Raw genomic sequence first — 72089 nt, forward strand, 5'->3', positions numbered from 1 at the left:
AGATTCCTTTGTACTCTCTAGATTGTATTCTGCCCAGTTCATGAATTGCTTAATAAAATCAGTTAGATCTTCACATGGGTTGAATATTAATTCTTTCACAAACATAAGGATTATTTGGGGTTGATTATTTTTATTTTTTAAAGATTTATTTATTTATTTTAGAAAGAGAGAAAGAGTACTCACACGAGCAGGGAGAGGGGCAGAGGGAGAGGAGAGAGAGAATCTCCAACAGACTCCCTGCTGACGGTAGAACCTGACCCAGGGCTTGATCCCAGGACCCTGAGATCATGACTGAGCTGAAATCAAGTCCATTGCTTAATGGACTGAGCCACCCAGGCACCCCTAGTTATTTTTAAGTAACAGTAGACACAGGGAAAGCTCTGAAAACCTAATAGAAGTTATCCTTTTGTAAGAGACATTTACATTTAAGAGGGAAATCTCCATTTGTAACGGTGTCTCCCTTGATGTCCAGGAAGAATAGAATGACTATATCTCTAAAAACTCTTATCAATGGAGATGGCAGGGACTGAAATCTGCACAAATTTATGTTCATTTACTGTACTTTTCCTGAAGATCTCCCACACCTGGTTTCCCTAACCCCGGTATGTTGTTATTAGCTGAACATGGTATTTGAAGTGGTGGCTTGGGTCATCTCAGGCAGTCACTCAGTTTTCCTAAATACCACCCATGCTTACTGGAGATATGCATGTTATTAAACATCTGTTTGTTTTTCTCTGGTTGATCTATTTTTTATTACAAGGGTGTCTCAGCCAAGGGCCAAAAGGGTGGAGGGAAATTACTTCTCCCCCACCTCCTCCCTGCTAGTCAGCACCTCCATTGCCCTCTCCAAAGCAGTGAGCCACCCAGTCTCCTGGTTTAGTCCGTGATGGTCACTTCATTTCCCTAATCCTGAGAAGCCTCTGCTCGGTTACTGCTGTTGTCTGTAGAACAAGAACAGTCTTGAGGAGAAATACCCAGGAATTCTCCTCTCCAGTTCTCTGGTGGATAAAATTAACCTCTTCTTTGGGAGTTGGTAGTGTTCATACCCTTCGCTGGGCTATTTTTCTCTTGTTCAGGAAGGCATGCTCGTGATTCACTGGGTGGATAGTGTCGTTCCTGGTCTTGGACTTCCGTAGACTCTACAGTTTGCCTTCGGTAGTAAACATCAATTTGCAATATGATTGTGGTCAAAGTCTTTCTATTTATCAAGTAGGGAAAAAAGGCCCCTGCTGGCTGTCATGGAGCTGCACAAAGGATCGCTGGCAGTTAAAACAGGAGAAACTTGGACTTCCTCCATTAACTGCATCAAAACCAGCAAACTTCAGACCATCCAAAGGGAAGAAGTCATTGTTTTTCGGAAGCCAGGCTTTTACAGATGAGGTTCCTTTCTTTTTCTTTTTCTTTTTTTAAAATTTAAATTCAATTAAGTTCCTTTCTGATTGTACCATAACACTCTCTCTCTTTCATAAAAACACCTCATTTTTAGTCAGAAAAGCAAATGTAAAGTACACAAAAGCTTCAAACACAACATTTTTGAAATGAAATTTGAAAAAGCTTTAATTTTTTTTTTTTTTTTTTTTAGAATTCAAGTGGAGAAATGAGTGCACCATTTAAATGTTAAATTTCTTCCACCAGCCACAAGCTAGTCAACATGTTTGTACCTTTCACAGGCTTCAAACCTCACAGTATTTTTAGAGCAGGTGAAGGCTAAAAGGAGAAAGACAAGTTTCTCCCACTGGCAGATGACAATTTTGATTACCCTGATCTCCTAAATTGTGTGCTGTGCATGCCAAATATTTTTATTATTGTTGAAGTTAATGAGGAGGGAAACTAGAGTCAGTTTTCAATTTTAAATCTATGTTCTAATGCAGATGAATAGTTTTCAATTAGTTTGATGGCAGAATGAAGGAAGGTATTTTTAAAATTATTTTAATTATAACACACTGCATATTCATGGTACATATTAACTTAATATCTGTATTTAACTGTAGGCTTAATTGCTGAATTAGTATGTCCCTCAGCTTAAAAGACAGGGACCAGATCTTGTTGGTATTTGTTAATTAATATTAGAGCTCGGTTACACTTTTTATATATTTTACTTGGTAGTGATTATGAAGCCAAGGTGAAGGAGGGCAACGGACCAACATGACTATAATCGAAGTGGATTAGGAGGTGTTACTAGAGCTGGCAGTTCTGGGTGGAACTTGATAATGACCTTGGAATTTTTTCAACCTGAAAGCATCTAAGCACCAATGTCGTAAGATAGGACAGCGTGGTGTAATGCTCAATGATTCATTAGTTGAGTATAACGCCCAGTGCTCATCACAAAACTACATAAAAAACTAATGACATACTATATGGTGGCTAACTGAATGTAATAAAAAAAAATTTTTAAGTTAAAAAAAAAAGACAGCATGGTGACACAAGATAGTACAATGGCCCTCTGGCAGCCCCCCAGAAAGTCAAATGGGGTTTCCAATATTTAATTGCACCGCCTCACACAAAGACAAGGAAGAAAATCATGGCGGGAGAGTGGGTGTCTAGAAGTACTATACACATCCCTGTATGGTTCCCATTTTCTTAAAAAGATAAACAGGAATTCTTTGATATTATAAAGCCTTAGTGATTAATGAAGAAACATGTTCTGTGGCTTGTCTTCTGAACAAAAAGTCATACATTTTATTACTGGAAATTTGGGAAAAATATATATTTGTTAAATACAACAATTAAAACCTCACTAAAGCCTAAAATACTCGAAAGATTTGGGAATTTGTCCATCTCTTTTTTTCTTAGCTCATCTCTAGTATAAACTTCTCTTGATAGCAGGGATACAAACTGCACCACATTTCTTTTTTATTTTTTTACAGAACTTGCAGCCAACCTGAGATCTTGTCCCCCAAACTGAGAAGTTTCCTTTAGGAAACCTTGAAGACATGGTGGTGAAGGGCCTTTGTCCTCCATTCTCTCTCTGCTCCTTATGGCCACTCCCAAACCATACTCTCTCCATCCTTCTTAGAAGCTCGTAACCTCAGGCTGTCAGCCTTACCAGGCATGTGCCCTCCTTAGAACTATCCTACTGACCTGAGTTTGCTTTCCCTCCTTCTTTGCAGATTTTAGCTTCTGTCATGTAATAGGCTCTCCTCTCTGTTCCGCCACCTCCTCTCTTCAAGGAGCTTGGACTTACTGCTTCCCAGTCTCTCACTCCCGTCATCACACCCTGGAAGCCTTGCCACCACCTATCCCGCAGCTGCACTGTGATTGCACCCCTCTTTCCGCATTCAATCCTTCTGGTACCTCAATGTCAGCAAGTCTTAGCTCCCCACGGGGCCTCATGAGCCATTGGTCCCTCCACCTTTCCATGGTCTTTCACTCCTATCATGTCATACTCCTTGGTTCAGCCTAAATTCTATCCATGTGCCCATGTACTCATTTATGTCTTTCTTCCTTCGACAAATATTTATCCATTTATTAAATGGCTACGTGGCGCAAGGATAGACCGTAGGTGGAAAAGTAGAGCAAAGAACTAGTCTAGGGGCTGAGGATATATCAATGAAATATAAATATCCCTGTTCTGATTAAGCTTTTATTCAAAAAATAAATCAACAGGGTAAATACTATGACAAGACCGAAACTGTATATTCAGGTGGCAGAGTCTAATGGGAAAAACGAGGCAGAGACACAGGGTATCGGGAGGGGTGGACATTAGATGGAGAGCCCAAGAAGTGCTTTGGCACCTTGTAGCATTTGAGTGAAGAATACTTGGAGGAGGAGGGAGAGAAGTGAGTCCCCACAGAGTATCAGGCCGTGGGTAAGGAGCAGGCCTAGTATTTAAGGCATATCATGGAGGCCATGGCGTCTGCGGTGGACAGAGCAAGGTAAAGAGCCGTTGGCGAGGAGGATATAGTCGTTACAGGGTGGGGCAGAAATGATGCAGGTCCATTTTTATAGTCGTGACCTTGAATTCACAACTCAGCTCCCTGCCCCTCTTTCTCACTATCCTACTCACTTGTGTCGGCCATAGCTTCGGTGAAACCCAACTTGTCTACAGCGCTTGTTGTTGTGCGTCTGAATTCCACTGCAGTAATGTAATCCGCCATAGTGACTGGCTCCCCTTAACTTCATGATAACTCACCGCACATAAGCTCTTCATGTCACCAACGCCTCCCTCCCCTCCACGCATACGACCACATCCACAGGCACACATACCACATACTTCGCCACACAAACACACCCACATACCCCATGCTGCATGTAAACATACCCTACACCACACACACACACACACACACACACACACACACACACACTCACTCTGCCATGCTCAGAGAACATTCAATACCTTTTGTCTCCTTACACCCAACACCTTCTCTTGTGCAGTGAAAGGAGAATGCTGGGTCCACGTGCTCGTGAGCGGGGACATGTGATGGTGAGTGCCTGTGGAAATTTTCTTCTGATTTCTTCACTTTTTTCAATCAACTCAAAAGCAAGGTGGTCATCTGAGAACAAATATGGGAAAGGAGAAGAGGGAGTAGAGGTGACTGACCCCAGAACTGCATTGCTATAACTTTTAAATTCCTATAAAAAAGAAAAAAAAAAAGATTTTCTCTCCTGTACAGGGAAAGAGCATGATTGCTTACCAGAAAGCACCAGCTATTAGTTAACAGAATGTTCTTTAGCCCCCAGGGTGTGTAGGGGAGGAAATAAACACCTTCCACTAATTCCAGATGAGTCAACTCCCCCACAAGAAATGGTGTGATGAGGGAGCACACGTGAGGTTTTGCACAAAGACTTAAGAATCAGTCCCGCCTGGGTGGTAATGTGGCCCCCTCACTTCAAACTGCATGAATTTAAGCAAGTCATATCCCCCTCTGAGATACAAGATTTTCATCTAAGAAATGGGAATAATCTCAGGTGGGTTTTTGTAAGGATTAAGTAAGATCCCATCTGCAAACACGCTACCAGAGTCAGGACACAGAGGAAACATTCACACCAGCGCTCAGCAGGAACACGGTCCGCAAAGAACAGACTCAGAGCGGCAATTCAGAAAATGTCATCTGAGATTTCGACAACTCAGCCTCTGTTTTATGTCTCCATTTGCCTGATGGCAGAAAATATGTTTCATTAGCTCCATTGTAAACTCATCCATTTTGAGCTCCATGGATTTCCCCTTCTTCTCCTTCTCCTTCTCCTTTTCCGGGGAGTTGATTAATTCAACAGACTTAGCTGCATTATGGAGGACTCCAGCCTGTTCACACTGGCCACATCTGAAATGTCCCCACTTCTCTTCTGGTCCACAGGAGCATCTCTGCCAGCCTGTCCATTCCGCAGTCAGCCGGCCCATACACTCCTCTGAGGAATTCTCCAGCCAAAAATCTAGGTACTGGCTTCCTTTCCCTGTAAATCTTCAGCACGTCCTGTCAATCGTGCCTTCAAACCAATGCTCCAAGTGCACCTGCATTTTCACAGCCCCCCCCCCCCCACGCCAGTCTCCTGCACTTCCCTGCATTTGGACAGCAGCCTCCCGGGGATGGTGCTGCCTCCATTCCCTCTTCATCCCTTTCCAACTCACTATGGTGCAGCCCTAGTCATCTTTATGTAAATTAAGCATGTTCTTCTCCTACCCAAAACCTTCCACTTTCTTCCTATTTCATCTAATATAAAATAGGATCTTTCCCTGGTATCAAGCCCAACATGACCTGGATCCCTTTTACCCCTCTGACTTCATTAAGTATCCATCATCCTGTCATGCATGTTACCTCCTTTACAAAACACAACACGGGGGTGCCTGGGCGGCTCTGTCGAGAGCCTTGGTTTCAGCTCAGGTCATGATCTCAGAGTCCTAGGACTGAGCCTTGCATCTGGCTCCATGTTCAGTGGGAGTCTGCTTGTCTCCCTGTCCCTCTGTCCCTCCCTCCACTCGTGCTCTCTCTCTCTCTAAAATAAATAAATAGGGGCACCTGGGTGGCTCAGTTGGTTAAGTGTCTGCCTTCGGCTCAGGTCATGATCTCTGTGTCCTGGGATAGAGCCCTGCATCAGGCTTCCTGCTCAGCAGGGAGTCTGCTTCTCTCTCTCTCTCTCTCTCTGCCCTTCCCCACTGCTCCATCTCTCTTTCTGTCTCTCTCAAATAAATAAACCAAAAAAAAACTTCAAAAAAATTAAAAATAAATAAATAAATACATAAATAAATAAATCTTTAAAAAAACAAAGCATGTTATTGAGGTACAGCTGACATCAAGAAGCCGTGCATACATACCGTACGCAGCTTGATGAGTGTGCAGCTAAGTTACACTCGTGATACCATCACTACTGTCAAAGCCGTAGACATATCCATCACTTCCCGAAGTTTCCTTTAGTATTATTATATTGACCTGTGTGTTAAGAACACTTGGCATGAGATCTAACCTCTTAGCAAACTTTACGTATATAATACAGTATTGTTCGCCATAGGCTCTACCCTGCATACTAAATCTCCAAAATTATTCATCTTGTACAACTGAAACTTTGCACTCTTTGACCATCACCTCCCCATTTCCCGTCCCCCCAACCCCTCGTAACCACCATTCTACTCTCTGCTTCTGTGGGTTTGGCTAGTTTAGATTCCACTTATAAGTGAGACAATACGGTATTTTTCTTTCAGTGTCTGACTTATTTCACTTAACATAATGACCTCCAGGTCCATCCATGTTGTCACAAATGGCAGGATTTTCTCCTTTTGTAAGGTGGAATAATATTCCATCGTATGTATGTACCACAAGTCCTATATCCAATCACTATGGGCACTAGGTTGTTTCCATTTCGTGGCTATTCTGAATAATGCTGTAACGAATGTGCAAACATAGATATGTCTTTGAGATCCTTATTTCAATTGCTTTGGATAAATACCCAAAAGTGGAATTACTGGATCATGCGGTGGCTCTATTTTTAATTTTTGAGAAACCTCCACACTCTTTTCCATAATGGCTACGCTAATTTACATTCCCACCAACAGTATGCAAGGGTTCACTTTTCTCCATATTCCCGTCATCACCTGCCTTTTGTTTTTCATTTTATTTATTTTTTATCTTTTGTTTTCTAAAAATAATAACCATCCTACCAAGTGTGAGATGGTATCTCTTTGTGGTTTTGATTGGCATTTCCCTCTGACTTATGACGCTGAACACCTTTCCATATACCTATTGGCCATTCGTATGTCTTCTTTGGAGAAATAGCTTTTCATTGTTCTCAATACATTAAGCTTTCGCATAACTTAAGAGCCATACATGAAGTTTCCCTCTGAGAGGAAGACTCACTCCAATCTTTGCAAAGCTGCACTTCCAGCCAGATTTCTACCCTGGGCTGTTCATTCAGCTCTCGGCCTGAACATCACCTCTTCAGAAAGCCTTCTCTTGACTCTCCCATCTACGAGAGGCACTCACATACCTTGCATCTCATCCTGGCATTTAATTCTCTGTACACATTTTCTTGTTTATTGATGTTCACATGTTTAGTCTGTCCCACTTAACCACAAAGTGTGCTGTAGAGTTAAGTGTTGGGACATTTTTAGTTTTCTTCATTATTAAATCCCATCACATGAATGGTGACTCTTTCTAGCTAGGTATTTAATTAACATGTTCATAGGCATATGAACGAATGAATTCCCCTCCAGATAAGCAAGGTGAAATTAACCAACCACAGGTAATATATATGTGGAACATTTGGTTGACTATAATTAATAAAATAATTTGTAGAGTTATTGTCACTTTGACAAGGAGTGGTATTATCTTGTTTTAATGTGCATTTCTTTTATTAATAGCTTAATTTTGCCTGCGCTTTGTTATTTCTGTATACTCTTTTGTGAATTACTTATTTTTTCTCTCTGATAATAGCTTTACCACAATGCCAATCATTTTTAAGTTGTAAGATATTTATATGCTATTCCTATATTTGTAAAATTTTTTACTAAGTTATCATACTTGTCTTAATTCTATAATGATGTTTGATATAGAATTTTGAGATTTAATGGATTTTTAAGTCTATTTTTTCTTTGTAATGTTGGTTTATTCCTTTAATAGGTACACAGTGGTTTTGAAAAAGTCACATATTTCCAGTATCTTTCTTCCCATAAGAAATCTGGTTTATCTCTTCATTTATTCAAATCTTTCTCAGTTGTCCCTCCAAAATGTTTTTTAGTTTGATTCACAAAGAACCTCCACATTTAATTTTTGTTCATTATTTGATTCCTGTTCCCAACTTTTTGAGGTTAATACCTTAGAATAAAACAAACAAACAAACAAACAAAAACCCAGCTTTACACAAAGCAACTCTTGGGAATAGAGAAAAAGCTAGAGATCTCATTATTATGCTATTTTATAAAATCTTAGAATGTGAGGCATCTTCAAGGCAAAGTAAGTGTGTACAATTATAAAACATGACCATGAAAAGAGATCTACCCTGCAGATAATAATTCTATAATAATTCTCTTTCATAGAGATTCTCTAAAATGCTCTTCACGAAGTGCCACCAGGAGTTGTGTGGCCAGGGCGATGCATTTACCCCGGCTTGAAGCTGATCACCTTCTAAGCACAATGGGCATAATTCTGTGCCTACGGTGTTGTTGTGGGTGAAGCAACACAACACCCACTGAGCAAGTTGTACGGGACCAAGCACGGAGTAAGCACTCAACAAATGTTAGTTCTTAATACGAGGAAGCGTCTCTGGCATGTACTCAGGACAAAGAATTAGAATATTGGAAAACAGTTTCCTTTAGTAGTGATCTTTTCTTCTTTTCAACTTTATGTCTTAAAATGACTACATTTAAAAGCGTGCCTCCTTTTCAAATGATATTTTCTTATTGTGGCAGCGTCCCGGGGCTGCTGTGACAAATGACTCCAAACTTGGTGGCTTCAAACGACGGACTGAAAACCAGCATCACTGGGCTGAATTAAGGTACAGGGGGGCCATGATCCCCTGGAGGCCGTAGGACAGAATTTGTTCCTTGCCCACTCAGTGACTTGTGCCTGCTGGCATTCCTTCGTTTGTGGCCATATTACTCTATTCATCAAGGCTAGTATCTTTGAGTCGCCCTCTGCTCCATCTTCACATTTCCTTGTGTGTGTGTGTGTGTGTGTGTGTGTGTGTGTGTGTGTGATCAATCTCCCTATGGCCTCTACTTCTAAGGACACCTGTGATTGTATTGAAGGCCCGCCAGGCAAGCCAGGATAATCTCCCAATGTCGAGATCCTTCACTTAATCACATCTGCAGTCTTTGCTCTACAAGGGAACATTCCAGGCATTCAGACTGTCTATTTTGGGGTCCATTACTCAGCCTATTGCAATCATGTTCTGCTAAAGTCGATTTAAAACAATACAGAAATACGGTGATAAATTTAAATGGAAATTGGAAAAGTTCTTGCCAAAAATAGAAAGAATTTTTTTCACAGGTTACACGTTTTCAGCATTTCAAATAAACCCCTCTAACGCTTGAAGAAACGGCTGCACAACTCTGTTGTTCTAGTTATTTCTCGGGGGCATGGGGATGGAGTGGGGATCTTGAAGGAGCCCAGACAGAGGGGTGCTGTGCTCAAAGAAAATCAAAACCTGATACCACAGGAGTCAATGTTTTTAAATTGTGTTCAAGTCCAGAGCCTCTGGAGCAATCTATTCAGAACCTTGGAAACACAACATAATAGCAGAAGGGAGACAGTGTGAAGGGGTGGCTGATGTCCAAGACTCAGTCCTAGATTTATCATTATTCTGCCACCTGAGCAGCAAACCTAATAGGAGGCATGGGGGGGGGGGTCTCTTACTGATTTTCTTTGTGATGATGAAAATAGTAGAACAGCTTACGCTTAAACACTGTTCCATCTCCCGGAGGCGCGGGCACCTGACGGCAGACTGTGAAGCAGGGCAGGCGCCCTACTAACCAGCTCTGGTACATATTTCATGCCTACCAAGGGGCATGGGCATGGGTTATCCAAGAAAAGCAAAGGTTCCAGGGCCGTAGGAGGGAAAGTGACCCTTGAAAGAGAGATGTCGAGAGAGAAGACAGATTTTTATATTTTCCCCAAGAGAGTGGTAAACAATAGTAATAATAATAATCAGATTATGGCTGCCTCACACACAACACTCCTAATGATGGGGTTGGGTGAAGAGGGAGAACCTCTGGCTCTCAAAGTAGCAACAAGTGATGGGGCTGACCTCTCTTCACAGGTGAAGAGGACTTGTTTTAGGGGAAGCTCAGTGTTCAGGGACCAAGGGACGTGGGGCAACTCTGTGTGCAACACATGACCACCGTCCCGGATACAGGGCAAACCATCCCACCACTTTTCACATCTTGAAATTCTCATACAGTGTTGGGGAAAGGAAGGCACCTCCCTGTACCAAAGGTGATTGGGATTGAACAATTTCCTAATCCTGGTGAGAGAGTTTAGAAGAGGTTCTTAATTCATTAGGAAAACAAAACAATCGGCGTCTGGGTGGCTCAGTCGGTTAAGTGTCTGCCTTCAGCTCAGGTCGTGATCCCAGGGTCCTGGGATCGGGTCCTGCATCGGGCTCTCTGCTCCTCGGGAAGACTGCTTCTTTCTCTGCCTCTGCCTCCCTCTCTCTCTCTCTGTCTCTCATGAGTAAATGAATAAAATCTTTTTTTTAAAGGAAAACAAAACAAATAAAAACAATGTGATAGGACTTTCTTCGAAGTTCAGGGTCGGGTTTCAACCTCATAATCCCTATACAGGCAAATGGCAAAAGTTACAAAGCTGGACCAGGAGGGATTGCATTTAAGAAATTTGTTCTCTATATAAAGACATATCTGATAACTTCTTATCAAAAAAGTTTCAGGAAAATTAAAATTCTCTAAAATATAACTTCTTGGAATAACCAAGGAACAGAACAGTGTACATAAAATTCTTCTATTTGCATAAAATAGGAAGAACTGTTTATAGGAATTTGTTTAAATATGCATAAAATATCTGTTGGAGGACTCATATGGCGTTTATAACACTTGTTTCCTCCAGGGAGGGCAGCCTATGGCTGGGGCACAAGGATGGGAGGGAGAACTTTCACTGCATGTAAGCAGGAGGGGGAGTCAGGTTGGGTTCATTGCTAAAAAAAGACTCACTGGACTCCAAATGGCAATGCTTGCTCATTTACTGTTTATTGCAGGAAAAGAATTCAATTTAGTTACAGAAGTCAAGAAAGGACATCATATCTAAAGGATGCCACCCAGCAAGGGGACTGGAGAGGCAGGCCCGTGTTCCGACTGGTCCCACTCTGTAGGATCATATCAGACATGTTTTTCTCTCTCGACTCAGGAACCACTGATATGTACAGAGAGTCTCGGCCAGGGTTTCTTATACGTTCCTGGTCAAGTAGCCAGATTTCTTACTAAGTACGTGGACGCAATAACAAGAGCTCACGGGAGGCCTCACTGAGACCAGGTACAAATCACAAATACTCCATCATCACTAAATAAGGCTGACAAGACAGCACAAAACACCCCCAAACTCCTCAGACTCATGGTCGTAACACAACACTGAATCGGTACATTTCACTTCGTGACCAGGGATCCGAGTCATGCAGGGACTTCAGCCAAAAAGCTCAGATCAATTCCAGACCCGATAAAATGAACCCTCAGGTCACATTGTACTTTGGTGACTTCTGAATTTTGAAGCATAAGACTATGTAAAAGTCAGGGCTCGATCAGGGAAGCAGAACCTCAATTATTATTTTGGAATAAGAGAACAAGAACTCGTAAAATTGTGCAAATATTTGGAGAAATAAGGGTCTGAATAGAGGAATTAGTGGATCTGGGAAAAGCTGGAGGTGAAGCATGCAAAGGGATCTGGGGGGCCAGTGTGCTGAGCTGCTGGAGTGGGGCAGTGAAGGAGGCTGCTGGAGAGGTCCGTGCAAGATCATTACCTCACAGTCTTCGCACTGGCTGTTCCCCTGCCTGGAACAGCCTTCTCTGTAGAGATCCACATGACCTGTTCCATCACATCTTTCCTGTTTCATTCAGGTGTCACCCTCTCGGGCCACCCAGGGAACGTTGTAACCCAATCATCCCACAGGTTTCTTCTTTTGTACTTTATTTTTCTTTATGTCACTGACATTTTAGCACACTCTGCATTTGACTCGTTTAGCTTGTTTATTTCCTATTATGATGGCAGGAATTTTAGTCTGTTTCAATTGGTGTTTTACCAGCCACACCTCCGATGGTCGATGCTCGGTAAATGCCCGCAGGCTTTATGAACAATGAAGTCATGCAAATGTTTCTCGGACAACTTTATTCCCTCCTGAGAGAAAAAAGAAAATTATCTATTTCCATATGCTTTTAAGAAAAATTATATCATGACTACTAATGATACATTGTCTAGTCTGCACCCAGAAATATATCATTTGCCCCAGGTAGAATTAATAATCATTCTCATCAGGCTGGCCACTTGGTTACGTTTCTTCTCTTCCCTCCGTATCAAGTTCCAGAGACAATCTAATTCTGAGTTATAAGTAGTACATTTTTAAGATAGCCAGTGGGAAGGAGGCACCTGGGTGGCTCAGTTGTTAAGTGTCTGCCTTCAGCTCAGGGTGTGATCCAAGAGTCCTGGGATCAAGCCCCACATTGGGTTCCCTGCTCTGCTGGGAGCCTGCTTCTTCCTCTCCCACTCCCCCTGCTTGTGTTTCCTCTCTCTCTGGCTGTCTCTCTCTTTCTCTGTCAAATAAATAAATAAACTCTTAAAAAAAAAAAAAAGATAACCAGTGGGAAGATAAAATAGTGTGACGTGGTCCAAGCCTCTCTCCTTTGTTCTGACCCTTGCCTTTAAGGTTCCAACAAACAGAAGAAAAATTGCTAAGGGGAGGAAAAGAGTGAATCATTATGGTTTGTTCGGAATAACATAGCTGTCACATTGTCCCTAGGAAGTAGGATGACTTCTAGAAGTCCCTCTTCGATAGAGGAGGACATTAGCACAAAGGGGGCAGTCAGTAATTCGGCAACAAGGTAGAAAAGTGCTCCGATATTGCCAGCCCAGGATTTTATTTTTTACACCACATTCACAGCACTGCATGAATTTAGCCTGGGTTAGGATCAATGGCTTTTCATGGGATTAACTGTCATAGTCATAGACCTGGGTGTGTAAAAGCAACTTGTACAACTCAACCTCAAGCTCCTTGCTGGAGCTCAGGCAAGGCCTACACAACACCCTCTTCTGATCCCCTGTGTGTCCCTTGCAGTCCCTGTGGAAAGTCCCTGTCTCCGCGCCACTGTGGGTGCTGGTGGACCCAGCGGCTTGCTCTCCTAGAGACAATCTGCTCCCTCTTGGAAACTTGCACGTCCCTCTCCCGGCATGGAAAGCAACCCTTGGAGGCAAGATTGCCTGTGCCTCATTCTCAGGCTCCTGGGGCCTGTCAGCCGCATGTGTGCCCTCTGTGGCTGGGTGGCCTGGGGAGATTTGCTGGACTTCCGCCTTCAAGAGCAGGTGCATAAAGGGGTGATGGGGTGTAAGTTCTTCGGTTTCCTTTAGTCTTATGATTAACACCATCAGAGGAAATGATACTGTGCTTCCTTTCTCACTATTTTTTTTTAAAGATTTTATTTATTTATTTGAAAGAGAGTGTGCAGGAGTGGAGGTGGGGCAAAGGAGAGGGAGAAGCAGACTCCTGGTTGAGCAGGGAGCCCAAGGAGGGGCTTCATCCTAGGACCCCAAGATCATGACCTGAGCCAAAGGCAGACGCTTAACCGCTTAACTGACTGAGCCACCCAGGCGCCCTTCCCTTCTCACTATTGTTTCCTGTATGTCAGGTTCATACCAGGTTGAGGTATGACGAATAGCTTCTATTCCCCCTCTAAAGCTTTATATATTCCAAATTCCCCACCCCGCCCCGCACTCCTCCCCAGACTCAGAGAACCTTCGGAAGGCGAGGCGGGGTGCAGAGAAGGAATGGCTTCTGCCTCTGCATTCCCTTGCTCGCGCATTGCATGCCAAACCCAGTGGTACCTTTTGAACCTAGAAATGATGAAACTGGCATTTTTGTGGTGCTGTTGATTGCTCTGTGAACCAACGACAGCCTGCCCGCAGGTGACCGTGGTGCGGCGTCTCACAATTTAGCCGGAGGAGCTGGTGAAATCATGTTTGTTTCTCAATCATTCTGTCACGGTTTGTAGAGTCTTGCTTTTTTTCGGACATCAATATGTCCACGGCACTAGCCAACTGGGAGAATATTTAAAATCTTCTTAGGCATTTCTGTAGTGCTGTGTTCTGTACTAAGTACTATGCATCTCTTTGGTTGTCCGCTCATAGGGGATGCGGTGGGGAGCAGGGGGGAGCAAACCCACAGACATGGGACAATGGGGCACAGAGATAAAATGTGTTTCTTCCTGAGATCTCACTCTGGTAGCGTGACTTAGAATCTTTTGAGCTGCCTCTCCTAGAAAAAAACACTGGAACCTTTTGTATTGACATCTGAAATTGTGAGGAAGTCTAGTTCTTAAATGAAAAGAGAGATCTGTAATCAAATGACCCTGTGATGGATTTTGTGGCTGACAGGTGGTGTGGTTAGCGTCGTGGGGTCGAGTGCCTGTTCTGTGTGTCACTGCCATCGTGAACCCATCCAGAAATACCTTCATCTGAACAACGGGGCTTATAGTCCTTCCACTTTGGATTATTTTGGGGGCTATTTACATGGGATATTGTGTACAAAATCTGGAACAGAATGATGTAGCAGAGACATTCTCTTAGCTCAGGATGTATCCTGTTTATCCTAAATATTTCTAAAATCATTTGTTTCTAAAAAAATGAAAAGTGAGAAAAGGAAGTTAAAAACAAGCAAATAAAATAACAACAGAGCTGAACGAGGCTAGGAAAGAGAGGACGACGATCATTTTCCAGCCATGAAGCCAAAGGGTGGACTAGATTTGTTCATGCAAAATTGGCAGTTGTTCTTTCCAATGTGCTGAATTTTTTAAAAAACAGTATTTTCTGTTTTACAAGTTACCTTTTAAAAAAAGGAAATGGATTTCATGCTCTGCTACACTTCAGTTTCATAAAGCAAAATTCATAAATACATTATTATATCTGCTTGGCTATTATGAGGATAATTTTGAAGATCAACTTTCTTTCTAAAAATTGATACCTAATATAAAAACCATGGCTGTTCAGATTTCTTGAAAGGAGCAAGAAGCAAGCTGGAAATACTAAACAAAAGAGTGACACGTTTGTTGAGATCCCATAAACCGACACTGCTCTGGGCTACCCTCCCCCCACCCCCAGGGCAGTTGGTGAGGCAGGCTAGGCAGGGGACTGTTTGCCTGGGAAAGTCTCTACGCTCCATGGGTAGTGTCGCTACAGGATTGGTGACCCCACCAGGGACCCTTCTCGGTCTTCCCTCTGGGCTCTCCTGGTAAGATCTCAGAGCACACCTGCCAACTGCTAAGGCTCCCGTCTGGCTTTTTCTCACTTCCCTTCCCAAAGGTCCCTCTAGTCCTTCTTGCACCCTGGAAAGGCCATGGATCCTGACGTTTTCAGTCTGAGAAGAAAAAGTCATAATCTGGGCCTGTTTGGAAGATTGCCTTAAGGAAATAAGTGGTCCTTTGTCTCTATATTTCTGTCGCTTCGAAACTTACCTGGTCCTCACACAGTTCCGGGAGCTATATTGACATGACATGCTTCTGTTTTCCTAGCAGGGGATCCTTTCCAACAATCTCCATTCTGGGGACCCTTTAATTGTCAGTTTATGCTTGAATTTGCTGCCGTGTCGGAATGACAGCAGCTGGGTTGGTATATATTACATTCCAATTATTCCTTTAGTGTCAAGAGTCATATATAAGGTTGTGTTTGCGGATTTTGTGGACACGAGAGCAAACACACACACGTACACAGAGAGAACCCACACAAGGTACGTGGCAGTGACTCAATATTGTGTGTGATTTTCATCGTGATGTTCGACTGCTGGGTCTTCCTGCGGCTGGCAGACCACGTGCTGAATCTACATGATTCTCGAAGTCCCCAATTCTTTGAAGCAAATAGAAATGATTAGAATCCATAGGACAACACTTCTAAGGATCCCTCTTTAGACTTTTCACAGATTCTCAGATTGCTTGTACTCTGACTGGCTGTTTCAGGGTGCATGGCTCTTTTTATTTATTTCTCTTTTTTCTGTCCTGCCTGGCGTGTATCATGTAATGCATATTTTTGTTATTGCAAATGAAACCGATTTGCAATTAGGAAAATAGCCACTCTGGAAATCAGTTGATGCTATATTTGCAGAAAGAAACATATAAAAGAAAATCATATATGCTAAAAATATAAAAAGCCCCAGTTTGTACCTGGTTTAATTCTGTCCATTTTCTGTTTGTTTATATTTCCTGTAAGTGTCCATTAACCCCACTCTTCTAGAATCAGCATGTTTGCTCTTTTCTTACAGATGAACACCAGGAACCCCGAGGATCGATTAATCATACAACAAACTAAAAATAAAAATGCTGTCTAGGTAAGAAACTGCTAAATTGGCTATAAAAACTATTCAAAAAACAATCTAACACCAGGGCCCAGAAAACGCAAACTCGAAGCTCACTGTTTTCCCATTTCAATTTCACATTGAAAATTGCTTCATGAAAGACTTTGGGAGCAGGTCAGGAATGTAGGAAACAATTTGTTTCTCTAGCTTCTGATACCAAAGACAGTCCTGCCTTTTTTTATCACAAGAGATTCAAATTTCCTGATTTGCGTTTCTGTTTTCTTGACTATCTTATAAAAGATGCTGAATACGGGGGGAGGGGTAGATTATTCATCTGACGTGTGATGCTTATAATTCCTACTGAGCAATACGTCTGTCATGGAGCACAGAATTCCAACTTGGGAAAGGGTTTGCAGTATATTTTTCAGCCTAAGTGTAATATAAACCCTTGGACAAAGATGAGAAAGGAATATGGTAAATAAATATGGTAAGCAAAGGGCAAATGAGTTCTTACTGCCACAAGCAAATGTCAAAAGCCAACAATTACATAGGAAAAAATTAGCATGCAAATTTTCTTTTAAAAGATTTTATTTTATTTATATGACAAAGAGAGAGACAGGGAGAGAGAGAGGGAACACAGGCAGGGGGAGTGGAAGAGGAAGAAGCAGGCTCTCAGCAGAGGAGCCTGATGTGGGGTTTGATCCCAGGACCCTGGGATCACACCCTGAGCCGAAGGCAGAGGCTTAAAGACTGAGCCACCCAGGCACCCCAAGCATGCAAATTTTAAAGATTTTATTTATTTATTTGATAGCGAGTGAGCACACACAAGCAGGGGGAGTGTCAGGAAGAGAGAGAAGGAGAAGCAGGATCCCAGCTGAGCAAGGAGCCCTATGCAGGGCCCCCTACCAGGACCTTGGGATCATGACCTGAACTGAAGGCAGATGCCCAACTGACTGGGCCACCCAGGCGTCCCTAACATGCAAATTTGAAAGTACTGTTGGACTCTAGTGGACGCACTGCCCTGTCTGTGGACACCAACAAGAAAAAGAGTGTCATGTAGTATTGCATGATCCTGAAAGAGAGCAGACCGAAAACATTATTTTTAAAGAATGAACAACTACTCCATTATGTAATATGGCATAGATAGTCAAATATACAAGACAAGGAATTCAAAGATTGCCTTTTTAAGACAACACTGGAAGTTTAAAAAAATTCAAACAGATGTGATTTAAATCAGAAAAAAATATTTTTAAAGACTGAAACTATTGAAAAATGGCTTTCATATAAATAAGCTACAAAATAAGATTTTAAGTTAAGAAGGGAAATAATAGAAATTAAAAAAGAAAAATCTACTCAAATCAGCTTGACATTAGTCTTCAGTAGAATTTAACTATTCATTGGGTATTTTTTAGGTAAATGGTAATCATATTTTGGAAAAAAAGTATTGCTTTAGATAACACTAAAGTATCATTTATGTAACTATGTATAGTAGATAAGTAGGTCGGTAGAAGATGGGTAAATATAACAGGTAGATTGTAGTAAATGGGTGTTTATGTTTCCAGCGGCCCCTTTTTCTCCCCTTGCAAATGCTGTAAGATATAGAATTTTTTTATCTACATTTTCTTATATACACTGATCCCTGGAAAATGACCCCCTGCCTTAGAAAGGAGGAAATGCAAGGACAAATGTATTAGGAGAGTTTATCACAAGGCAGTCCATGGAAACCCAGAAAGAAAATCCACATCTCCAAATTCCTTCTCCAGGGTTAAATGAGGTCTGCCTGGTTTTATTGATTTTTACCAAGTGATCATTTTTATATCCTGAGGGGTAGGACACTGGCATCAAGTCTCCAGTTTCTTTCTTTTTTTTTTTTTTTAAAGATTTTATTTATTTATTTGACAGAGATAGAGACAGCCAGCGAGAGAAGGAACACAAGCAGGGGCAGTGGGAGAGGAAGAAGCAGGCTCATAGCGGAGGAGCCTGATGTGGGGCTCGATCCCATAACGCCCTGAGCCGAAGGCAGACGCTTAACCACTGTGCCATCCAGGCGCCCCAAGTCTCCAGTTTCTGACCATAAGACTCAGCTTAGGATGGAGACCAGCTCCACCATTCACTAATTACTTTAAAGATCTTTGAAAAGTTACCTAATACCTCTGTGCCTCATTTTCTCATTTGCAAAATAAGGCTATTATTAGTGCCTACCTCATTTAATAATTGTATTAACGGAGTTAATACAGCACAGATGTTATGTGCCCAGCACAAAATGACTGTCTAATTACTTGAAGTAATGTTGTTAATACAAGATGTGAAATTGAGAAATGCTCAACTTGGATCCAAACTGCCTTAAGCCACCTGTAAACAGGTATCACAGCTCATAGTACTTCTCCATGGTAGCTCTCATCATCTTTTCATTTAAATCACTAATTTAAAAATTATTTATTTATTCTCCGTTGCCTCAGAGACTAACTACTTAGGCTCTGTAAGGGTCATGGATGAGTTTTCAGTTTTCATAGCAGCATAGCAACAGTGAATAGCATAGTAATTGAACAAAAGAGATGCTTAGTCAACGATTGTTTGACCTCTACATTTTACAGCTGGGAATTAGAGGGGCGGTAAGGTAAGTGACTTGCGGTAGGTCACCGGATTAATGAGAAGTAAAGCCACATTTAGAAGTTAGGCTGAGGGGCACCTGGGTGGCTCTGTCAGTTAAGTGTCCAACTCTTGATTTTTGGCTCAGGTCATGATGTTGGGGGTCGTGAGATCAAGCCCCGCATTAGGCTCTAAGCTGGGCTCTGAGCTGGGCATCAAGCCCGCTTAGTACGCTCTCTCTCCCTCTCCCTCTGCCACTCTACTGCCCAGCCCCACCCCAACTCACTCTCTCTCTCTCTCTCTTAAAAAAAAAAAAAAAAGCAGCCAGGGTGAAGTTACCACAGTCCCCTGAAGGACTCACCCACCAGGGCTGCTTCACGGGCATGAGACTCGTTTGGGGACACACGGCCCCCACTCAGAAGGGCCCCGCGCCTGGTTTAGGGCCAACTGTGCTGCTTTGAAATTCTTAATATTTATCATTGATCGAGGGGCTCCACATTTTCATTTTGCACTGGTCCCTAAACATGATGTAGCCTATCTTGACCTTCATGCAGCCTCATAATTCAACCTTCAAAACAGATTCAAGGATCCTGGGCTGAGAAGAGCCTCCCGCAGATGAAGGCGGACTGGAGGATTCTGGACTCCTGTTCCACAAGAGCAGCGGGAGGAAAGGCCTCCTTCCCTTTAGCGATTCCCACGGCCGTGGACATCCCTCTCCCGGGAGCTGGCGGGGCCCATGGCAAGTGCATTGCCCTTGAGAGAAATACATTTGCAGTCCCCACGGTCACAATGAATAGACAGCACAACTGCTCTCTTCAGATCGCTGAGGCCATACCTGGGATTGTAACATTTAAACAATACATGGCATCTTCCCACACATAAAACTCCAATCAAGCTATAGCAATTGCTGCGTACTCCCGCTCTCTCCTTCAGGATGTAAATGCTCCTTGGTTTCCCCGGGGCTTCCTTCCGGACAATGTCATCAGGGCTCCTGTCTTAGAGCGTGCCCGTCTCCCAGACACCTATCGAGTTACTGGTAAGGCAAACTCATACACAAATTAAGATGGAAGTGTTAATAGCTTTTGACAGACCTGGGTTTGAAACAGCAGGACAATGAATGAGCTTCACCAGCCTTCCGGTCTGCCCATGTATGTAGGTGGGCTGAGCACGCTCCAGCCAACACTCTCCACCCCAAGTATCTCCCAGAAGCTGAGTAGTTCTGATATTTTCATGATCTGGAGGTTATTAGTCAGCTTAGGATATGAACCCCTACTAAAAACAAGTTACCAGGGAAAAGAGTAAGTAAGCTAAGTCATGTATCACACCCATTGCTTGCATACCAGTGTGAGTTTATCACCTGTTTTCTGGAATCTAGGTTTTACAGTGATTGCAATCCTCTTAAGGGAGGAGAGGGAGGAGGAAGAACTGGGCTTTCAACACCTCCACAACAATCTAATTACCATTCTCTTGTCAGATCCCTCTTCCTCCCTGGATATCTATCGCAGATCTCCTATAATTTCCTCTTTCTACCCACCCCCACCAAGGTTTCCTTTTCTTTTCTCATTTTTGGCAGATTTACGGTGGCTCTTCTTTTGCAGGGAAAAGATAAGCCAATGGGTGGGTCTTCCTGTTAACCAAACATAAACAAACCTACGGTAGCGTCATCCTCCCATGCTAACGCCGACAATGTCTGTTCTGAATGGTCAGCTGCCTCATCTCTGTCACCTTCCTATGAGCACTTAAACATTGCACACTTTTCCAATCATAAAAATAAAACCCAATCTTACCCATGATGGCAACCATACCCCCGCCCTGTATTATAGGGCCCTACCTCTATCTTTCACGGTCAATGGCCCAAAAGATTTCTTCCCTTTGTCTCACTGACCATTTGGACCATTGTACCACACACAATCTGACTGTCCCCCTCCTCCATGAGCACCCTGCTAAGATGGCCTCCATGTGATTCAATACACTGGATGCTTCCCAGCTTTCATTCAACCTCATTTCTGGGCAGAACTGGACACTGACAAGTATTCCTAGAAATACTCAATTTTTTTTACTTTTCCTTCCATTCCTCTGGCCAATATCTCAATTCCTTTTTCTTGTTCTACCTGTTCTCCACTAATTGAAGCTATTTGGACTATTTCGGAGCTCAGCACTAAGCATTCTTCCTATTTTAGTTTTCCCAATTTATCATGGCACATCCACTCCTATGACTTCCATGACTACCTTTATGCTAATTGCAAAATATTTCTGCCAAATATAATGTCTCTGTCAAATGTTTCTTTTCAGGACAAACCTATGTCCATGGTTTAGGCTTCATGTAACCCTGACAGTTGACAGGCCTGCTGAAGCGTCTCCAGCCACCTGAGACTCAGTGTGGCTAAACCTGGACTCATGGTCTTTCCCCAAATATCTTTGTTTCTTTTCCCTCCAGAATGTCTTCTCTCAGTAGACGATGACCATCAACTCTGTTCCTCCTGCCGGAAATGCAGAAGTGATTCTTGGCTCCCATACTCCTTCAGCCCTTGCTTCTGGTCAGTTACTATACTGTGATGCTTCCGCCTTCAAAATCCGTCTCAAAGAGAACTGCTTCTTCTCCATTCCTCTTCACCGTCACCACCTCAGACCACAGCACCATCATCTTCAGTCCACCTCGTGCAATAGTCTCCCACTGGCATCTCTCACAACCCCTCCAATCTCCTCTTTGCTTAGAAACCAGATGTATGCTTTTCAGATGCTAATGGCTGACACTTCCGCTTGGAACTCAACTCAGTTTAGTAGCATCCGGTTATTTTTGATAATGGTCTGAGATCCTCATTCAGACTATAACTCCTTGTCTGACACAGACTATTACCCTCCCCTATGCTCCAGTCACAGTAGACCTTGAAAGCAACCTGCTCCTCCTACTTACAGCCTTGGCCATGGTGTTTCATTTCCTTGAAAATCTCTTCTTCCTAATCTTCACCTGGCGACACATCCCACTCATCTTAGAGTATGCTGCTTAAATATCACATCTCAGACAGTCCGTCCAGTTTTTTATACTGGCCCCCTGCTTTGTATTTTTACAGTACCTTATAATTCTCCTTTGAGTACTTGCCATGACTGTAATTATTTGCATAACTTCTACCCCACACCCACTACAGCTCTTAGCCAAAAAGCTCCATGAGGCAGGGATTATATCTGTCTCTTCCATTTCTGTGAATTCTGCACTTCGCTTTGCATCCCACACAATGTGGGAATTTACTAAATAGTTGGTAAGTAAATGAATGGGCAAATGGAAACTTCAGGTACTAAAATTCTACTTCAGAAGTTTGTAAGCTTAAGACCAGGGCTGCCCTCAAGTCTGGGCCTTGAGCCCCTGGAAATAGCAAAGGGAGGATTAAATATACCTAGGAAAAATGAAATATCTGGTTTCATAAAATTTTGTCAGCTTATGGCCCTAGATCCACACTTTATGGGTACACAACTGGGCTGAGAAACCTCTCCAAACACAGGACTGTAGTAAGTCTGCATGGCTTAGACAGCCTCTGTGCTTTGTGTCCAGGATGAACTGGTTTGAATTACCACTCCACATGTCACAGAGGCAAGTCCCAGGGCCTCATAAGCTAAGACTGTGCCGCAGGGAGTCACGCAGAGTCAGTGGGAGACTGAATCTTCTTGTCCACCATGCCTTCACTCATGGTGTGTGTCTCAGCGAGCTATGGGGATCTTTAATTAATTTATTTCATGTTAATATTTGTTTTCTATTTTTTCCCTTTTTGAGATTAGAAACAACAATGGCAACATCGCATCCAAAATGTACTGGCAATAAAATAGGGTGATTTTTTTTTTTTGGTTTAATAAGTAGAGATACTTCACTGAATGAGAACAGATGCTTGAAACACTTGTTCCTCCTTTACATTTTAGCATGTTATTTTTCTCCAGATTTTTCTTAGAGGGCTAATTATATGTGCTGTGGGGCATTTTCAGTTTTAACTATACCAACTTATTACATGATGGTGAAAAACTATTCGGAAAATGTGGTATTTTACAATATTGATTCAGTTGCAAAAAAAGGGGAAGGGGCCATGCAAGATGTTTCCTGGTGCTGACTATAAAATGTCTGTGCCTTCAAATCAGTAAACTATAAATTAATGAAAATATAGGGCCAGGATATGTGTGCCAGTTAATTTAGATCACAATGCTTGTCTCTGGAAAGTGCTAATAAATACACTTAACAGACATGAACCCTCAGATTATTATCATTTAAAGGACAGAACACAGCAACATAACATTATTAACAGGATTTTTCCATTTCTTCCATGTCCTGCTTGTTTTCCTTCTATTTAATGGGATGCTGTTTGTTTATGGCCATTTCTTTCCCAGAGGTACTAATAAAAGCTCAGGCAAAAAAATTCTCCTCTCTCCTTGTTTGGATCAGTGCCCTCAAAATTCCTAAAGAGACTTTTTTAAAAGAAAGGGAGTAGTGTTGACCTTGACCCATTAGGCTTTATAGCAGTCCCTGGCTTTTCCTCATTTCTAGAAAAAAATTTCAGAAGCTACACATGGTCTCAACTAAGGTTAGAGCAGGCATTAGTCTGCTTCTTCCAAGGAAGATTGAGAATCTTAATTTCCTTTAGCATCCAAAGCACTTAACGTTTAATTATGTATTTTACCACATTTTTGTTCCGGCTTCATAGATAGCAGATAAAAAGGACTATGAACAAGACAGGTCATTTATAGAAGCAACAGAGGAAAAAAAATATGTGCTGAATTTATCATGACCCCAGCAATGCAGAATTGAATTGCCAATGGGAATAGGATTGTAAGCTATTCTACTGACAAATTTTAATCAAATAGTAAGGAAAGAACTTAGAGAAAATATAGGGATTCTGGAAAGATTCAGAGGACGCATCATTCTTTCTCTCCGTTATCAATGTGTATACCTCTGGCTGAGCTTCAGCTATCCCCATGGCTGTGGGAGGCACTAGATTCCTGGGTATGAGAGAGATCTTCAGCTCAAGGGATTGAGGAATCCCTAGGAAGAGACTTGGGAAGGGCTTTCCTGCCTTGGGCTTCATGAGATCCCAGTACAAGAGAAATTATGGGGGAGATCAGAAAAGACTTGGCCTTCCGAAATCTGTAGATAGATCTCTGGGGATTTTCAGGGGACAACACTGGGCTCCTGTGTGTGTGTGTGTGTGTGTGTGTGTGCACGCACGTGTGTGTGTGTGTGTGTGTGTGTACATGTGCATGCCCGGATGGACCTGGTCTCCTTAGTCTTCAAAAGAAGAGACAGAGCTGAAAAGGGGAGCTACTTTTGTAATTCTCCCCATTTCTGAGGCTGAATGAGTATGAGAAAACCAGGTAGGATTTTTCCTGCTGCCTATTAGGGCATCTTCAGCCCACAAAAGTAGATGGTGATTCAACTTCCATTCTTTCTGAGAGTTTGTGCACTGGGGGTGCTTTCACAACCAAAGAAAAGTTCCTGGAGAGAACCCAAGGGAAATAATGACCCATCTGAGGGAGCCAAACAGCCAGCAAAGGAAGGCCAACGAGGGTGGGCACCAGGTCAAAGGGGAGCCTCTGGAGGAGACAGATGAGGATTCAGACGACACCACATATAGTAATGACGTGGTAAAGAACAGCTACAAAGATTCCAGTTCAGGTCAAAACAAGACTTCCTAAAATAGAAACTAAATGTTTGAAGTAGAAAACTCAGAAGATGAGTGAGAGGAGGGAGTGCTTGCCGTTGAGACTGGGATTAGTGGCCTGGGTGAGAGCAGGGATATTATTTCAAAGTACAGACCAAAAACATGAAGAGGGAGAAAATTTGAAGGCAAAGATATCAGATCTGGAGATTTTTTAATACTTTCACAAACTCAATATACAAATCATAAGAATTTCAGAAGGGAAAAAAAAGAAATTGATGGGAGATACACAATACCTAAGTCTACTAATGACTAGAGAATTTGTCCCTGAGAGAAAAGATTGGCTTTTACAGAAGGCGAAGTTACATGAAGTTTCTGGAAAGAGTAATGAGGAAATCATATGCTAGTAAGATTATGGAGCTCTTAAGGATAAAGAGGAAAAGGTGGATGGTTTCTATCAATTTTATCCATCGTCTGTCTAGTAACTTGATAAGGGATAGGACGGTAAAACATTTCATCAATGTGACATTTAAATATTCATTTATACGACTTTCTGAGGTCTTTCTCTTTATGTGTTAGTCCCACAATTTCGCAAGCAAATCTATTATTTATTTTCCAGGAACAGTGATTAAGGAGTATTGTATCGTACTCACCTAACTTGAAAAATCCTTACCTGAGAGGACTGTAAGTTCTATTTCATTGCATTGGTGACAAGATTCTTCCTGAATTTATAATACATATTTTTTGTTCAAATGCATTAAACAGTTTAATAAAAAGAAATGAAATGTCCTCAAAAAGTTTGACTTTTCACATATACAGCTTCCAAATCTCATGTAGAAATTATATCTATCACTACCCTAAGGGAACACTGTGCATAGGGTTTATATGGGTTATTTCAACCACTTACAACTTTAAAGAGAAAAGAGAACCTGAAATTATAGCAAAGACAGTTTTAAAAGCATAGCAATGATGGCAGCGGTAAGACCACTGCTGCTGTGTGGGCATCTGTAATTCTTTCTTTCCTGGGGCGATTTGCATAATAGCAAGACATCGAGGGCTTCTTTATTAGAATTCAAAGGGATTTGAGAAATAAATGTTTGGTACAAAATGATAATATTTTAAAACATATTATATACTACAGTCAGCAAAAGTATAACGTGAGTGTAAAATTAATGTTATGGAAACATAACCCATTATGCTTGAAGCGAGCAGTTGCTTCTAAGCCTGCTTCTGCTTTCCGTGAACTGTAACCTCAGCCACCGCCAGAAATGCAACACAGTGTGCTTGCCTCGTCTTCCTCTCTCTATCTGCATGGATTTGGGAAATCAGGCTTATTTCCCTGGACAGCCCCCTTCCTTTTATAAAAGGAGTACAATCATATTTCCATGTGAAGATTATTAGAGACAGTGCCTAAACAGTACTTAATATAAAACCCGGTACATTATAAGTGGTATAAGAATATTAATGGTGATCATGACTGATGTCATCTTTTTTTTTTTTTTTTTTTTTTTTACATACACGGAATAGGGCCGAGACCAAGGAATTTAGAAATAGACACACTGGGTTCAAATTCTTCTCTGCTTCTTATTGTCTTTGTGGTCTTGTAAAAATTAGTTTTTCTGAGTGTCCATTTCCTTATCAATAAATGACAGGCTAAAGATTCCGTCTCAGTACTGGGTTGGGATTAAATGAGATTCAAACTGGAAACTATCTAACAGCAATCAGGCAAATAGAAGAAATGAATAAATGTTTCCTTTTTCTATCCTTATTCTCCCAGAACTACTTAACAATATAGATACTGACACACTGTCAAATTAATAAAGAAAAACATTGAAATAGATGGTGTGCTTACATATATATATATATAGGTCTATCTATCCATCTACAATTCACACAATTGCATATAAGTGTGCCTAGCTTTAACAACAAACTGCTATAGGAAAACATATATATATATATATATATATGTTTTTATATATATAAAATGTGTGTATCTATACACATATTATGCATTATATATGTATATGTGCATATACATATATGTATATATATACACATTATAAAAGAAGGTCCAAAATGACAGTTATTAAAGGAAATATTTTACTAAAGAACATACATTTTAAATATCCCTTTCTAGATGTTTGACAGCTCTTATTACATATTTCAAGGTCAAACATATTACATGGCATGGCAATCTTCATCCTGTTCACTCCATAGACGTGTGGCAACAAGAGGAATATTATACTTACCTTTTGTTGTTCAAATATGCATTAAAATGTTATAAAATATCTAGAATATGGTATCTAATCAAATAATGTTATTCATGCTAAAGTTTATTTTTGAACACTCAGTACACTGGTCCTAGGTATCTTGTACCACGTAAAGCATTTTTATTTTGTACTTTGCCATAGAAATTGCCTTCACTGAGGTTAAACACTTCAAATTTTTATGTGTTTCCAACTTAACAGGTGTAAGAAAACTTTAAAAAGATTAAGGCCCAGAGTTGGGATGGGAAGAAGTTGGTCTTTTGGTTAAACCTGTGCAGTCTCTCACTGCTTGATGCTACCCTTTCTTAAAGCACCCTTTGCCCCCCGATGTCTGGTAAAAATGTAACCAAACTGTGGTTGGCAATACATTTTAAACTCACTTTCTACTTCTCTACCCGCGCCAGAGAGATCTCAAGAACAATACAGATGGTTTTATAAGGGCATAGAGAAAAATGTGAAATGGAAATTAGCATATTATTTTGTGAAATCAGTATCAAGAATAGTGATCTGGGGGAGCCTGAGTGGCTCAGTCCATTAAGCATCTGTCTTTGGCTCAGGTCATGATCCCAGGGTCCTGGGATTGAGCCCCGCATCCGGCTCCCTGCTCAGCGGGGGAGTCTGTTTCTCCCTCTCCCTCTCCCTCTGCCCCTGCCCCCCACTTGTTCTCTCTTAAATAAATAAATAAATAAATAAATAAATAAATAAATAAATATCTTAAAAAGAAAAAGTAATAGTGATCTGTACTCATGATAGTCTGGGTCACTGGAGAACTCCACTGCCTCCAAAGAGACAAACTGCTGAGAAAGAGCCATCAGCTCCCTATCCTACCCAGTTAGGGAGGCCCCGCGCTCTCCCGCAGTAAGAAGGAGCAGGAGATCCTCATAAGCGCTAACAGCTCACAGCAACTTACAGACGCAGGCAGAGGAAGGAACTCCAGCATCACCCAAGCCAAGGCTTTCACCGCGCAGTGATGAGAACAGAGAGGATAGGCAAGGCTCCCTTGGATCCCCAGACCCCTGGCTCATCCGTGCAGGTCACAACTACATCCGTGGAAAAACAGGTTTACAAGAAGTGACCAAGATGCCGACGGAATTCTCTTGGATCCCCGTCCCCGCCCCTCCACCAAGGCTCCCAGTCATTGTTTCCTGTAAAAACCTCACACATGCACAGTGACCCCTTTGTCTCTCAGGGCCCCACAATATAAAATCCTGTGACTCTCCATCAAGCGAGCCATCCCACTCCTACCGACTGACACACGCTCTTCTTGGCTACCGTATCCTAGTTGTCTTCTACACATTTGAGTCCTACCAAAAAGGTGCAACATCCAAAGAACCCCTTAATCATGGCTACCTAAAACCTCTGTAACAGGGTATATTCCCACATGAATTACTTCACCAAATACTGTTCACGTTTAATAGTTATTTTTTACTTTAATGTTACAAATTTATTAATTTATTATTACCCTTCAGAGACTATTTTAATAAAGAATAGGCAAAGGAACAAGTAATCAAGAGTAATTTAATGCTCACATATAGTAACAACCATCAGCAAAAATTAATTGTAAAAATAAATGTAAAATTCTTTTCCTTAGGGGTGCCTGGGTGGCTCAGTCGTTAAGCGTCTGCCTTCGGCTCAGGTCCTGATCTCAGGGTCCTGGGATCGAGCCCCGTATGGGGCTCCCTGCTCAGTAGGAAGCCTGCTTCTCCCTCTCCCACTCCCCCTGCTTGTGTTCCCTCTCTTTGTTGGCTGTCTCTCTCTCTGTGTCAAATAAATAAATAAAATCTTTTTAAAAAATTCTTTTCCTTACTTACCCAGAAAGTAAGCCAGAGAGTCCTCTGTAAATTCATCCCACAAATAAGCTTGCAAGTGTGGACTTCATTGAGCTTTGCTGGTAGAAGTAAAATACTTTAAAAGAGTTATATGCTCCAGTGGGTACCAGTGAAATCAGAATGCATCCATAAGTGGAATGCTATGTAGACATGAAAAGATCTCCATATGTATACATATGTATAAAGACCACGATATATTTTTAAATATTTTAAAGACAAGCATGTGGGACATTACATAGAAAATAAGACTAGCTCAATAAAGGCATTTATTTCACCTGAAATGACACCCCTAAAAATGAGTAAGAACAGTTGCCTCTGTGTAGGAATCAAGACCAGAGTGCACTGTTTCATTGTACATCCTTCTTTTTTTTTTTTCCTTGCAAGTTTTTATTTAAATTCCAGTTGGTTAACACACAGTGTAATATTCATTTCAGGTGTAGCCTTTCGTGATTCATCACTTTCACACAACACCCAGTGCTCATCACAAGTGCTCTCCTTAATCCCCATCACCCAGTTCCCCCACCCTCATCCATCTCCCCTCTGGAACACTTCGTTTGTTCTCTATGGTTAAGAGTATGTTTCTTGGTTTTCCTCTCTTCCCCCCCCCCCCCCAACGTTCATTTGTTTTGTTTCTTCAACATCACTCATCATCAGGGAAATACAAATCAAAACTACAATGAGATACCACCTCACACTGGTCAGAATGGTTAAAAATAACAAGTCAGGATATAGTGGGTGCTGGGTAGGATACAGAGGAAGGGGAACCCTCTTGCACTGTTGGTGAGAATGCACACTAGTACAGTCACTCTGGAAAACAATATGGAGGTTCCTCAAAAAGTTAAAAATAAGACTATCCTACCATCCAGAAATCGAACTACTAGGTAAATACCCAAATAAATACTAATACCCATAAAAATACTAATTCAAAAGGATCCATGAACCTCAATGTTTATAGCAGCATTATCCACAATAGCCAAATTACTGAAAGAGCTCATTTGTCCATTGACTGATGAATGGATGAAGAAGATGTGGTATAGATCTGCAATGGAGTATTACTCAGCCATCAAAAAGAACGAAATCTTGCCATTTGCAACTTTGTGGTTGGAGCTAGAAAGTATAATGCTGAATAAAATAATTCAGTCAGAGAAAGACAAATACCATATGATTTCATTCATACGTGAAGTTTAAGAAACATTGTATATCCTGTTAATTTTCGATTTTTATTTTTTGCAAAAGGCCCATTTGCTTGGGAAATTCGTATTGCCCATCATGAATGACGCCATAACAACTAAGTCATAATCAGCTAATGTTGCCAAAATAGCAGCACGGGTTTTCTATCAAGTTATTTGGGGCACTGAATTATTATATTCTCTTACAAATATATCAAAAGATACTCACAAATAAGGCTCCTGCTGCTCTTAGAATATTCTTTCCCTTCTTCTTCTTCTATTTTTTTTTAAGCTTGCTTAAACCTCCATTTAGGTTGGCAATTTAATCACGGTGTGTGGAATAGGGACACTGACACCTTCAGAAGAAAGACAATTAAGTAAAATGGCAAGAAAATGCCCATCCACGATGAAAACGAAACTTGAAAGAAAATTTTGAAATAATTATCACAGTGGCGCAATTTGGGGGTCATTTTCTGGTATTGTCAGCAACTTTCTTCAGTATTCCAAGAAATAAGCTCAGCAAAATGGAACCAGATGCAAAGTGTCAAGAAGCCCTCAGCGCTTTCATTAAAATCACATCAGAATTTGAAAGCTTCTTCGGGGAACTGCACTTATCAGTTCTACTAGAGGGATTTGAAACAAATGGGTTTTTTATGAAGCAGGATGATGTAATGGTTAGGAGTGTGGTCTCTGCAGTAGCACTGCTTGGGTTCAAGTCCCCACACTGCTACTTCTCCCTGTGGGATTGTGAACAATTCTTCAAATGATCTGTACCTGCTTCCTCATTTGTTAAAGTCGGATCATGACAGTAGATTCCTTGCAAAGTTGTTAAGAAGACCAAGTGGTTAACGATTTAATGCACTTAGAACCACGCCTAGAACAGAGTTGTGTAACCATCGATTATTCGGGTATTGGTATTATTATTCTATCTGCCAACAAAAATACTTATTGAATTCTCATGCATACATCACTCTAATATGCAGAAACAGCAAGTTAAAAAAAAAAAACACTAAGTTATCATCAGGAACCTGTGTTTCATTCTGCATCTATCACTTACTTGGTATGTGACCTTGGGCATGTCACTTAATCTCTGCTTCAGTGAGGATGTCTATGTCTCAGCTGAAAAATGGAGCTAATTCATCTGATTGTCTTGAAAATCAGAGGCAATTTTACAAAAAAAAAGTAAATACTGATATTGAAACAGTATGCGCATGTAAAAATAGTAGTAGTGATAGGAGAAAGTATAATGGAAGAAATGAGTAGGAAAAGTTAATTCATGTTAATTATAGAGAAAAAGGGAAAGCACAGAAACTTCAAGAAAGGAAAAAGAATATTTCCTAAGTCATAATGTTAGCATTCAGCCCTATTTTTCCCAAAGTACTTAAAAAATTTCCATATGCTCTTTTTATGTCTTAAACATTTGCATAAAGGATATCACACGATACGTACTATTTTGCAAATTTTTTTTACACTTAGGATGACTTTTTTTTGAGATTTATTCAACTTGATATATGCAGGACTAGTTCACCTATTTTAAATTGCAAATAGAATTGCATTGTATTAATACAACCTTTATTTATTCGTGACCTTGAGGGACAGAATCTATTTTGCACTGCAATGAATATGCTTGCTCATACAAGCATCTTCTGCACACGTGTAAGAATTTTCTCATGAGTAAATTCCTAGGAATGGAATTGCCAGATTGTAGGGCATATGTATGTACACTTGTATGAAATTTTACCAAATTGCTTCCTGGAGTGATCATCTGTCTTATGAAGAATTGCAAGCAGAAATGTTTTATAGTTTCATAATTTTTTCCTATATGTTTATCCTTAAATATAAGGTCACCATCAAAGGCACAGACTGACCTATAAAAAACCAATCAGGAATAGCAAAGCAAGGGATGGTGAATCAGAGAGGGGCCACTATCACACCTATGGGCAAGAGGAGGGAGCAGGTGCCGGTCGCAGTGTGGCAGAGGGCCACCTGACAGTGTCTTTCATGGAGAAACAGAGCCAACTCTCAACAGGGAAAGAACCTGAGGTATGGGTACCCCAGCCTTACTCTTCATCATCCTACAAACACCTGGCAGTGTCTTCGATCAACACAACCTAATAAGTTAGCGAGAGGACACTGATACAAAGCTATAAAAGTCAGCAGGATGGATACAATGTGAGTATGTAGCGAGGAGATCAAAGCTATCCAGAGCATAAATCTCTTATATATTGCAAGCATTTTTATCCTTTTAAAAAGTCTTGCAGACATCCTTCTTCATCGATGACTTCGCATGGGCTCTTAGATAAGCAATGAGGATTTGCTATATCCCTAGAAATGTCGTTTTTAAAATAAAAATACGTACCAAATAGTCTTTGGTTTACCTGAATACATAAACACTCAACACCAGCCACTTAAAAAACAAACAAACAAACAAAAAACACAAACCTACTTACTGCGTAAAATGTCCACAAAGGGACAGAAGGAAGTCGCACCATCAGAGAATGGGAAGCAAGATCCAATTGGCCCTTCTCCCTCGAAGTCAGTATAACCGAAACTAGATCTTTTTATTTTCCTTCGCTTATTTAAAACTTATCCTATCTTATAATTGGGGACTAATTATTGGTTTTTTGACTTATTTGGTCTTGGGAGACATATTCAAATATTAAGCATAGTAGTAGCTAGATCTTGCTGAGATTACAAATTATATCTAATTCATCTATAATCTAAGCCAAAACATACGCAACATCTAAATGTAAACATATGTAGCATGACTTGCATTTTGTTTTTGCAGAAGTGGACAGAAAATTAACAATCTTCTTGCCTGTTATTTATAAAATACATGTAAGCAATTATTTTAATGTGTGACTGAACTAGGGAGCAAGGAAATGAGTGGTTTGATAAAGCTATTGCAAGTTGCTTAAAATATGTCCTTAAAATATCATCCAAGTTGGAAGACCTATCTAATACCTAAGTTATTTGCATACTTATTCTTAAAGTAGACATGGGAATTAGCCCGGTCATTCAAGAAAATAATTTGTTAATATTACAGCGGCTATAAAATGGGCACGGACTTCAACTCACGAGTTTCACTTCTAGGAATTTAACCTAAGAAAACAGTTAGATGTTTAGACCAAGATTTATGTGCAGAATTGTTTATCCATGGTGAGAATGGGTAAGAGGTTTAAAAAAAATAATGTAAGAGAATTTCCCAGGGCTGAAAGTAAACACAAATGGTCAAATTGAAAAGAATGTTAAGCAGGATGAACCCCAAATACCCACAGCCTCACACGCCATGAACGTTCACAACGTCCTGGATAAAAATATAATCCGAAAAGTGTCCAGAGAGGAAAAGGTGCTGTTACCTGCAAAAGAAGGAGAGTCAGCCTAGGTTCACACTTCTCACTAGAAAGCACCAAATGCCTGCAAGCAATGGAAGGGAAATGTAACCCTCAACCTATTATTATCTACAAAACTGAATTTCCAATCCAATGCAAGAATAAAAGAATGAGAGCACAGCCAGGGGCCTGTCTCAAGCTCCTGACACACAGAACCTTGAGCCCCATTTCAGGAGAAAAGAGGGTAGACTATCATACGTTGACTCTAAACAGGAAATGAGTTCGGCAGTTCAGAAATGTCTGAGTTTTTTGCAAATGACCGGTTTAAACTTTCTGCCATCATGAGATCGGGATTTGCGAGGGAAGTTAAATTCAACCGTAAAAAAGTTATTATTTTTTCTTTTTTCTTTTTGTATGCCTCTGAGTGTGTGGCTTGTGAAATTCATAGCTATTAATATAACCGTTGCTAATAGCAATTATTTCCGAATGCTTACTATCTGCCAGATACTTTGCTAAATCTTCCACATATATAATCATGTCAAATCCTCCTAAATTTTATGGGATTTGGGTATTATGATCTCCATTTTATGGAGATAAACTAAGGTCCACGGAAATTAAGTAATTGTCCTACAGTCACACATTTAACAAGTGGTAAAGTTGGAATTATAACCAGATTTTTGCGACTCGCAAACCCATCATCTTAAACATCAGTGCAAAGCCTAGCCAAGACCTAACTGATTATCCTTGAGAAATAATACAGATACCTTTCTTGACCTCCCAGCAAGTCAATGCTTTCTCTAATATTTACAGTTTCTGTTGACAGAGATAATTAAAATCTTTTCAATCCTGTAACTCCAAAACCCTCCGGGTATTGTCCTGTTAAATTCTCTCCCCGAAGCTACATGACTCATCTCTTCAAAATCTCCTCTTTGCTGAAACCTAGGGGAGAGAAAGACCATTTTCAATTAGACCTAGCACTCCCTGTTCTCTGCTGATAAGATTGGAAAATAAGTACCGATGTAGGAGCATTCTGAGTTGGCTAAATTCCTCCCACGGGCATTTTACACTGCCAAAACCTTCCCCAAATCCTGGGAAGATGCTTGAAGGACAATTGTATTAGCAGAAAAAAATGATGAAAGGATATTTCAGTGAAAGAGAAATATTGTTCTTTTCTACTAATAAAAGCAATCACTGAACTGCATGGAGCTCAAAATTTATCTGACGCTGATTACAGTCCATTCTTGGCTTTCACCTTAAGGAGCCATTTCTCTTCCATGAATATTTAGATAGTGAATAGACCACCTTTTCTTCCCATTGTTAGCCCCCTCTCTGAACTGAAACCCCATTCCCAACCTGGGATGGCACACAGGGGCAGTTCTGTAAGGATTTCCTTCACACTGCACAAGCCCAGCGTCAGAGGTAATTTGAAGTTCAGGTTCACTGCTAAACTGAATGTAGTCTGGGGGGGTCTTAATCCTGAGTTAAATCCACAGCTGAAGGTTGCTTGATCACTGTCCATCTTTTTCTCTATTTATTTTTAATTTAGGACATTCAATTTTGTCCCTGCCTACAAATAAACTAATATTATAAACAAATGCATGTTCAGGATTGTATGTAACAAAGAAAGAATGAACAACTTGTTTCTCTAATTTACTTAATCCCGTCTTTAATTACATGTTCAAAACGTGTCGGAGACAATCATCTTGACATTTTAGTGGCCCTTCTTTTCTGTTCCTCAACTTCCTGCTCAGGAGAACCTTACAATTCTTTCTGCTGTGTCTGGATGTGTTCACTTTTCTATTTTCTGGAACATTTACAGTCCCTGATTGGGAAGCTGATAGAACTTCCCTGCACTTGGGCAGGGGCCCTTTGGTCCAGGTTATTTTCTTACAGTTGACAACACAACGTTGCGTTAGTTTCAGGTGCATAATGTAGCCATTCGACAAGTGTATACAACGGTATGCTCACAAGTGTAGGTGCCTCTTGCAGTCACCTACTAATGCCTAGATGCAGGATTTCCCAAAGCAATGTCTCAAGTATTCCAGAAGTCTCTCCTATGCTCTGAAAGGAGACCAGTAAACTATCCGCCTCACTCTCACTTCCCATTGCTTGCTCCGCCGGCTTTCATCCACACTGCCAGCTAGATTCTCTTCTCTGGACTATGCTTTGACTTCCAGGGGCTTCCCAGCCTCCCGGCAGCCCTGCCTCTCCCTCAAGTCTTACTGTTTGTGCCAGTCAGTTGTATCACAAATATTAATGGAGCTCCGGTTGAGTGCCCAGCACCGTGTGCAGATCAGAGACGAAAGAAAATTTCTTTCCCTTCCGGGTCTTACATTTCAGTGGAGGGTGCTGGAAAATAGCACTTAAAACTAACTCTTCTTATGGCCCCAGAAAATCTCTCCATAGAAGTAAAAGAGAAAGAAAGCACTTTTATTCTTGAATAACCATTAAACCCTGATGTCACGCCCATCACAGTCAATCCACTGAAGTCCTTACAATGACGGAATACGGCGGATACAACCCATTACGCGCATGTTCACAAGATAAAGAATAGCTAGTCCTCAAGAAAGAGGAAATGAAAGCAACATTTGTCATATCATCTATCCTAAATTTACTTGGTAATTGGGATAGTCACCTGTGTTTGATAATGCGTTTTGAATGGGTATTAAGGAGGGCACGTATTGCATGGTGCACTGGGTGTTATACACAAACAATGAATCATGGAACATTACATCAAAAACTAAGGATGTACTGTATGGTGACTAACATAACATAATAAAAAATTAAAAAAAAACACTTTTCGTATCTCTAAGACCTGAAGTAGTTTGCAACTTGGACCCAGGCACTAGCTGAAGTTAAGGGACTTATCCTCCCACAAAACTAGGAGCTAAGGGCACTACCTTCCTTGAGGATTGCATTGCAAAAAGACGTCTCCCAGTTCCTTAAGGAAGCCTTCCTAAGTCTTCAATTAGCAGGAGGCTTATTTAGCTTTTAAAAAGATTTACATACATTTCAAAGAGGCAGGGAAAGAGCTTACAATTACAAGTTCTCTAAAGTAAATGCTTTAAGAAGAGGGAGGGGACGTCTCTTCCTTCATTTTCAACAGAGTGAATTAAGTTTATTTTTATTTTTTATTTGTCCAGTAAAGGGAGATAGGCCATCAATAAGTGGATTTAAAAAATGAATAAATGTACTTAAACATCACAAAAATTTCAAAGGAATGTGCTATAAAAAAATTAAATAAGTTAGTGCATCCTGGAGGTAGTCCTGAAGGTAAGCATCAAGGAGGCACTGTCGGAGCAAGTGACATTTGACCAGAGACCTGAAAATTCCAAGCACAGTAAGTACCAAGGCTTTGAAAGAGGAACAAGATTGAGTTGTTCAATGGATTGAATAGGTCAGGATAAGTAGGCTGGAGTGAAATGTGGGGAGAGGAGAGGAATAAAGGTGATGAGGAAGATGGGGGCAAGATCCTGAAGACTTCATAGGTCTCGGCACGGCGCTGAGATTGTATTCTGGTTGTAGGGGGAGTTTACAAGCAGAGGAATGACATGATCTAATTTATGCTTGAGAAAGATGCCTGGCGGCCCTGTAGCAGGTTGACTGCTTGGAATCGGTGATCATGGGAGAGACACGTTGAGGAAAGAGTGGGGGCAGCAAGTAGATACGAAGCTGTTGTGGAATTCCAAACAAGCGAAGAGTTTGCAAGGACCAGGGCTGGGACAGTAGAGGTGCCGAGTAGAGTGATAGGTTTGCAACACAATTAGAATCAGAGAAGGTATCGATGAACTCGATGAGCCCTGCGCCATGCAGGGCATGAGGGAAAGAATGGAATTAAGCATGATTTCAAAGCTTCTGGTCTGAGAAACGCGGCAGGTAATGGTGCCATTTGTTAAAACGGTGTGCACTTTGAGGGAGCTACAATTGGCAGAGAGAATTATTAGGCATGCAAGGGGCAATCTGAGAGGTCGGAGACTCTGACGCTATGAGGGGAATGTGCATTTGCATTTCCTGCTCTGTGTTTGCTGGGATTTAATATTCCCAGTGGCCATTGCGAACTCTGCTGGGCACCTATGCACTCAAGGTGTCAAGGTCACAGATTCTGCTGCCTATAGGGGATGGACAAATCTCTATTTTTGCTGTTACTCCCCTTTACCAGGTTCAAAAGCAATGTTTCCTGTGACTCCTTGTACTGACAAATCTGAATTAAAACCAGTAAGCTAAAGTCAGCATCACCCCTCCTGCTCACTGTAGTTCCTGCCTGAATCAAGCCTTGTTTAGCTAGATGTCTTTTCCTTGGCAGATTCTTCCATGTTAAGTTCCTGTACCAGGCACGTCCTGGTTCAGCTGGATCTCTTCCCTGTTTAGCACAAGGCTAAATCAAGGTTTTGGCAGAGTTGAGATCCTTCTGGGGATGAATATGTTTCCAAGGATTATGACCATTCAGGTTGTTGGCAGACTCCAGTCTATGGGGTTGGAGGACTGCACCCTGTTTTGTAGCTGGATAAACAGCCTGAAGTCACTCTCAGGGCCAACAGGCAGCTCACAGGGCTCAGGCTGTGTTCCTGTCCTCTGCCTTCAAAGCCAGCCATGAGTCCTCATCCTCGAAATCTCTTTGACATCTCCTTTGGCTCCACCTTTTCTCTGCTTACGTCTTCCAATACCCTCTTCTGTAACCAGCCGGAGAATATTCCCTGCTTCCAAAGTCTTTGGTGATTAGGTGGGTGCATCTGGTTAATCCCAAACACTCTATTAAGAACCGTTATGTGGTAACCTTAATTCCATCAGCAAAATCCCTTCAAGGGGATTAGATTCGTGTCCAATTGAATAACTAGAGAATGGAAATTTCAGGGAGAAATCTTTTGAGTCCTGCCTACCGAGTTCTTCAGTTTTAAAGGGTCTTTTTTCTTTTGAGCTTTTACACCATCTCAAAGGGCAAACTGATTAAGAACCTACCAGACTGCCTGTGACCTAAGGAAGTTGATTTGCCAACATCATTTATTTTACATTAAAGGTTATATTCTGTTGAGTTCCTTGAAATTGCCCACTTACAAATAAGAGTTATTAAGAAAGGAGCCTAATAAAGTTTGAAAACAGACTAATTAATCTGAATTAGATGGATCGAGTAGTTTTGTTTTGTTGCTGTTATTTTTAGTGCCACGAATATTAGGCATATTTAATTTATAGCAAAGAGCAGGGGGGGAATGGAAGGGAGGCGCAGAAGATGCAAGAGGCACTTGAGTTTCTTCTTTACAATGAATGGCTGCGATGGCTTTGAAGCCTGAAAGATGATGGGCTTAGAAGAGTCCCAGGTTCTGTGAGTTCCAACTGTGCAGCCGCCTTTTGAAATGATGAACCCTTGCCTACATGGTATTTAGAAATCCCAGAGAACTTTCTTACTCCCCTTCACCGGAGTCTTTCAGAAATCTTTTTGAAATGAAGGCAAGTACCAAAGTCTGATAAAGACCACTGTCAATGCCTTTGAATGAACTTTTACCCACGCTCTACTAAGTCTCAAGCACTATCTTGAAATTATCTTAAAGTCCTAAATCATTCCATGGGGTTATGGGGAAGTCAGCACTTAAAACAGAAATAATACCTAGTGACTGACCCAGGCCTGGATGACGGCACCAACACTGTCTCTCCTTGCATAGTTCTGTGGAAGGCAGACAATCCCTCCAAAAGTGCCAACGGTATTTGGGTGTGATAAAAGGTAAGAGAATTCCAAGGGTAAACAGTTAAATAATTTTAACTCTTATTGATGGTAAAAAAATACAACGAACATGTGGGCTTATTGCATTTTCATTTTCAAAAGACATTTATTTATTTTTTTAATGGGCAGGAGAGAGTTATGCTGTCCTTTGTCATAAGCAATCAATAGATTGTGTAATCAGTTGGAGTTCTTCCCCTCGCCCACCTCACAATAAAAGTTTGAGAGTTAGTCATAGGCTATCCATTTGTAATCCAACCTCAGGGAGAGCCTTGTATTCCCACAGAAGGATAAAATTCCATCAGAAAAACAGCAAAATGCTTTGTGTACTTTTGTTCCTCACCGTTTCCTTTCTCTTTGGCCTCCCTAACCATTGCATGCAAGAGTTTTTACAGGTTAATAAAAAGCGGCCGGTGTGGAGTGATGAATAAACACGAGTCCGTAATATGGGCAGACAAGGTAAAGCTTACCCTCTGGGGACTGTGCCCAGATGAAATTATAAATGAACCCGTTACCTATTTGGGACGAGAGAAGAAGCCAGCTACAGGGGGCAACAAAAGAAGGTTGTTAGGTAGGTTTGTGTTATTTTATTTCAGTTTTTTCCCAATGCTCATCCTCAGCCCTAGAGACAATTCCATGACTCTTCTTGAGAAAGACAGAAATGAGACCTAGGAATACTCACTGTGCTGTTTTGCTTTGTTCTGTTTTGTTTTTAAGAAAGGCAGACGCCATATGCAGTGCCTCTTCTGGATGTATCTGCAGTCTTGGAAGCTTGACTACCTTACATTCTCCTACAAATGGGCCTTGAGAGCTTGTTCGGAGGTTCTGGCAGGGGAGTGCAGCTACTCGCATGCCCTTGACCGAGGAACAGTCCTCCTCTAGAGGGAAGGTCGTCTGCCAGGAATGGCCCGCACTCCCTGTACCTATGGATGAAAGATGACCCCAAACTTTGCTGTGCAACAGAGAAGGCAAGAGGCTCAACGCTCAGAGGCGAAGACCCTTCGCGCTTCTTAGCTCCCGCTTTTGTTGGTCCTTCAGGATAATCACAAATCCTTATCACTGTTTCCCAAACACGTGATGTGTGACCAGGGGTCTTACTGAAACTGGGAGGATCTGTTTAGTGGAAAGATACTATATGCTAATTTGCATGTTCTCCGGGTTCTGCTAAACATAGCCTAGGGGACAATGCGTTAGTCTCTTAGATCACAGGGTGACTGTTTGGACTAGGGAAGCTTCTGGAAAGCAACTCCCCTGGGGCGTTCCAACGGCAGAGTGGTCAGGCAGAGTGGTCACGCACGCAGGCCTCGACCTCCCAAAGGCCTACGCCCTTCTCTGAAAACTTCCCCGCCCTCAGCGGCCTCCATGCACATTTTAGCGAGCCGGGTATTATGGCTGATTTCACGCTCTGCATTCACCCCAACAGCTGTCCTCACATGGAGCCGTGAGGGAGGAAGGGACACCTGCCTAGCCAGCCAGATCAGCCGAATCAATCCTGGTGATCACTGGGGTGACAGATGTCACAGCCAGATCGCCCTCACACACGAGGACTACTCACTCGGATGCCTACACTTGTGGTAGAATGCCCGTTCACGCGTCACCCACAGAGAGTAGCCACCGTCACCACCAGCTCTATTCAATGCAGAGGACGCTGACATTGTCTACGGTACATTTGCCTCTCCTTAACCATCAGCATCAAGCCTTCAGGATCGGCATCCACCAGCCCCTGAGCAACCTTGGTGTTGAGGTTTGTCAACTCAGGAGAAAGTGTTCCGTTCCCAAACTCATGCAACGAGCATTACACAACACCATGATCTTTGCATGCAGTTCCGAATGCAAGAAAATAAGAAATGACTTTTTTCAATGATCAGACTGTTACTGGACTTGTGTCTTTACCTTGAACGTATTGACTTCCAACTACAGAATTTCTTGCCTTGTTCACTAAGATAAACAAAACAAAATGCCCTCCACTCAGGAAGGATAACCCCTACTGGGGGAAAGACACGTACATCAGTGAAGAACCCAAGATGTGACCTATAGGTAACATACAAGCAAATGCTATGGGAGTAGAGAGAAACATTTGGTAACATAAAACTGGGGAGATCAGAAAAGGTTTTGCGAAGAAGGTGGCCACAGGATTGAACCTTTTCAGTTATATAACCATAGACATACGTGATTTGAAAGATTGGAAAGAAGGTATTCCTGATTGGAGATTAGCAGCGCACATTTCAGATGTGCAAAAGCACTTTGAGTGTTAGGAAATTACGTGTGTGCCTGTTGGTGTGATGGTTAATTTTATGGTCAACGTGGCTAATCCACAGTGTTCAGATTTTGGTCAAATACAATGTGGATAGAAAGGTATATTTTAGATGAGATTAACATTAAAATCAGTAGGCTTTGAGTGCAGCTGATTACCCTTAATCAGGTGGGTGGGCCTCATTCAATCAGTTGAGGGTCTTAAGAGAAGAGCAGAGATCCCCTGAGGAAGAGTCCAGCTGGAGCATCAGCTCTTCCTTGAGTCTCCAACTTGCCATCCTACCACGCAGATTCTGAATTTACCAGCCTCTGCAATTTCATGAGCCAATTCTTTAACCTCTCTCTCTTTCCCTCTCTCCTTCTTTCTCCCTGTCCCTTTCCCTCTCCCTCTAACTGCTTTCTCTTTCCTCACCCCCCCCCCACAACCCCAACTATTTCTGTATCTGCTCTGATTCTCTGGAGGACTAACACAGTTGGGAAATTTTCAAGTGAAAAAGGGAAAATTGTGGAAGAGGAACGTGGGACATATGCTGGAGCTCTATCACGTGCTGCCTGAGATTTTAGTCTAAGGAACCTACTCATTATTTGATAGAGCAAATCCACTCAGATTGTTAAGCAGAGGATTTTGGTGATGAGTTAACACCATCGCTATTATAAAGGGTGATTTTGAAAGCACTGTTAACTAGAAAGAGTAGTAACAGTTTTGTTATTACTAAATAATTAGTAACAGTTCAGTTGCTTGAAGGCCCGGAGAAGGGTGTTATCAATTGAGAAGGAATGTTAGCACAGGCATTTCCAAAGTTTTGGGCCTCCAGTAATAAATATTATGTAGACCGGAGTCATTTAATGGCACCACGTCAGTGGAATTTAGCAATTTTGGATGACACAGAGTGGACATCCTAGGAAGTTGTTACTAACTTCCACTCCCACTGTTGAAGGCCACATGTTTGCCACCTGGATTGCTACAACTCATCCAGTGGCAGGAATTCAACATCCTGAAAGTGTCACCTAGATCTTTCTCACATGAACCTAAAATCCAATTCGAACAAGCTGAAGCTTCTACCCTCCCACAGTCCTTTTCTGTTGCTATTTCTCTTCTACTCAACTTCCTCACTTTCAAATTCCTACTGATAGCCCACTTGGAGCCCACTTGCTCTTCTCTTAAGACCTTCAACTGATTGAATGAGGCCCACCCACCCAATTAACAGTAATCTGCTTTAAAAAGCTGGCTTCTGTGCCAAGATTCTACCTCTGGATGCTCTACATAGAATCCTTGAGATGCCAAAATGCCATGAAAGTACAAGAAGGGACAGGAGAGACCCCTTCCTCAGTTTATTGCATCCCCTGTCTTTTGGGGATTTAGGAGCAGAATTTCACAAAGTCCCTCACGAGCAGATTTGTCAACTTCTGCTTCTTACTCCTGTTTGTCTTTAAGATGTTCAATACCATCGTATCTAGTTTCTCGTCATGGAGTTTTCCTCATTAAATTTATTCCCACTCGAGTTTGAAAGATATTCTCTCTCTATTCATCTAGTAGTCACTTCTTAATTTTTGAGTGACATATTGAACCAAACATTTTTATCAGCACGTAGATAAAAATCTCACTTCTAGCCTAAGAGAATAAACAAATAAGCATGCAAGCATTGTTAAACAAAGATTTTTCACTGAAGACATATTAACCTAATATAGAAAAAATAGAAAGAATCTAAATATGTAAGAATATCAGAGTTTTCTAAAGTAAATATGTGCTCCAATAAATTGAAAAAGTTATAATTTCAATAAATTGAAAAGTTTTATCATGTGTAACCACACATCAGGATAGTAATTTCTTTAAATAATGAAGTGGAAAATCATTTCTAGGAAATATTTACTGGGAAATGCAGGACACAAAATGGCACATGTTATTTAATTACAAACATGCATATATGTATCTTTATACATTTCATGGCAAATTAAATACTTCCTTATAAATAACGAGGTTGAACTAAAGATACCAAATGAAGTAATGACGATCTCTCTTTGGTGAGAGATTTTTTTTTGTTTGCCTAGTTTTCAGCTTCGCACATCGATCATATATTACTTTCATAATCAGAGAAATGTAACCAGTGTGATTTTTAGGAGGGGCCAAGTTAAGAGAAAGTAGTGGAAGGGATAGTTACTCTGAGTGATTGCCCTCATTACATCAATATAGGAATCATTTAACCACAACATGGATGGTACACACTTAATAATTCACACGTTACTCATAAATCTCCTGCTTTGTGGTGTCTCTACAAAGGATCCAAGGGATACCAAACAAGTCCAACCACCGTCCTGCAGGGAGAGAAGCAGTGGCCCATGGTGGAGTCAGACAGGTGAATGTTGAAGCTATACCTGGTGTTACCACTGATATTATCAATGAACTTGACAAGACTCTTAACCTCTCTGAATCTCAGTTTCTACATCTTTGAAATGGAGAAGTAATATCGACCTTATAAACACTTTGAAAAAAGTAAAATTTAAAATAATGTATATAAAGAGAATAGCTCATTGCCTAGCACAGTTTCAGTTAATGGTGACTTGAAAAGTAGTTGAAACCATTACTCCTTCTACTGTAAAATTAACTTGCTATTTTGATGTCACTTTGCAAGACAGGGGAGGCAAAATTTCGGGTAAAAGTCATTATAATCATCATCGAATAATAGTAGTAATAATGTAAACATCAGTTAGGGATTTGGCTGAATGTTTCTCCATATTGAGATACTGTACGTACAACACAGGGAGTCAACGTTTTTGTTTGGAAAAAAAAGTTTAATAATGATAATAATAATAATAATAATAATAATAATAATAAATGCTGATATTGATGATTTATTTGGATAAATAATTCAATTGTATCTGCCTTAAAAAAAATGAAAGCTTTTAAAATATTAGTAACTCAAATCTCATGCAATGAAGTGGAAATAAAACATACAAGTGTAACCACTAATTGGAAGCTATTTCAGCAAGAACGTCTGAAGGCTATCAGGCCATCAGTGGTTACATTGTACTGCACATTATCGTGCAGCAGGAGACAAGAAGCATTAGGTGTTGGGTGATTGCCTAGTGGGCGTGAGGTATGGCTGGAGCTGAGGGCACAAGAGAGAAAATACTGGTTGCTCAATCTTTGTTTGTTTTTTAATATTTATGTATTTATTTTGAGAGAGAGAGCATATGTGCACCTGCACGAGTGGGCGGGGCAAAGGGAGAGAGGATCTCAGGTAGACTCCACACGGAGCACAGAGCTCTACACGGGGCTCCATCTCACGACCCTGAGATCATGACCTGAACAGAAGCCAAGAGTCAGATGTTTAACCAACTGTGCCACCCAGGTGCCCCCGGTTGCTCAGTCTTTGTGATCCTATCTACACTCATATTAGTTAGTGTCTAGTCATTTGGTAACAGACTCTATTATTTCTGTTTATCTCTTATTTTCTACAGAAGACTATTAAATAATTATTTTAGGGGATGAGATCTGAGACAAAAAAAATATATAACCATTCGAAAAAGAATGATTTTCAAAGCAATGAAATAAATAATGTATGCGTTAAAGAGAGGGGAGTAGGGTAACATTTATTTTTAAAATTAGGTAACAACACAAAAAATGGACCCTAATCTCCATTTTACAAATAGGAAAGAAACGGAGTCTCAGGGAATTCAAAGTTTTGCAGCTACTTACTGTCAGAGACAGAATTCTCGCCCTCGTTACAAAGTGTCTGCCTTCCTACAAAGGTCTTGATTATTTTTTTCACAACTGAAGTATAAAATGCCTGAATCCTGCTGTCTGCATTGCTGACAGGTGTGGACAACGCAGCTGTGCATTTATAAACATGTGAGACCCTGGATAAGCAGATGTAGTCAACAGTTTAGTCTGCTAAACCTGCCAATTGTTTGCAAAATATTCACATCCCCCTAACTATCTCTGATCTTGGTATTATTAAGTGTCTTAAAACCTAAATTGCAAAAAAGCTAAAGTATCTCCAAACCCAGTAACACAATAGCTGCTATTTCATTGCCCATACTATCTTCATAAACTGTTCCGTGCATAAAACAAATTTACACAGAATATTATGAGTAAAATAATATGCAGCCTTTTGGGATTTCCTTAGAATCCAATGAATCATCCGTGGCCAAACACAAGGACAATCTGTGCTCTCTATGGGCGTATCAACATTGCATGAATAGAACCAAGAGTTCTGATGATACATCAAATTTTTTTTTGGATGATGGAAATTATTTCATGAGAAAAGTTGAAAAGAGAAGTGAACGCTAGCTTTTAAAGTCCAAACTGAAGCCATATTCACTTTGTCTCACTGCTAGTTGCAGTGAAAAAAATACGATTCTTCTGTTTCCTTTGTATTGGTCCTTTCCTTATTCACATACCGCCACCTCTCGTCTTGCTGAAACACAAATGCTATGATTCGAAGAGATTGTATAGCTCTTTTATTTCAATAGAAAATAATAATATAGGCCACTATTATTTGGGTTTTATCTTACTTGAAGAATAGCACAGTGGTAAGAAGCATGACTTTTGGCATTGAATTGTCTCTGTTTGAATACTCTTCTGCAATTTACTAGCTACCAGACCTCCCGCGGTTATTTATCCTCTTGTTTCTTTAGTCTTTCCGGAATGTGAAATGGTGATAAAATGTTGTGAAGATCAAAAGTTAACATTGTATATGTTTAAACACTTAGACTTTCATTTTGGACAAGGACAACGCATTTGATCTCCTACCAACACCCTTGCTGAGAGCAACCATACAAGCTGGATAAAATTAATTTAAAAACCATTGGAATGTGTCAGGAGGCAGTGAGGACTTGAGACACCAAGATCCCAAATAGAAGGGAGACCCACTGAGGTGAAGAAGACCTTCTGCACAGCTTTTAACACTCAGAGGTTTGCTGATTCTCAGCACAGAGCAAGAAAGCACAAAGACGGTGTTTCCCTGTGGTGTGCGGCCCCCCGCCTTGGGCAGGGGAGGTGGGTACTGCAGCCCACCAACATGGCCAGGACACAAGAGGCCAGGATGATGGCAGAATGGGAACCCACAGAGAAATGAGCAGCTATTCTCAAATCAATGCAGCCGTGAAGTATTTGAAAACTCCGAAGATGCACATGTCAATAGAAATGAAAACAATTCTAGAAGAAATGCTCAGAAAAGAAGCAGAAAGCTAAATAAGTATCTAAGCCAAATTTTGACGGTCTAAGGATGCTAGGAAAATGAAAATTAGAGTTTAGGGCTGCCAACAAGGGGCAGGGGAGCTCAGGATTTTAACTCAGACTTCTAGAAGGCTGCACCCTAAGAGTATGGGCAAACCAGAAATAGCAAACTTCAAGGACATCATGGTTTTATGCCAGTCCTCGATTTGACTATTAGGAAAAGCATGTCCCTTGAGCAAGAATGTCTACAAGTTTTCACATACGGTGTTCAAGACTAAGTTCTTAAAAAAAGTACCCGTCATGCCAAGAAGTAGAAACAAAAAGCTGAACACTAATAAAAACGATTATAGATGTAGAAACAGCATTGAAGGTCGTCTGCACTCTGCGGCTCTCAGATACAGACTTGCCAATGTTGGTAAGTAGTATTTCTGAAAACAGAAGAATAGGGAGAATTTTACCTCAAAGCTGGAAATTCATTTTGAAAGTGGAATTCCTGTAACTAAAGAATCCAATAGCAAATGAGGAATTCAACAGTTTTAAGAAGAGAAGAGGAAGGACTGGAGAGAGAATTAGCAGAATGGAGAACATGGCTGGGTGAGTTTGCTGGGGCTGGCAGAATAAAATCCCACACCCAGGGGCTGGGAGTAAACAACAGACATTTATTTTTTCACGGTTCTGCATTTTAATTTGGTCACTTCTTCAAAGGCCCTGGGTCCAGACACTGTCACAGGCTGAGGGTACAGGGGTAGGGCTTTGGATTTTGAGGGGGTGCAATCCAGCACATAACAATGGATTAATAGAAAGTATCCAGACTGAAGTAAAAAGAAACCAAATAAGGTAAGATACAAGAATAAATAAATACAAGGAGCATAAGAGACACGCAGGGCACGGTGTGTAAGGCTGCCACTCTTCTAAGAAGGCTTAGAGGAGAAGGTGGGAGAGACACGGCAGGAGCGCTGTTGGAAGACATGGCCAATGCAATTTCTAAAACGTATTAAAGATATTATGCTGCTGTTCCATGACTTTCTAAACTGTCACAGCAACATAAATTCAAAGCAAACACCTCTAGTTAGATCACAGGAAAACTGCTCAAAATTAAATCCAAGGGGAACTTTGTGAAAGCCGCCAAGGTGCGCACACACACACACACACACACACACACACGTGCACACATCCACACAATACCTTCACAGAAATATCAGCATGAGTGAGAGCTAACTTCCCCACACAAACAGTATAAGCCAGAAGAAAAGGAAATACCAAAATGAATACCAAAGTTGTTATGGAGTGTGCATTCTATTTCTTGTTTCTGAAAGATGATATAAAATACTGGTGGTTTTCTTATATTGACTGTATATATAATGGATAGATGATAGATAGATAGATAGATAGATAGATAGATAGATAGATAGATAGATGATAGATAGATAGATGATAAATAGATGAAAGACAGATAAACTGATACATGCATAGACGCAAAGAAAGTAGGTTGTCACCAAGTGGTGGTATTCCATGAACAAAAAGATCTGTAACAGGTGAAATAACACCCATTCTAATTCTCACACTTGAGTAAAGGGAAAATCCTACATTTGTATAAAATATATAGAAAAATTATTTTAAGAAAGTCAATGTCTTAGTAGGTTGAAAAAAGGAAGGACCTTCCTTAATCTCATAAAGAACACTTTCAAAAACATACAGCAAATGTCATATCTAGGGGGTGCAATATCAAATTTTTCATCCCAAGAAAGGAAGGAGGAACTGGTGTCTGCTGTGGCCCTTCTATTATAATTTATAATAATTATAAGAGAAATAAACAAATGGTTCCTCCTTTTATGGAAAGGAGGAAAAAAACTCTAATTTTTTCCCAGAACCTGCGATTGGTTATAATAGGGACATACAAAATAATCTACCTATTAACCATTAGAATAAATTAATTTAGAAAGTCACTGGTCACAAGGTCAATATACAAAAATCAAAAATGGTATTACTGCGGATTGCACACACATGATTAAAGGTTGAGGGAAAAATTCCATTTCCAGTAACATAAAAATACATCAAATAAATAGTAAGTTAATATAATGAGAGATATGGAAGATCTCTCTGCTGGACTATATAAAACATGAGTGAATGTTTCACTTCTGGTATAAGGGAATAAGTTCTTTCCAGGACAACTCCCCTACAGATAGCAAACAAATGCTGGGGAGAACACTCTGAAATCACATGAATGCAACAAAAGCAGATTTTAAATGGGAGACAGCAGGTACGAGAAGAGTATGGCATGGCATCAGGTTCTTGTATTTTCATGAATTTAAACCAAGCACAGGCTGCAATCAGCCACACAGAGAGCAACTCAAAGCTCCACGGAACCCGAGGACTGGGTTTCGGTGCTCCCTCTGCACTGAAGCTCTCGTACGATGTTCACTTGGGATTGTCGTGTCCTGCTGCTGAATCCGCCATTCTATCATAATGAAATGCCTTTTCCCCCCTGGCAATACACATGTCATGAAAACTACTTTGGCTTATATTATTACGTATTGTTCGGGGAGATATGACTAGATGAGGTCATGAAGCAGGGTCTGGGTTGCTAGAATCTTCTGTGGTATGATCTGGGCAGTGGAAACGTGGGTGTGTTCTGTCTGAAAATTCATCAAGGTATACCCTTATAAACATGCATTGTTTTGTATGTGTTTTTAGGCTTCAATAATGTTTTTTTATATGTTTCTAGTTAGACAAATAGTTTTTTGAAAGTGCTTAGAGTTAGAACTGGCAGAACCCATGCAATAAGAGATTAATTCAATTTTGAAAGCTTCCATTATGTTAGAGAAACTACAATTCCGAGCCTCGTCTTATAGATAAAGTAGATCAGGGCCAGAAGGAGGCAGGGCTGTGTGTAGGACGAGCCTGGAGCCCAGGTCCCCCACCCAGGCTACAGTTCACAGTGTTTGGTTGCTGGTAGTATCACCGCCATCCCTATCCACCAGTTACCCTGGCCCTCCTGGAGGCTGTGGAAGGAAGTGACTCGTGCACCTTCTGGTTTTGGATAAAGTTGGCAACAGAGGACCAAGCTACTCTCCTTCATTTGTCCTCTGAGTTAGCATTGACCTCAATTATGTCCTTATCCTGTTGTTGGAAAGGTTTTCTGCAAAGTCGCTCCCTCCCAGGCAGAGCGGATTTACAGAGGAAAACACCGAGAATGGAGGAGAGGTTGAAGATTTTGTCCAGGAAAAAATGCAGTGATCCCATCAAACTCTTACTGACAAAGACTGAAGAATAATCCCTAAAAAGTTTTCTAACTCTGGTAGTATTTGCTGGATCGTGAGTTAGAGAAGAGGCACACGAACCTTCTTTGAAAGACAAGAGATGAAATTTAGAAAACAACCCAGGGCTGAAAGACCAGCGTTCTGAGACAGGAGGTGGGATGGATAAGTCTGGTCTCTGGTGAAGCCCTCTTCCGGGTTTCAGACTGCCAGCTTCTCACTGTGTCCTTGCCTGGTGGAAGGGATCTCTGTGGCGTCCTTTTTATTAGGCACTAATCCCATTCATGACAGCTCCACCTCACGACTTAAGAATCTCCCAAAGGCCTGAGGTCCTAATACGATCATCTTTGGAGATTAAGACTTTCAACTTATGAATTTGGGGGTGGAGGAAACAAACATTCAGTCCATAGGAATGGATATCTTTGTGAGAGTCAGACACTTGGCATTTAGTGCGTGATCATATCAGGTTGTTAGGGTAGGAAAATAATGCCGCACGAAGCATCACCCAGAACTTCTGGGCAACTATTCATTTACCCAGGGGGTCGGATTGAATTTTGGCATCAACTGTGACACCAGCTGCTCCCTTTGGATCCAGGAGGGGCAGCTGCACACACAGGACAAACTCAGCTCGCCTCTCAAAGCTGCAGCATTTCCGTGGGCGGCTGCTATGGGGACGGGCTAATAGTAAGTGCAGTCTGGCCATCAACTTCGGCAATTGCTTTCTGACACCATTTTCAGAACTGAGGGTGTCAGGCATGGGTATTTAGGACATGGAGCCCGAGATGAACGCTCACAAAGCAGGGATCACAGGAGATCTGGGTGAGAAAATCAAAGTTAAGTCACTGGGTAAGGAGAACACAGTCTCAGGACACGGCCAAGATCAAAGCCAGTGGATGTGAAAATCGCAACACTCGAATTCGGCTCCAGGCTTGTAATTGGAGGAAAGATAAAGTTGGAACAGGTGCGCAGCTGAGATAACAATGGAAAGCTGTTTTAACTATTAGTGCCTCAAAAAAAAAAAAAAATAAATAAATAAAAAATAAAAAATAAAAAAAATACTGGTTTTTTTGGTAAAGAAGTGGCCAGAGCTTGATGTCACGAGCAGGCAGCAAGGGAGCATAGGCAACTCGTCTAAAGGTCCTGCCGCTCCCTACACCCCACTCCCACTCACCATCTGGCTTAGTCCCTTGGGCTGCAACAACAAAATACCATCGACTGGACGGCTTAAACAATAGACATGTATTCTCTCAGTTCTGGAGGCTGGAAAGTCCAAAACTGAGGTTGTGGCAGGGTTCCATTCCTGGTGAAACCTCCCCTCCGGGCTTGCACATGGCCACCTTCTCGTGTTCTCAGTGGTGGAGAGAGAGCTGTGGTGTTTCCTCCTCTTCTCACAAGGACATCAGTGCTGTCAGATCAGGGCTCCATCGTTATGACCTCATTCAACCTCCATCACCTCCGTAAAGGCTCTGTGGCTGATACAGTCACATGGTAGGGGGCTGGGCTGCACCATGTGAATTTGGGAGAACACAATTCAGTCCGTAGCGCCATCCAACTACAGAGAAGCATTTCTCTAAACCAGTGCATATAACACCTACATAAGCGATTTCCTGGACTACATTTCTCTTTGCTTGAGAAAAATCTAGAGTGGCTGCCTGCGACGACACCGCCCGCAGAGCCGCGGCGTTGATTCCGGAGAAGGACGAGGGACAGACAGGTTAGCTTGCGAAAGAAAGCGTGGGTGCAAGGGACGACCGTGCCAAGAGTGCGATCGCCCCGAACAGCTGCCATCTCGCGTATTTATTGGCAATAAGCAATCAAGGACAATCAAGGGGATGATTAGTAGTACATCCTAGTACGTCCACGGGGAAGGTCACGGGATTAGATGATGTCACGTTCCGTAAGTGAGGCCTATTCTTTTTTTTTTTTTTTAAAGATTTTATTTATTTATTTGATAGAGATAGAGACAGCCAGCGAGAGAGGGAACACAGGCAGGGGGAGTGGGAGAGGAAGAAGCAGGCTCATAGCAGAGGAGCCTGATGTGGGGCTCGATCCCAGAACGCCGGGATCATGCCCTGAGCTGAAGGCAGACGCTTAACCGCTGTGCCACCCAGGCGCCCCAGTGAGGCCTATTCTTAAACATGTTTCTATGGACCCTGCAGGCTATTGTCAAGAGCAATCAGTTGGGGCAGCGTTCCACCCTGTAGCGACCAGGCGTTCTGGCCGCTGGGCAAGCCGCACGGGCGTTCCCGACTCTGGGCTCTGACGTTTACGCTAAAGCCCGCAAGGTCACAAACATGTTTTCCTATTATATCCTTAGCCTAAGCTCTCGGCTGGGGCTGCTGCCGATGCCTGTTCTGTAGGGACGCCGACTGTCCTAGTGACCGAAGGGAGCTTAAAGCAGATGAAGGTTCGCAGAGTCCAGACTCAGAGATTCTGCTCTCGCACATCTAGGGTGAGGTCTGGATACCTGTTCTTAATAGTTTGTGTTTTACTGCAAAGTGCTTTGGGAGCTTCTGATGGAGGTGGTCCATGGATCATATTTGGAGAAGGGATTCTTTAAATATGCTGAAAGTCTGAGGTCTATCCACATTGCAGACATTTTGGCAAGACCTTTTTGAGCCTTCTCTGCTCATTGTGCAGGGTAAGCTTTCCACAGGAGTGGTAGTCTGAACCCGAGTGGATTTGATTGAGTTACCGTGAGCTGTGCAAATGAACATGAAGTTTATGTGGCGTGCTGGCCTTGGGCTCCAGTCAAGCCTTTGATTTCAGGCAGGTAAAAATTCACAGACAAAGGCCAAGGACTAATCTCTTATTGCATTTCCCCGACTCCCTTGGTAACTAGGTTCTGGTGTGGTTTGCCAGTGGGAGGTACGGGTAGGACCTTGGAGAAGAGAGGGAGGGACAACGATGGCAGTGCTTCTGGGAGCACAGGAGCTGTGTGGGCTCCTGAGCTTCTGTGCAGCCGCACTGGCACCACCTCAGGGCAGTGGCAACGGCATTGACGTTGCCTCCAGAAGAGCAGGGAAGTGAGGCTGGATTCCCGCCAGGGAAGGCACCAGCTGCCACCGCTCTGGAGGAGCCCCTCCTCTCCTAGGCTCCTGTAGAGCCCCATTCGCCCCTCCAGCCTTCTTTTTCTTTTTCATGTTTCAAGATTTTGTTTATTTATTTATTTGAGAGAGAGACAGAGAGACCACAAGCAAGGGGAGGGGTAGAGGGAAAGGGACACGCAGACTTCTAGCTACATGGGGAGCCCGACGCAGAGCTCGATCCCAGGACCCTGAGATCACGACCTGAGCTGAAGTTAGACACTTAAATGACTGAGCCACCCAGATGCTACCCCCCTTTTTTTTAAAAAAAGGATTTTATCCCTCCAGCCCTTCTGACACCTGAGTGAGTCCCTGCATTATACCCCTCCCTGCTTGAAAGACAGAGCGGTCTCCGGTTCATCTGGCTGGACAAGGAGTGTTCCAACTGGTAAATTACTAAACTACTCCAAGTTAATTTTCTCAGCAATCGACTCTATATTTTAAGAAAAAACAGAAAACAAAAAGGAGAAATAGGAGAAAATGTTATTTTCTATGGATTAATTCAATCCTCATGTTAATACTGGGGTTCAGATTTTTTAAAAAAATCACCATTTGCTTCATAAATAATGGAGTATAAATTATTTGTCCCAGTTTGTATAAGAAATAGCAGAAATGCAAGTTGAACTGTGATCTTTTGACTCCAAGAACAGAGCCCTTAGTCTTAAAATTCCATCACTGTTTAAAAGAAAATGACATTAAAAAATAAATTTGGAGATTTAATACATTTTGCTGGTCCACAGAAGCTAATCTATGCCCCAGCACAAATGCACACATTTCCTCTCTACAAATTGTTCCAGTATTTTATTGTTTGGGTGTACCCAAGAGCAAATTCCTTCTCTGGGTCTTATTAGGATTTTCTTAAGATAGCTGTGTATAAATATGAATAAAAAGTAGAAAAGATTTCTTTCTATCAAATTCGTATGCTTCCTTGACTCTAGTCAGTGATTCTTAATTGTTCATCTCAATGAGGTGTTGTTGAGGAAAATACAAAATTTTAATTATTTGGGATAATGAGAGACAGCATGTGGCCTCTACAGATAGTGTCCCAAGCTTGCAGAATTTTTTTACACAAGATCACACTTATGCTTTGTGACAGGTTACACCATTTCCCAAGATGATGCACCATCTGGCTGAGGGGAAAAATCAAGTACGGGCTCTGTTGTTGTTTCAATAGGATGCTGTTTTCAAGCTGAGATTCAATAAATATGTACCAGGCCATACAACAGGCTCATAGGCTTTTTATATTCCAATCTTTATTTAGATCTGTGGCAAGGCCATGGAAAGAGGTAAAGATCAGCAATCCCATTGTCCTGAAATTATTAAAGAGTCACTTTATTTTTAAACCATAATAATGATGATTTACAAACTGAGGACATGGAAACTTAAGGGGATTTTTTCCTCAGTTTTGGTTCTGGTCAATAGAACTTTATGAGACTTCTAGTACAATACTAAGACATAGAAAAAGACGTTAACATGTCCCCTCATGAATTGTTAGCACAGAAGTATCTCTTATAACTGCTTTAACCAAGTTTCAGTTGCTTTTGCCTAGAACCTTGACTTGTGATGATTTTCTATCCTATCAGGGACAGAGTCTGATATGTTTTAGGAAATTTCCTATTAATAAATAGAATGAAGCAAATGATCTTCCAGTTGTTTTTATAAAGAGTCTTGTTATTTTGTATTCTTTAATGGTTCATTTTCTCCAACTTCCAAAGTTGAAAATAAGTCAGGGTAGATCTTGTCCAAGATAGGTCTTGAAGATTAGGCGTACTTTAAACATGAAGACATATGGGAAAACAAGAAGAAAGGAAAGGTAAATAAAAGGTAAATAAAATAATAAGACTGAGATATTTAGTTCATTTTTTTCTTTAGTATCCAAACAGATCTCATCTGTCATGGATGTCTTGGGGGTTGAAGTCAGTGACTATGGACTTCAGAGAGTCTCATAGAACTTTACTCTTGCCCCTGGTGGTTGGGAGCCTAAGGAAGGTGGTGCAGCCTAGTAGTTAAAAAGGTGGGCTGAGTAGTCGGACTCAGTAATTGACTCACTGTAATTGACTTTGCTATTGCTTATTCTTGGAGCTTGTGCAAATTACTTGCCCACTCTACACTTCAGATTTCCTGTTGATTACCTAGGTTGGAGAAACACTTTCTGATGTTCACAAGATCTGGGAAAGCACTCAAAGTAGGAGGCTGCCATTGCTAATTGCCCAAGCGAATTTACAAATTACCACACCAGGAGATTGGGTTCATGAACTCACCATTCTATTATTTCCTCCAATATGGCAGCGGTCATATATTTAGAGCATGCAAGACAATACAGAGACTTAAAAATATTAAAATTTCATCATTGGCAAATCAGTGGGAGATGAACGTCAAGTCTACAGTGCTCACAAACTCAAAAGCTAAGTTGTCTTATTTTCAAGCACTCTGTTCTTATCCTCAAACTACCAACGGATTTGTCCTTTGACGCTTTCATGACGGAGCTAGCTAGAGTACAGGTTTTATTAAGCATGGATTTTATTTGCATGTAGTTTTTTATGTTATATTTAACATTAATTGGGGGTTCGAGTAATATAATGGTACATACACAGTTTAATATTTATGGCTAACTTTGTCCCATTTTACTATATCCTAAATGTGTTCTTGGCTTCATTGCAAATATTATCATTCTTTATCTTTATTTAATTTCTGAAAACTATCCTTAGGAATTATTTTTCCTTTTCTTGGTAATTGAGAAAATTTAAGCACATCATTTATATTCTAAATATTTAAGTCCACATGCTAACCACCCTTTGCAAAGCATTTTTAAAGAATAAATATAATCATAACAGATAATATTATGTAACCTTGTTATATTGTATTATGTATTATGTATGTTATTTTTCTTACATAATTTCATACTATATGGTAACATATTTTATAACTTCTCGTGTGTATTATGAAGACAATACATACTATCTGTCTTCAAAGGTCAACATTTAATGAGATAGTCCAGGCAATGCTCTTAGCAAACTGGCTGCACATCATTATTCAATAAATTGAAATTAACCAACATGTACTTAAAAATGTTAAGGTGAACTTCAATGAAAAACTTATGTAAAGAAATTGATTCTCATGGTAGCACTATACATCTTACTTTCCTCTATTTCTATTTTGGCCATTCCTGAGCTCAATTCAGGGAACTCAGGCAGGGCATTGACTCAAGATTGAAACAGCAGAACAATTGACTGTTGGGGTCATTCATCAATGTCATTCAATGTTATACAGAGGAAGAGACCAATGAGCAATGTGGAGAGACTAACACTTGACAGAACTTCTAACCTGAAGCCTCCGATAAAGCACAATTCAATTCAGGGCAATAACTAATATTGAGTAACATTGAATAACAAGTATGTCCTTCATTCTGAGCAACAACAAGAGTGCCACATTTAAGATTTTTTTTAAATTTTAGATTTGCTTAATAATGACATTTCATAATGCTAGGTTGATTTGTTGAACTTCCAAATACTAACATCTACTAATAACATAAATTTTGTTGCTACTAGAAACATATTTTCCTAATAGAATTCAGAGTCCAGATGGATTAATGATTATGTCTGAAAAAATTTAGAAAACATAAATCAACATACCTTTAAATTAATTTCGTATGGGAAAGGCAGAAATGCAATAAAACGCATCACAAAAAATCATAAACTTATTTACCTAGATATAATAAAACGTTAGGACTGTAGAAATTAAAAAACTAGCACAATATTGGAAATATGTCTGCCACAACTCTTAGAAGATTAATAATCAAACAAATCATTTGGAAAAATATTGAGACTTCCATAGAAAAATAAGCAACATGAAAACAGGATTAACAAGTAGGAAAGAAAACAAATACCTAAAATAAACACAGAAGAGATGTTAAAATTCATTACTAATTAAGTAATACAGAATAAGATAATAAGGTATTATTATCATCTATCCAATGAGTGGATATTTAATAAAATAACAATTCTCAATGATGGTGAGGGTGCTGTAAATAGATATAGTTCTACTTTCTTTGTTAGAATGTAAGTCACTATTAATTCTAGAAAGAATGGCTATATTAATATCAAATATAGTAGATACCAGATCAAAAATATTATAAGGGTTAAAGAAGGTCATTTTATAATGTTAAATAGTTCAGTTCATGAAAAAGACATAACAACGTTAATCAGTTGAACAGTTAATAACAAGAGCTTCAAAATATGTGAAGTAAAAACTGTTAGAACTTCAAGGAGAAATTAACAAATCCACAACTATAGTCAAAGATTTCAGTTTTACTCTCTCAAAGCTTAGTAAAAACAAGGGTACAGAAAATAAGTTATAGAATATTTGCACACTAACAATTAACCTTACCTAACTGACATTTATAGAGCAGTCCAACCAGGAACAGCAAAATCTACCTTCTTTCCAAATGTACGTGAAACATTCACCAAGACAGAACATAATCTGAACCATAGAAAGGTCTCAGTAGATAAAAGAATACAAGTAATATAAGCATGTTTCCAAACCATGATGAAATTAAAATAGAAATAAATAACAGAAAGATCCCCTAAGTATTGGGTTTTCTAAGTACCACATGGGCTCAGTCAAAAATCAAAGACACATTAGAAAGTACCTTGATCCCTGAGAAACAAACTGAGGGCTTCAGAGGGGAGGGGGGTGGGGGAATGGGATAGACCGGTGATGGGTAGTAAGGAGGGCACGTATTGCATGGTGCACTGGGTGTTATACGCAACTAATGAATCATCGAACCTTGCATCAGAAACCAGGGATGTACTGTATGATGACTAACATAATGTAATAAAAAACATTTAAAAAAAAAGAAAGTACCTTGAAATTAGTAAAAATTAAAACAAACACACATCAAGATTGTGGGATAGCATTAGCCACTATAGTAACACTTAGAGGAAATTTATAGCACTTCACACCATCATTAACAAAGAAGAAAGTTCTCAAATCAAGAAAACAGAAAACTCATATAGAAAATCAATAAGCCAAATCTTTGATGCTTTGAAAATACCATTAAAATTGATACACCTCTAACTTCACCAATCAAAAATAAAATAGAGAAGACATAATTACCAATATCAAGAATGAGAGAGGTGGTATCACTGTGGGTTCTACAAATGTTGAATGGATAAGAAGGAATTGTGCAAATAAATTCAACGATTTGGATGAAATGGACAAATCTTGGAAAGACACAAACTGCTAAAGCTCACTCAAAAAAAACCAGATAATCTCAATAGCCGTATAAATATTTTAATTTTTTTCTTTTCGTTAAAAACGTTCCCCAGTAGAATACTCCAGGCCCTAGTGGAATCTTACCAAATTTCAAAGAAGCAATAATACAAGTCTTAGAAAATATTTTTTAGAAAACAAAGGAGAAGTGGACATTGCCCAACTCATTATAAGAAATCAGCATAGGGGCGCTTGGGTGGCTCAGTCGATTAAGCATCTGCCTTTGGCTCGGGTCATGATCTCAGACTCAGGTCATGATCCCAGAGTCCTGCGATCAAGCCCTCATCAGGCTTCATGTTCAGCCAGGAGCCTGCTTCTCCCTCAGGCCCTCCCCCTGCTCTTGGGTATTCTCTCTCTCAAATAAATAAATAAAATCTTTAAAAAAAGAAAAAAAGGGTGGGACACCTGGGCGGCTCAGTTGGTTAAGCATCTGCCTTCAGCTCAGGTCATGATCCCAGCATCCTAGAATCAAATCCCACATTGGGCTCCTTGCTCAGTGGGGACCCTGCTTCTCCCTCTGACTGCTGCCCCCCCCTGCTTGTGCTCTCTCTCTTAAAATATTAAAAAAAAAAAAAAAAGGTGAGAGAGAAGGGGGTCAGCTTATAACCTGAACAACAAAATCTGACAGACACTACAGACACTTAACACTTCCTGGCCTTTAACCATGACAATGTGAGAAAGTTCTAGGTGATAGAGTGCAAATGGAACGTTTATTGTATGACTAGCAGAAAATTATCTTAAAAAGACCTGACTCAGCTGGACAGAGCTCCTTTTTGCCTGAAGGTTGGACATGAAGGTTGGAGCTACACAGACATGATGAATCTTGAGGGACCTTGAGGATGGAAACCATCATCTAATTGTCCGGAGGAGCCAAAAAGATGCCCCCAACCCTGATGAAAGCGTTACGCTGCATTGCAGTCCAGCACTGCCTTCCCATGGACTTCTTTGACAGGAGAGACTAAACTCTCATGAGTTTAAGCCATATTGTCTTTGCTATTATTTGTAGCTGAATGCAATTCCTAACTTACAGACCCAGCAATTTTATTTCTAGGAAATTATCATGTAAATATATTTCCACATGCGTGCAAGACTATAAATTATATTATCATTTATAAATAGGCAAAGTTTTTTCAAAATACCTAAGTATACACCAGTAGAGGACTGTTTAAATAAATAATAGTAAATATTCATGTAATATACAAGCAATTAATAGTATATCCTGCTTTTTATGACTGATGGGAACAATCTATGGGATATATTACTTAGTAAGGATGATAAATACAGAGCTGTGTGTATAGGACGCTGTCCTTTTCGCATATACATTCAAACAAAAGCATAAATGCAATACACACAAATGCACGTGAACACAAATATGTATCCCCCAGCAGCTCTCCAAACACACATATGCTGGCTAACTGTCACATGCTATACACAGATTCACACACACACACTTTTGTGTATGCTTAGAAAATTTCTGAAAGCGCCCTCAAGAGAGAGTCAACAGTGGCATTAAGAAGGGGTTTCTTGAAAGGTTAGTTTTCAATATTATGAAAAGTTTAGACTTGATGATTGTGAGGGTTTGAAGGGAATCCAAAGTCATCATAATGCCAAGAGAAAACTCACCAGTGACTTCTCCTTTTATATAACTGATACCTTCTCACCATTCCCCCTCGATGAAAATAATTTGTCTTCCTGGTCATTGAATTAATACTTTTCTCAGTGTCTTACTCATTATAGGGCACTTCCAATATGGTTAAGTACAAAGCAACTCAACGGAAAAGGCAAACTGAAGGCTTGTCAATGACGCAGGTCTTCCTGAATCAACACACACGATAACGAAGCTGTTCAAATTAGCGACAATGTCATGAATAGTTAGTCGTTTGACCAGTAACCACTGGAGAAAAGGTAGTGGGCACAGGCAACGGAACGGTCAGTGCTTAAAAGTAAAACGATTTAAATCTCAAACGGCAAAAACTAGTCTTCTATTAGTAAAACCTACTCATGTGATGTTTTAATTTCGGGAGTAAAATGTAAGGAAGATGTCCTGCTATGTTTACACACAGTTTTGAAGTAAAAATTACCCCAAAAGGAAAAAAAAGAAAAAGAGCACATGATTCATTTGAAAAATTGATACGTTATTATGACTATATTATATTTTTTGGTGAAATGCAAGATATAACTTGTATATAGTTTTCAAACCAAGTCACAATCATCCTTTTTCTTTATGTATCATGGGGTTGCCAAATGAAAGACAGTACACTCCGTTAAATTTTATTTTTATAGAAACAACAAGAAAAATTGAGTGTCTCTATGTCCCATATGTTTACATGGGACATCCTGATATTAAAAATATTATCTGTTGTTTATCTGACCTTCGAATTTAGCTGGGTGTCCTGTATTTATGTTTGCTGAATCTGGGAGCCTCAACGCAATGAAATCCTAGTTGCCATTTTAACTGGATTTTGTTTATATCGTTTTTCTAGTACCAATTATTTCAAGAAAATGAGAACTTTCTAAATTGTATTTAAAGGCTAGAAGGAAATATCATTATCTTTTTTTTTTAACTTTCCAGTATTTTCCAAAGTTTCTGCAAAGAAGAAGTATTACACTTGGATTCAGAAAAATAGTACTTCAAAGCAAAATAACAAAACAACATGCTAGACTAGCAAGAAGTGCCTGGAGTCTAAAAGGAATTTGTCCAATTATAAAGGCAATGCGTTTCAAAAAAAGAAAAAAAAAAGTCAAGGATTGGAGGATGGCGCAAAAAACAAATTCATTTTTTTTTTCTTTCATTTTATTGCATTTTTGTTATGGTTTCAGGGAGTGTTTTGGTCTGAACTCTCTGTAAGCTTATAAAATGTGTTTGTGCTTTCACACCCTGATAAAGTGAGAAACAGAACTGAACAGATTGGTAAAAAGTTACATTGCGGATGAGTCCAAACATTTCATCATGAGTACCATTTGTATAGACCAGTCTATTTTATTTTTATTTTATTTTATTTTTTTAAAGATTTTTTATTTATTTATGTGACAGAGAGACAGCCAGCGAGAGAGGGAACACAAGCAGGGGGAGTGGGAGAGGAAGAAGCAGGCTCCCAGCCGAGGAGCCCGATGTGGGACTCGATCCCGGAACGCCAGGATCACGCCCTGAGCCGAAGGCAGACGCTTAACGACTGCGCCACCCAGGCGCCCCAGACCAGTCTATTTTAAAATATAAATGAGAATTAATAAAAATATAAGAAGGAAAATGTTAAATAAAGAGTAGGTATTTGCTGATATCTTCTGCTATCAAGTAGCCCTTGCAAATTTATTTAATGTGAACCATTTTGAAACAACCCGTGGCTTCCTTGACTGGCTGCAATTTTGCTTCTAACAGAAAAGGTTATCTAGCCATGTTGGCTGAATCCTTGAGGGATGAGTAAATGAATGAGCAAATTGCATAAAAATGGGTGATGTGGCTGCTCCAGTGTTTAGATCTGAGTGCCAGTCAATAGCCACTTCCCATTTTATATGAGTTATGAGCTCTCCAACAGCACAATTACTAAAAGTGTAGCATATTCTCAGAAACAAATTGATAAGACATACACAATTTGGGATGCTTCTTTTTTATATTTCCCAGATGGAATTGAATATAGAACAACAGTGCCTCAATTACATCCATGTTAATATAACGAAATAGCTTTGGACACTCTCCAAGCTGATCATGTCGCAATATCTAGAAATCTACTTGAAGGTTTCCTTTAAGTCATTCTCGTGCTGGTGTCCCTCCTATCCCTCACTACTAGACCTACTGAGTTACTCATTGTCTAGATCTACTAAGTATGGTGTGTGTCACATTGTCACCTATGTGACAAATAGGTTCATTTTTGTCAACCTCTTTGGTTTGCATTTTCCCTGCTAGGATAATTTTATTCTGTTCTCATCATCAATTGTGTTGATGCCCGTGGCTGGTATAACACCGCTGGTTCTGAAGAGATTTGCATAACTGAAGTGGGAAATACCGTACTTGACGATGTGAGTGCAAACTCAAGAATGTCTTGTTATGGACTCATTTTATTTTTACCAGCTTTCCAGAATGGAATTTTACAGTTATCTTACACTCCCTCCCTTTAAGGCTGATTCTAGTAATTTGAGCTATGAGATCTAATTTCTTGTTACATTTTAGCAAGCGACCATTATGTCAGAAATCAATTAGACGAAAATGAAAATGTATCTTCCTGCCTCATAACCGGCATTTCTCCTGTTTAGGTAGTGATTAATTGAATGAAAAATGGGAAAGGCTTTGTTGATCTTTCTTCGAGGTTTTATTAAATCATTTTTATATTGAATTTTGGTTTTGCTGTTAAAATGTCATAAAGAGGGAATAACCCGCAATGAAGCTCTAATAGTAATATGTTTTTTTCTGTTTTGCTGAATTCTTCATATAACCCCTTAAAAATGTAACATTTGAAGGATAGTATTTTGAAGAGATTTGTTGCTTCTACCAGCACCGATAAGTCTTCCTGAGTTTTCAAACCTCATCTAAGGAAAGAAATCCACAAAATCATCAATAACCTGGCTTTCCCACTCTGTTTTGGTCTCAGACTTTCCATCCCAAGCATCACTGCCAGCAAATGTTTCTTCTTTGGAAAGGCCTTTGGGAGTTCAGTCTATGCCAAGCTATCCAGTAGGAGTGGTCCGCACTGCAATGTCTCATGAGTTGGACTCTGTTCCTCCAAGAGGATGTCTCTGACTTGGTCCAAAATGAAAAACCACACACAGACATTCCTTTGCGAAAACAAGTTAATTATGAAGGATGTACAAAATAACCATGCTTTCTTCTAAGTATGCATATTGAATCCATGAAATACACGCAAAAGCACATCCTTAAAAACCCTGGACATAAGGCTCCAAAGTGGATTTGCTGGCACATAGACAAGAGAGCATGTGGGGTGGTGATGTTTGGGCTTCTGTCCTCCATACTCTTTACATTTTCCTTACTGACCCAAATTTGCATCTAAACTTAGTGTTTATTTTTGACTGTGCCTACCGTCTGTGATCAAGTCAGATACTATCTCAGCTCTATTTTTTTTTTCTTATGTGCACTGAACTAGTTTTGTGGTGAGATTTATCACCTTGCTTGGGAATTGATGATGTTGTGAAGGACTTAATAGCCAAACAGTGTCCGATCCTCCTGAGGACACTATGTTGAAATAAAAGCTGGTTTATTTTGGAAAGCTGTTGTGCCATGTGAAATGACTGTGCTTAGAGTGTTTTTTCTGTCACTTTAATCTATCACATAAATTAGTTTTTCAGACACTTTAAGTTAGCACAAAAATAGAGCTATCTCATTGTGAAGACAAGCTGACTTTTAGGTGACCCTGGAAGGTGAAGAACTGCCGATTGAGTCCATGGACAGCAGCTCCGTGAGAGTCACAATCAGCCTAGTATTTAAAGATTCAGTGAAAAGGACACAAGAAGGTGCAAAATAGAAAAAAAAAATGTTAGTAAACACATGTGATATTTTTGCAAAAAAAATGTGATACATTTTCACAGAGTAGGAAATGTGTTATCAGGTGGATAATAAATAAGTATTCTCACTTTTTCTGGTTGAAACGATGTCTATTAAAATCACCTATCCTAGTCTTCTTAACTTTCTACTAAACCAAAAAAATCAAGACCTTCCAACACTCAGAACTAGGATTGAGAGTTAATCAGTTTTCAAAATCTACAGGAAATCTACAATAGTCACAAAACTTATGGTCTGGCAAGTGGCATTCAACTGAGCATACTATGGACAATCGCAGTGTGGTAAGCCTCTGGAAAGGAGCAGAACTTCCTTCTAGAAAGGAAGAAAGGATCTTGTGCCCTGCCTGCAGATGTAAAATAGACCTCCTCTGCTGTTCAGCCTTTTCTATTTGAGGGACGTGAAGGTGATCCCTCTTTGACTTCATGACCAGCATCCTCAGGAGGTCTCACTGATGCCTTGCCATGTTACGGCATTTTCTCTGCCATGTATTGTCCTGCTGTCTCCTTAAGCTGTTCCCCAATATCTTCTCTTCTATTTTCAATCCCCAATATCCCTCCTTTCATTCTCAGATGATGATCCTTCCTCTTTCACAGAAAAACAACAAGAAGGAAACTTCCATATGTTCCCACCACAAAACTCACTGATCTTCCCATGTGTGTATCCATCTTCTCTTTTTTCTAGTGGATGAACTACTCATCATTCTAAACCGAGTTCCAGACTCTCTCAAAGACCTGCTTTGGAATTAGCCCTCTTACCACCTTGTTGTCAAGTTCTCTCAACCTCATCATTCTTATCTGCATCAACACACACTGTAGAAATTCCCTCGGTAAACACACCCACAGACACACACACATATTTCCCTTGATCTTATGCTTCTTCTCCAGCAGTATCACATTTCTGTGTCCCCATCTCAAGAACAAATCTTTGAATGTAGTTGTTTACAATCTCTATCTCCATATGTCTCCTTCCATCCCCTCTTGATTGCACTCCAGTTAGCCTTTGGTTCTTACCACTCCAAAGAAACTCATGTTGCTAAGGTCACCAACACTTCCATGTTGCGGAAGCCTATGGTCAACTCTGTTTACATCGACCAAGTCTCAATTAACACGCACATGATGAAAAAGCCTCAAAATATGCTAAAATTTACAAATATGCAAATACATAAAATTGGACAGAACTAAAAGGAGAAATAGACAAATTCACAGTCTTACTGGGAAGGTTTTTGTGCACCTCTGTCAGGAACTGGGAATTCAAGTAACAACAACAGAAAAAGCAAAAAGTGGCACAAAAAATTTGAATACTTCCATTCATATGTGTGTCCCAGTTGAAATTGTATAGCATGGAATTTACATTATTTTCAAACACAGAAGGAACAAAAATCACACCAAAATCACACATATGAAGCTCAATAAAGAGAACCTTAATTTCTTAAGTTTGAAAGATTTATAACAATTCCAAGGACTGAGTCAACTGGGTCCAACAATGTATAAAAAGAATAATATATCATAACAAAGTGGGATTTAGTCATAAAATGCAAAACTGTCTTAACATTTTAAAATCTAATGTTATTCTTCACATTAAGTAAATAAAAAAGAAAAGCCTTGCAATTGTCTGAAAAGGTATAGAAAATGCTCTTAACTCATCAGAACAACTCTTAACATACTAGGAATAAAAGATAATTCTCTAATCTCATAAATAATATCTAAGAAATTTTATAGCAAAAAATCATAATAGTGAAATATTTCAAGTTTTCCAATGAGACTGAAAATATTGCATTATCATCACTTGTATTTCATCATACCAAATGTCCTTGCAGTGCTATAAGACCAGAAAAGGAAATAAGATACATGATGATTGGAAAGAAAGAAATAATTTGAAGATTAGTAGTTGAGTCCCTAGAAAATCCAAAGACTAATCTATTAAAATTCATATGTAAATTTAGCAAAGCTGTTTAATCTATTATGAATATGGAAAAATCAGTTGCATTCCTATATAACAGAAAAAAGAACCAATAAAATAGTCCAAACATTACCCCCTAAAGAGCATCAAAAAGATACACCAAATATCAGTATCAAACATTTGATGAAAGAGTTCACTTTGTCTACCATGTAGATACTGGAAAGATGGTCCCAATTTAACAATAAGAAAAAGATAAACTACAACGTCATAACTCTTTTTGTTTTAAGTCATCAGAGAGCTGAGGTCACAGAGCAACAAAGTAGCATGAATTCCAGTGAGGCACAGGCTTCCCCTCAGGAAAGGGGATGTGTGACTGGCTACCTATGGTGGGCATGGGAGGAAAAGTGGCCATGATATAAGAGGTAGGTAAGAAGAAATCAGCTAACACACTTCCGCTATGGAAAATTTAGAAGGGAAAGAATCCTATACTTTGGGGTGAAGGGTAGTAAAAGATCCTGGGCCCAGTGTCCTATCCAATATCATTAGTGATTTCCTGCTGCTGAGGAAAGAGCAGGAGAGTCTCCTGAATAGAATATGCCACAGATAGAGATCAGAGCATGACTGACATGATGAGGGAGAGAGGAGGGCTTAGGTTGTCTCATCTGCAGAGCCCAGGCACATGGGATCAACCTGTTCGAGGATGAAGCAGGACAGCAGAGAACAGCCACATGCTTCCCACCACCAGACTAGTGAGCACTGAGGGGCAAGAACATGGACACAAGTTCTCTCTGAGATGTAGTCATGCACTAAGGGGACATTACAAACACTTAGGAAAACTTCCTGGCACCTGAGCCCCCAGCGTAAGCACAAAATGACTCTAGAGGAATCTGAGACTTATGTATGTTGAAAGTTACCAGAGCAACAACAAAACCCAAACTCAGCACAACTCTTGACTACTCAACAACCCCCCCCCAAACAGAAAAGCTATTTTCTAAGTTTTAATGCTATTTATCTTAGTCCTTCCATTTCACACACACTATCTGGGATTCTGTAAAAACTTATGACATGTACAAAAAGAAAAAAAGAAAAAATCTGTCAAGATACATTGCCTTCAACTAAATCAGACTTGGAGATCACCCAGATGTTGGAACTATTGGAAAGGGAATTTAAAACACCTATAATCACTATGTTAACCATTTAGAGGGAAAAGCAAATATTGTGCATGAGCAGTTTGGGAATTTCCACAAAGGAATAGAAACAATAAGATTGAATGGGGAAAAATAAAGAATTCCTTCAATGGTTCATCAAAAGATTTGACAAAGCTGAGAAAAGAATCAGTGAACTTGAAGATAGGTTGAGAGAAATTACTCAAATTAAAACACACATGCATACAAGGTACAACAAAGAAAAGAGCATCTAAAGGCTGTAGAACAATGATACATGGTCTAACATACATGTAATTGGTGTCCTAGAAGCAGAAAGAAGAGAGAATAAGACAGTAGGAAGTAGAAAAGTGGCAGAGAAGATCAGAGGTCTCTGGGAAGGGAAACAAAGGACAAGTTTGTTGGAGGAATGTCAGGATCACAGCCCAGAGTGGGCGATCTCACTGTGCTGGAATTCAGGGAGACCAGGCAGCTACACTTCACAGGGCAAAACCCTGGCGAGTAGGGAGCAGCACATAAAGAAAGCCCAGGAGAGCCGTAGGTTGCCCTGGAGTCTGACTAATGTGCATGAGTTAAGCAAAGCAAGACAAAAATTCACCAGACATTTCCAGGATTTCTTCTGTTACTTTCTTACTGCTCTTGCAGCCCTTGAAATTTGTTCCCTAATTTCTTAGCCCAGTGCCTGAGAAATGGTGAGCTCTATTCTGTTTACTACTCAGTGTACTCCCTTTAGGGGAGTTCATTTAATTGTGGATCTCCTCCCCTGGCTTTCCTTTCTTTCAAGGTTAGCAGCTCCTCCGTTTTCTCTCTTCCTGTGATTACTCTCCAGTACCTTCGAATAGTTCCTTCTTATATTTTGTTTAAAGTTTATCATTTTTGTTAGGAGAAGGATTAGTTTGACACAAGTTACTCAGCTGTTATGGATTCCCTAAGTCCCTGCACTATAAAGGCTTAAAACACTGACTGGGTATGTGTTCTGCCATTAGACTGTCATTGCCAAGATATTTACTGTCAAGCAATTCAATCAAGTTGGTCCCCAATGGCACATCCATTGTTGTCATTCCTTTGTTTTTAGGCAGGTTTAAATAAACAACTGGGGGAAAGCCAAGGACCGCTTCTAATTTAAAAACCATTAACCAACACCAGAAGCATTGTTGACGCTCCTAGAGTTTTCCTACTGTGTAAACACTGAACTGATATTTGACTGTATTCTTTGTTGGCAAGAGCTGAAGTTTTTACATCTTTGGGAAAACTGTGGGGAGAATTTTCTAGCAAGTCAATACTTCCAGCAAGTGTACTTCCTCTGCTCTGCAAAGTTCCTATCTGAAAAATAAAAACTATCTACCCTATCCCTTTCCATTCACACAAAAATACTTTGATCGACTTCAATACCCTTTCACATGTAGAAAAATAATGGATAAAACTTGATGAGAAATTCATGTATTTATTTTACATGCTTAAGTACCTGATCTGCCCCAGAAATCGCAGGGGACAGTGTATCAAGGCCCTTCTTGACTGAAAATGTCATTTTAGATATCAAGGATTTCAGCATTGGTAACTGGCTATACAAACTATCATGAACTCTTGTATCAAAACACTAAAAAAAGGATCCTTTTATATATACAGAAATTCTTCATGAGATCTACAAAAATAAAATTGTTGAGAGTTGTGAAAGCCTAGATTTTCACTGAGCTAAGAATAACCATGTAATAAAATGGAGGCCAGCTTGGGAATAAAGAAGAGTGAACAGCTTGGATGGGTAATGCACCTTTCCAAAATGCCCAGTGTCCTTCCACTGGCTTCATGGTACGGGAATGTAGCTCGGCAGCAAAACTGAAAAATAGTGTGAACTCTTGGCATCTCCTCTATGCTGTATGCTGGTGTAAAAGGCAAATAACATCAAAGTAAAGGGTCAAAAAATGAAAATGTTGAATGAGGGTATTGTCCTCAGAACATTACCATATGTTCTTAGGTCCTACCAAGGGAAACGTTTCCTACCCATCACATTTGTGTAATTGCTCATTTGGAAGACTAACACTGTTCTAAACATAGATTTAATGGCATAAAAAAAGATAACTGGGAGAATTCAGGGAAGATAGCCCACAGAAGTAAATGAGATAGCCACGTTACTAACAAAGGTTTTAAACATTTTGGAAGGTCACTAAATTATTTTGTGTTTTCATGCTGACATACATATTTCTAGTTAGATTGAAACAGTGAATGATACTGCACAAAAACTCTTTAAGTGTGGGTCCACTCAGTCTGAAATAGACAAAACAAATACATGGAAACCTCTGTTGTTTTTATTAAACTCCTACTACAGGATGTCTTCTTGGGAGCTATTAGTAAATTTCTAGAACAGGTACTAGTGTACATACTTAAGATTCTGGTAGACAGACTGGTCAAGCCAATTAAACAGTACCCTTCACCAAGGAGGGACCTCACCAGGTAGATCTTTACCGAAACTCACTTGTGTCTGATGTGTTCACCACCTACAACAGTATGCAGCCTCAATCGATCAACAGCCAATGAATGAAAAGTACAAATGTGTGAAGGTATGTTCATGGCAGATCACATAAAAAGTATTGGAAAGGTTTTTGCTCTGAAATTTTAAACTATTTATAATTTAATTATATTTTAATTCTCACCCAAAAATTTCAAAAGCAAATTCCATCATAAGAGATGTCTCTAGTAGAAACACATTTATTTGTTCTTGTAACATACAGCTGTTGGGCACGACTGCGCCAAGGTTTGTATCATGTGCTCCAAATAACTCTGTGAACCAAACACAATCCCTGTCCTGAGTCTATAATTTACATTCCAATTGTTATATTCATTGGGACTTCAAACTCCAGCACACGCAGCGTATACCATAACCTGCCATCCCAAAGCTCAATGTGCTGGAGATGAGAGCTGAAAAACTGATTGACACTAGCATTAACATTTATTTTTTAAATACTTTGGGCGATTTTGTTTTAAAGATTTATTTATTTATCTGAGAGAGGGAGAGAGAAGGAGAGGGAGAGAGCGATCAGGGGGAGGTGCAGGGGAAAAGGGGGAGAGAGAATCTCTAGCAGACTCCCTGCTGAGCACAGAGCCCAACACAGAGCTGGATCTCACAACCCCGAGATCACGACCCCAGCTGAAATCAAGAGTTGGGCACTCAACTGACTGAGCCACTCAGGCATCCCTAAATACTTCGGGTAATTTTAAGATGAATTTGTACTTCAATCTTAATGAAGCCAATATTTCTCAGCACGTTTGATATGCAAATGATAACTGGCAATTTAACAAGGTTGATGTGGGATGAGAGCAGAGAAGAGAGAAGTTAACTTTTGCAGAAGAAAACCTCAACAAAAGTTTCCCAAAGAGGATGAAAATGGACTTGAGTCTTAAAATTTAAGTCAAGTCCAACAAGTGAGTAAATGGAGGAGATAGGAATGTGATCACAGCTAGAACGAAAAGCACATGGAAAGTGGAAGATGGGAAACTTCTGGTAGTTGGGGTGCACAGGGGTCCAGGGTGTTAACTCAACTTTAGCTACAGGTAAACCACAAAAAGCAGAAAATTCCACCCATAGCTGCCTGGTGCCAGAGAGCAGATAGGCAAAAAATCTAGTCTTAACTAAAAGAAACAAATGACATAACGCTGAGCATTGGTAGATTGAAAAAATAGCAAATAGATGGATAAATACCAAAATGTTGAGTCCATGGGTGTGGTGGGCAGAATAATGATTCCCAAAGAAAAGTATCCATGTCTAAATTACTAGAACCTTAAGTATATTATCTTACCTGGCAAAAGAGACCTTACAGATGTGGTTAAATTAAGCCATTTGGGATAAGAACGTTAGCCTGAATCGTCCAAATGGGTCCAATGCAATCCCAAGGATACTGATAAATGAAAGAGGGAGGCGACAGTGGGTCTCAGGGTGAAGCGACTTGAGAATGCCATTACCTTGCTTCCTGTGAAGGTGGAGGAAAGGGTCAGGACCCAAGGAACTCAGGAGGCCGAAGAAGCTGGAAAAACCAAGGGAACAGTTTCTGCCTTCGAGCCTTGCTATGGAGCACAGCCTTACCAATATTGTGATTTCAGCCCAGTCTGACTGACCTATTTCAGATTTCTAACCTTCAGAACTGTAAGATAACAAATCTGTGTCCTTGTACACCACTGAATTTGTGGTGAATTGTTACAACAGCAATAGAAAACAAATAGTCTATACAAAGCAAGTTGCAAAAAAAAAAATTATAATGTAAAAAAAAAGACAGTGAGAATAATTGATAAATTCGATTTTGATTTTTCAGGAGCATTTTAAAAAATCATGTAGTTGACGTGAGACCAGTTTTTTATTCTTTACATTTCCCTGAGATTAAACGGTCACATGATTTTAATCTCTCAAAGACAAAATTACTGACAAGAGTCTTGACGTCCATACTAGAAAGAACAAAAAACTTTGAATCTTGACTGTTGATTTTTTCTTTTCCCATTCAGTTGCAGTTTAAGTTTCTCAAGCACACTGGCACTGTGAAATCACTGGAGCCAGTTTAAACAAAGTATGAAATAACACCACGGGGTCAGCCAGCTGCGCTCACTGGGCGAGGGGAGGCTACTCTGCTTTGAAATGCTCTTGGCAACGGGGCCCAATGAGAGCACCGACCTGAAGATACAGCTGTTGTTTCCAGCTAAATAAGGCAAAGTTGAGGCAGGACATGTGAATATAATGCATGTCATGCAAACTCAACCTCTTCCAAATTGGAACCAGCGATTGAATTTTTGACTAGGATTCAATTGACCCATGATGGCTGCAACAGGATTTAGATAAATTCTTTGCCTTTAAAAAGCAGCTGAGACACAAGAGGAATCAAAGGACAATTTATTCAGCACGAAATGCCACAGGGAGGTGTTTTTGCTGGTGGACAGGGCTGTTTCTCTCCCAAACACTTTTTTTTTTTTTTACTGAACCCCAATTTTGTATATGTGATTCAGGGGAATGTGGTCCCATCCCAGCTGCAGGGGAAGTCTCTGACCAGCTTACACCAACCCCAGAATTATTCTGCTGGTCACTATTTTTGGTCCAGGAGTATGCACATAACTTAAGTTAGCCATTGTATTCCACTCACTCCTATTGCTAGGGAAGGTTTACTGCAACAGCTTAAACGAAGCTAGCTGAAGTGACAGCATAGCTGGGAGAGGAACGAACAAACAAACGAAAACTTGAGGCCCACTCTACCTCTGGATTTTTTATCATGTGTGAAAATAATGTCATCATTTAGGCCATTTTGAGTCAAGGTTTCTTTTATTTACAGGTGCATTTGGGATGCTATGATCTTAGATATTTACCTGTTTTCCTATAACACTGGCTCTCAGAGTATGTTAGTTTGAGTTCTTAAGAGTTATGGTAAAGACAGTCACCAAACTTTGGTGTTGGGCAAAAATAGTTATCGTCTCCTTGTCCGTGCATCTCAAGAATCACTAACATAGCTGTCATCCTCAAAACCAGTGCCTTTTCTTGACCCAGTCT

The sequence above is a fragment of the Ursus maritimus genome, unplaced genomic scaffold (genome assembly GCF_017311325.1).
Source record: "Ursus maritimus isolate PB19 unplaced genomic scaffold, ASM1731132v1 scaffold_1, whole genome shotgun sequence".
Classification (NCBI taxonomy): domain Eukaryota; kingdom Metazoa; phylum Chordata; class Mammalia; order Carnivora; family Ursidae; genus Ursus; species Ursus maritimus.